At 37.8% G+C, this 72,089-nt stretch overlaps 4 protein-coding genes and 1 non-coding gene across 6 annotated transcripts in view; 3 read left to right on the forward strand and 2 right to left on the reverse strand.

Annotated features, from left to right (window-relative positions):
• The first annotated feature begins 1,745 nt into the window (after window positions 1-1,745).
• LOC113518728 (serine-rich adhesin for platelets-like) lies at window positions 1,746-34,486 on the forward strand. 2 transcript variants are annotated; one of them, XM_052892335.1, is made up of 27 exons: window positions 1,750-1,859; window positions 4,263-4,296; window positions 5,717-5,761; window positions 5,894-6,493; window positions 7,876-7,929; window positions 8,181-8,228; window positions 10,116-10,163; window positions 11,657-11,752; window positions 12,411-12,458; window positions 12,930-13,025; window positions 13,428-13,475; window positions 14,037-14,132; window positions 14,269-14,316; window positions 15,389-15,484; window positions 16,103-16,150; window positions 16,334-16,429; window positions 17,063-17,203; window positions 20,237-20,338; window positions 21,282-21,329; window positions 22,183-22,323; window positions 23,231-23,275; window positions 23,792-23,839; window positions 24,109-24,156; window positions 24,737-24,784; window positions 24,887-31,009; window positions 31,401-32,945; window positions 33,768-34,486. In XM_052892335.1, the coding sequence occupies exons 1-27, from the start codon at window positions 1,821-1,823 to the stop codon at window positions 33,926-33,928; spliced, it is 9,990 nt and encodes a 3,329-aa protein (XP_052748295.1). In that variant the 5' UTR covers window positions 1,750-1,820; the 3' UTR covers window positions 33,929-34,486. The 2 variants fall into 2 exon arrangements, with proteins under 2 accessions (XP_052748296.1, XP_052748295.1); XM_052892336.1 differs by lacking the exon at window positions 5,717-5,761 and having other exon boundaries at window positions 1,746-1,859.
• On the forward strand, window positions 4,148-4,224 carry LOC113522212 (small nucleolar RNA U3). Its single transcript, XR_003402403.1, has one exon. It is a non-coding gene; the product is annotated as a small nucleolar RNA U3 (small nucleolar RNA).
• A 497-nt stretch (window positions 34,487-34,983) lies between the features above and the next one.
• Window positions 34,984-46,761, reverse strand: LOC113513985 (uncharacterized). Its single transcript, XM_026897969.3, has 3 exons — window positions 46,610-46,761; window positions 41,208-43,732; window positions 34,984-40,811 (listed from the first exon to the last, which is right to left on the reverse strand). Exon 2 carries the CDS (start codon window positions 43,507-43,509, stop codon window positions 41,209-41,211), a length of 2,301 nt encoding a protein of 766 aa, XP_026753770.1. The 5' UTR covers window positions 43,510-43,732; window positions 46,610-46,761; the 3' UTR covers window positions 34,984-40,811; window position 41,208.
• A 1,699-nt stretch (window positions 46,762-48,460) lies between these two features.
• On the forward strand, window positions 48,461-51,948 carry LOC113513984 (PR domain zinc finger protein 15-like). The gene has a single exon (XM_026897968.3). It carries the CDS (start codon window positions 48,625-48,627, stop codon window positions 51,355-51,357), a length of 2,733 nt encoding a protein of 910 aa, XP_026753769.2. The 5' UTR covers window positions 48,461-48,624; the 3' UTR covers window positions 51,358-51,948.
• A 5,308-nt stretch (window positions 51,949-57,256) lies between these two features.
• LOC113516412 (nuclear pore complex protein Nup98-Nup96) overlaps window positions 57,257-72,089 on the reverse strand; it is a 63,853-nt gene continuing 49,020 nt past the window's right edge. Inside the window, 12 exon segments of the mRNA XM_052892337.1 lie at window positions 57,257-57,352; window positions 59,814-59,843; window positions 59,846-59,963; window positions 64,965-65,095; window positions 65,488-65,609; window positions 67,429-67,531; window positions 68,179-68,329; window positions 69,225-69,353; window positions 69,614-69,735; window positions 70,476-70,650; window positions 70,999-71,173; window positions 72,030-72,089. The exon segment at window positions 72,030-72,089 is cut by the window's right edge and continues 63 nt beyond it. Coding sequence (XP_052748297.1) covers window positions 57,257-57,352; window positions 59,814-59,843; window positions 59,846-59,963; window positions 64,965-65,095; window positions 65,488-65,609; window positions 67,429-67,531; window positions 68,179-68,329; window positions 69,225-69,353; window positions 69,614-69,735; window positions 70,476-70,650; window positions 70,999-71,173; window positions 72,030-72,089 — 1,412 coding nt within the window.

The raw sequence follows: 72,089 nt of genomic DNA on the forward strand, positions 1-72,089 counted from the left end.
TTTATCCATAGTACAAAAAGATTTGGCTTATAGTTTTACGACCGGCCGCCTGCCTGACGTCAACACTCTTTGGGAATTTTGTAATATTAATAAAAAACAGATTTATTTATTGATTCATAGGATTACCAACATAAGGTACAGCTAAACATTTCAATACAATACACTGGTAGATTAGATCTAACTGTTCTTACATTTATAGGCGACCACAGCGTGCCTTGTGTTTGATGACCTTTTTTCACATTCGTGTTTCAACCGTGAAGCAGTTGTGTTTGCATGGCTGTGTTTCGGTTTGAAGGGTGGGATATGGCAGTGAATTTACTGGATACAGAGGAATAACATCTGAGTCCTTAGGAATGGCAACGCATGGGGGGTATCATGGGCGAAACAGTATACTCTGTTATGTCCATGGTACTGCTCATGTCTATAAGCGACGGTTACCACTTTCCATCAGGTGGGCCGTCAGCTTGTTTGCCATTCTAAGGTATATAAAAAAAAATTGCGGACGATAGGTGATTCGCGGCCCAAGTTTGTTCGGCAAGCTGCATTTTTAAATAGATTGCAAGGATGCCGTCGACCTCATGTCGTCGGATATTACGTCGACCTCAAATAATAATTGGGGGTAAGGGAAGCAAGATGACGATGATAAACAAGTCGAAAAATTCTCGATTCGTGTATGAAAAGATTGATGAGTGTAGAAGAAGCGAACTATGCCTTTGTAATTAGGCATAGCTAATATTGGTACCACTCCGATATCTATCTATCTATACTTATAATAAATCTGTACAGAGGTCAATTCTGTACATGAAATATATTTCCAAAATAACTATCAGCGGGTAATTAGTGATCGATACTGATGCCAGGTTCTAAATTCGGTTGTAATTTTTTTTATGTTTGTTACGTCATAACTACGTCAGTTGTAAATTGATTTGGAAAATTATATATATATATATATATATATATATATATATATATATATATATATATATATATATATATATATATATATATAAGTTTGTAAGTTACATATAATTATATACATTACATTCTTTTTTCATACAACTTAGAATGGCAAACAAGCCGTCGGCCCACCTGATGGAAAGTGGTAACCGTCGCCTATAGACACGAGCAGTACCGTGGACATAACAGAGTATACTGTTAAGTTATATTACATCTTATGTTATATTACATATACTTATATATTTTTTTGATGGGTGAAAATGGTATAGTAACCCCGCCTGCGCTAAAGGGATACGCTGGCGGAGCACCAGTGAAGGGTGATAGATGAGAATGAAAACAGGCCAGTTAGCCCATCATGATGAATTCATCTAGAATTAACCATGATAGTTTCCAGGGGGAACCTATACTTATATATTAGGTAAATATATCTTTTGATTATATTTAGATTGGTCCTGATAGAAATTTTATCAAAATCTTTTTTTTTTTAATCAAAACAATTGCTTTTTGCCACAATTCATATCGGTTTAAATTATTTTAACAGTACAGAGGACAAACGAGCATACGGCTCACCTGATAGCGAGCGTTTACCGCCGCCCACGAGCAGCCGCAACATCAGAGAAATTACAGATATATCGCCTGCGTTTTAAGAAGTAATATAAAATTAATTGCCCGCCCCAACAAATATTAACCAATGGAATATCAACAATTCGTTACAGGCAAACATTGTAAACGTAAGTATAACATCACAGCTAATTTGTACAAGTGTTTCAAACCAATTAATCGCCATATATAAGTAACAAGAGGCGAAAACTGACGTTTCGTTTAGTGGAAAATCAGATACATATCTGTCCACTTTCAGTGCAATGAAGCTATATGTGACTACCGTTGTGGCTCTAGTTTGCGTAAGTTTTCGGTTATTTTTGTGATGTGTCGACGTATATAGATGTATAGGTAGACCACCTGTGCCTGCGGTACACATAAAAGAAAAAAAAAGTAAAAAAAAAATAAAATAAAGCTGTGTGCGTTGAGTGATGCCTCGACAGGGTAAGATAGTCTATTATTATATTAGCTTGAGGACATCTTTTTTATCTTTAATAGGTAAGAAAAAAAATGACTTTCGTCTTTAAGAGGGATAAATTTCGTATCTCAATCAGAACGGTCACTGCTGTGACTTTAATAGGACGTCATTGTTAGGTCATTTTAAGGTCGCAAACCCAAATTGAAGCTTCACGTTCTATGAACGGTTTGACGGGTAAGAGAGAAATTAAGTTTTCGACTAAGGTAGGATAAATTTAATACGCCAAATAGCGTAGTGACGTCTATGATTTAAAAAAGACGTCACTTTTATTATATATATATGTTAGATATATTATATTTTTATTTTTTTATATTTTCAATATGAAATATCAAATCTTATAATTTAAAAGTGTTCCACAATATCTATTTATATTAAATGAAATGAAATGAAATGAAATGAAATGAAATGAAATGAAATGAAATGAAATGAAATGAAATGAAATGAAATTTATTGCGATGAATGTGGTAAGTTTAGATAACATTATACATTTTGTGTAACCATGACATTCAGCCAGCCTGTAAATGTACAAATAAACAAAATAAAAGTTGAAAACAATACATTTTTATTTTAGTTTTTAGTAAAAAAGTAATATTAAAAACTTAAGTATTTTATTTTATTAAAAGTAAAATAATGTGATACCTCCATTTTATTTTTATTTAGTTTCTCATTATAAAAGTTAGTTTTACTAAGTTAAATTTAAAATGATTTCAGTAAGTTTAAAAAGTACGTTTAAATAAATAAAAGCTGGGTATGTAAAATATTGTTAGATATAATTAAGTTGTTAAATGTTTCAATACCAATGGTCAATGAGAAAAATTAAAAGAAATACCAGCATAACATTTGTCGTGTGAGGGACGGCAAATGGAGAAGTTCGCTACCCTTCTTTGCATGATTTTTTTTATTGGTGAAATAAATCAGTGTATATCACTGTAGTCATGTTTAAAATTAATGGAAAAATGGTTAAAAAAAAAACTAAAATTGACAGCTATGTTTTTTTTTTTTGCAATGGACATTAAAAAGGTATCGAGACACGATCAACTTAAAGTGAACTTGGTCTTTTATATAAGTTTTTGGACGTTCAATGTTATGATGGAAATTTCCACCGTTATGCAAAGAAGGGTTAACTCTTAGAATGAAATCGCGTACAGAACGCCCCGTGGGGCAATCTCACTCCAGATGGATTGACTCCGCAGGACAGCCAAGAAAATGGATGTAAAAGGAGGCAGCAGTGAATAAGCTAACATAGAATGAATAAATAGTATAATGGTGTAGTGATTCCGATATGTTCAAACAATCACTTATTTGACTTGCAATGTTACCATTAAGGAGTGTTCTTCTAGTCTGATGTATAAAAAAGAGCAGCCTTGGTCTTTAAGAGGTCTAAATTTCATATTCCAGATAGTATAATAATGTTTCTGGTCTATAATAATATAAAGACGTCATTCTCCGTCAATTTACCGTCACGGTCGTTAAATGACCTAATAATGACGCTCCTAAAATGCCCAAATAGTGACATCTATTTAACGTCGCAAATGTAATCTTGCCAATTGAGATTGCAGCCCTGGATTCGTCAAGAAGCCGTATAAGTTGCGAACTAGAGTCGGCACTGCACACATTAAAGAAATAGGAAAACGAATTTATGCAACCATTCAGAAGTACCATTATTCATAACCTGCAGTGATTCATAACTAGTCAAAAGCTCCCAATAGCTTTTACCGTTCATAATCTTGCTAAGGCTTTCCAGTCATTTAGGTTTCCAGAGAGATAAGATGTGCTAGGAACATTAATAAAGTAAAATAAATTAATATAAGGGCACTCACCCTAAATGCCCAATAGATTGCCAGCTCGCTTTGTAAATGCGTCGTAAATTAAGCAGTCGATCTGTCAACGTTGGCGCCCAACGTGGGACAAATATAGCCGGACTAACTAGTCTAGTGACGTGACCCATTGACAGATACATGTGTATCAGATTGGTTTCATAGAAATTTTACCAAAATCGTAGTTTAAGTTTTAAATCAGAATAACAAGTTTTGCCACCATTAAAGGCGATTATTTTGTGAAACACATTTTTTTTTATCAAACTATAATCTGTAAACTGTCTATGGTTGTATTAAGACCTTACTTCATAGGATCATTTCTATAGTAAGCTCTTCACCCAGAAACTCACACACTGTCTATGGTTGTAAACTTTTTTTTTATTTTACATTTATTGTTTTTTTTTTACTAGGTGTTTAAGGCGCAGGGAGAGCCCCAACCACACAGTAAGTTACTATATTATATGTTTTTAGAAATATTTTAATAAATATTCACAATACAATAATATGAGTTTATTTGAAGTGTGGAATATGGCAGTGGAATTATTGAGTATGCGTAATATTTATTTATTTATTATATCAATATGACGACGTATGAAGGATGCCATAAGCGTTATGGGACATTATAAGATGTGCATGGTACTGTTCATGTTACCACTTATGTGTAGAGACATGGTTACCACTTTTCATTAGGTGAGTTTTTAGACTATATGCCGTTTCCAATTTCCAATTACTTTCCCTTTCTCTATCTTCAAAGAGGTGATTAAGGGATCAGAAAGTACCCTAGAGCTAGTAACAGCACTTCTTATGTCATTATAAGTAATAGCCTTGCTTAATTGCCAACCTGTCTGCCAAGCCAATATAAGCGAATTTAAAGGAAGCCATGTAACTACAATATTGTTTAGTGTCCAAGTAGAGCTTTTAGTTATGGTAAAAATTGCCATGGCCAGACTCTGCCTGAAAAATAATCTTAAATTCATTAGTACAAGCTATGCAACTATCATCAAACCCACCCATAAAGCTAGAAGTCCATCAGCTTTTAAATACTTCTCTATTCCTGACCGCAGTAACGGTCACCAATGGAAGGGAAGATCTTAGATGCATTTCAAGGAGTTAGTGGATGCAGATAGCTTAGAACTGTTTCTTATGAGACTTTAGAGGAAGCTTACAGAGGAAGCCTCTTATCAGTGGCCCAAGAATGAAGTGACAGGCTAAAGTGATAATGAAGGCCCGATAAGAACATGTCACCAAGTCACCAGAGAGAGACTGTACATATGTCATTTTCACTTGCAAGAAACCTCTTTTTCATTTCCATTTCCTTCCTTTCATTCGTGTTTCTTCCAAGCAGCTGTTTTTCTACAGCTGGTTTAGTTTGAAGAGTGAGATATGGTTGTAAAATTACAGGGTACAAAGATATCGTACAGTTCTCAAAAATAGCAACGCCTGAGGAGACTCGTAGGCGTTAATGTTCTCTGATATCCACGTTGTTGTTCATGTATATAGGCAATGGTTATAACTTTCCATTAGGTGGACCGTCAGCATATTTGCCATTCCAACTTAGAACTGTCATTTGGTCCCAGCATGTTCTTTTTCTGTAGATGTCGTAAGAGGCGACTAAGGGAACTTAATTGTAGTTTCAATTGGGATGGGCAGTAGCGTCCCTCTTAAAAGATCACCAAAGCCTAACTGCGGTTTCCAACTCGTCTACCAAGTGTGACAACTACTTGCAAAACTCTATGTTCAGCAGTGAACAGTTAACGGCTGAGTTGATTACGATGTGCTTACATACAAAAGCGAACGCAGTCGCAAGCGTTGACTAGTTTAAATTAATATCGACGGATTATCGGATAGATTTCAATGTTTTTAGGGACACCGCATAAAGTGAACGTTGTACGGCAATATAAAAGTTCAGGTAAAGTCAACAAGACCAATACTGAAAACATTAGATTGACAATTGAGAGATTGACATTGAGAATTGAGTACACAGATTGACAATTTTAATTGATTAAACAATTTGTAATTGACCATCTTCGATTTTTGATAGATGGCAGACATGGAAACCTACAATTCGGCGGCCTAGCCCCGGGGGGAATCTTTGGTGGATCAGCGTGGTCACCGCCAGCACCTCCTGGCCAGCTCCCGCAATGGGGACAGCCTCTAGGGAACTTAGGACTTAAGCTTCCTCAACCACCAGGCTTAGGATTTGGACCTGAAGATCTTGAAAAACAGGTATTCAACACTCGTCAATCTGAGAGCTCGAGCCAAAGCGAAAATGAATCTAGCTCGAGCCACACCGAAAGTTCTAGCTCGAGTGAAAGCCAAAGTAGTAGTTCGAGCCAGAGCGAGAGTAGCAGCTCGAACCAAAGCCAGAGCAGCTCTAGTAGCTCGAGCCAAAGTGAAAGTAGTTCGAATCAAAGTGAAAGTAGCTCGAGCCAAAACCAAAGTAGCTCGAGCCAAAGCGAAAGTGAATCTAGCTCAAGCACCTCCAGCAGTAGCTCAAGTCAAAGCGAATCCAGTAATCAATCTAGTAGCGATTCTGCAATTAACTTAAATATTGGCGGCGCATTAGACAGCGTTAAGGAGATCACTAATGCTGCAAGGGATTCTATAACTGATGAATTGAACACCAACACGAGAATAGCTGGTAAGTACCTTTTTGATTTATTTTTCGTTATTTTTTAGGGATCCGTACCTCGAAAGGAGCAACTCACTCATAGGATCACTCGCATGTCTGTCTGTCCGTCCGTTTGTCACGGACAATTTGCTCCGAAACTATTGGACCGATTGCGTTGAAATTTGTTACTCGTATATGTAAGTTGTAGCCCAAAATTGGTAGTGTAATGTAAATGAATTAATTTTAAACATTGACGCCAGTTTTGGAGGTTAAATTAGAAATAAGAAAGTGATAATATCAAGGGACTTCTTGTGGAAATCTCAAATATATATAATTTAAGATAAATAATTTTGAACTTATTAATAAAAATAACCCCCCCCCCCACTTATCTCTGAAAATATTAGGGCTAAAATTTTGAATAAATACAAAAATAGTTATTTACCTATAGATTATAATAAAACTTATTAATTTAAACTTCCTTTATCCTTTATTTTTAATAAGACAGACTTTCTTTTGTTAATGTATAAACAGATGGTAGACACCCTTTTGTAATAAATACAAACAATGTACCTAAGAACTTTAGATTGCCTATAAGTGGTAATGTCGCAATTGGCTGTCAATTTTCAAAAACAAATATAAAATTCCAATGTTCAATAAAAAAAAATAATAATAAATATTTTTTATTCAATTTAATGATAAGCATTTTTAAAAGCCATTCTAAAAAGAATGCCTTTAAAAAAATGCATTCCGAAGTAGGCGGTAGTTTTTAAAAAATTAAAAACTACCCGCCTACTTCGGAATGCAATTTGATGCAGATGAAAAGAACGGGCAAGAAACACAGCTGTTGCTTTTTTCAAATGTCAAGTCAACGATCAAGTTCACGAGTATGACGGATGGGCCAGCCATCATTGTGTTCAACCATATTATAGAGAGCCTGACGACTTAAATTCTGGCTGATTACTTAAAAAGTGCTATATAAGGGAACTAAACTGGCCGTGTGGTCCTAGCATAGTACAGACCGCCTCTTCCTATCCCATGGCTGTTGTAAAAGGTGACTAAGGGAGGGCGAGGGATGGGCAGCAGCGTCCCTCTTCGAACATCTCTAAAGCCTAACTGCGGTTGCCAATTCGACTACCAAGCGTGGCAACTACTGACAACTCCCAAGGGGGAGGCTTATGTTCAACATGGCTTATGGACAGTTAAAACCTGATATAATGAATATTTAAAATATACCATAATCATAACAAACAATTACACATTGTCCCGTCACTTATTTAGGTTTCTTAAACTACAGCTCTTCAATTTAAACTAAATGCTCACCGTTCCCGCCATTTTTTTCCTTTTGACACTTGTCTATTGCTACTTATTACTTGTTTATTGGTAAGACCATAATTGTTTTAATTTTTTCTCAGATAGGGGCGTACAAGTGGTGTCTGATGTAATTAGAAACCTCTTTGGACATAAAGGTAAGTGGAGAGATTTAAAAAAAAAAGTATTAATTAGTCATAGATTAATGAAAATACCTGTTAAATGATTTGTTTATTTATTATAAATCTTTTTAATCATTTTAGATCAAGACAAATAAAATTATTGTTATTTTTATTTCTTCTTAATTAAAGCTTCTTAAATAAGGCATTATTGACAAGTATTATTTGTTATATAAGTATGTATTTTGGACTTTTTTCTTTTTTTTAATACTATATTATTTTTGTTTCAGGACCTAAAGAAACTAGCGACCTATTATATTCACTGACTGGATTCCGTGGTAAGTGTTATTTAATTATTAATTAAGTAAAGAAATAAATATTTATTTAGTGCTTTATTTTACACATAATTACAAATAAAAAAATATTTAACAATAAACAAAAATAATAAGGAAAAGCACTGAAATAATGTCACTCAGCTATAAAAAATAATTAAATTTAAATACACGAACATTTATACTTCACAATAAATCAAGATCTTTAAAAACAATGTTCTGGTAAATAAATGTATCTGTTTATATGTTTATAATTACTCCTCTCCATCCAAAGGTTGCCTGCAAGAGATCGCTCTTAGCGATAAGGTCGCCCATTGTTTTCTCACTGTGACCATTTCTTGTAACTGTTTGTGTCTATAATAAGTTTACTGTTGTAATCTTTTGGAGGTAACAAAGAGTATCTATTTATCTAAATTGTGACCGTTTACACTGCTGTGTCGTATTTTGTGATAAACACTAGGTATTTATATATAATAAGGCAATATAAAATATTTCTTTTTTCCCACTATTTGTACAATATACAATGTGTTTGTACAAATGCGCCATAACGTTTGTACGCAAATACACAACCTTGTTAACATTTGTACAAATAATCGATTTAAATCGATTGAGCTAATAACAAAAATGTAATAAATTAATGTCGAACGATTGTTTGCCGTTTTTAAATAATAAAATATAATTTATATATTCGTAGAAGTGAGTTGGAATAGGTTAAAATAATTAATTGTATTGCGAACTGACATAAATCTTTTGTACAGTATAAATACCTTTCTATTGTACATGAGTATAATATGAAATAATAAACAAAATGGTCGCCCACCAGATGGAAAATGGGAACCGTCGTTTTTTGTTTTAAAGATTGGAATATACAACCCCAATATATAGTTATAATGAAAAGGGATTTGTGTGATAAAATAAATAAAATAAAATACTTAAACAATATAATTTACAAGTCCAATGAAGAATATATAAATAAAATCCGAAATGAGAATATCCGTAGAAGAACCAAAGTGACGACATAGATCGATGGATAAATAAGCTGATGTTGCAATCAACTGGTTACACAGCTAAAAGAACGGGCAACCGATACAAAAGAAAGGTTCTTGAGTGACGAGCCCGTACAGGTAAACGCAGTGTAGGACGACTAGATGGAGTGATGACCTCGAATTAATGAATTCCTGCAATGGCAGGAAGTCAGTGGAAATAGATGGCACGAGACCGTTCCTTATGGTAGTCTATGGGGGAGATCTAGAGGTTCAGCAGTGGACAGATAATGATTAATATGATGATGGTGATGATAAAAGAAATGGATAGATAGATACTCTTTATTGTTCCCTCCATAAGATTACAATAGTAAACTTATTATAGATACAAACAATTACAAGAAATGATCACAGTGAGGAAACAATGGGCGGCCTTATCGCTAAGAGCGATCTCTTGCAGGCAACCTTTGGATGGAGAGGAGTAGTTATAAACAGTTTGATCGGAGACACGATGAGAGTTCTGAGAGCCTACCATGAAATGTTTTCCGAAATTTCCAAGCCAAATGAAACACAAATTTGATGTTAAAATTACGTAATACATGTCGTTTGGAAATATTAAAAATATTAAAATATCGTTCCTTTGGACTTTTATGATAGGATGTATGACGAACGAAATGTTCAACTCCATTTATTGGTCCGATTTTGGTATAAACAAAAACACGAAATTGAGTTCGAAATTTCGGGATTTCTTTTTAAGGTAGACCCGCTGATTTTAAACGCATATAGAGATGTAATCCATGCATATATATGTATATTGATTTTATTTCAAAGGGATCTGAAATCCTCTTCCACGATGGTAGATAACCAATTCGAATAAACAATATTTTTAATGTTGTTTTTTTTTTTTCAGATGAACGCGCCGCCCTCAATTACGTGCAGTCGGTCACAGGGCTGACAAGTAAGTATTAAACGGGGACACGGGTGATCTATGCCCACCACATAATTATCTTATGCCCACTCGAAAAGGCAAGCCAAGCTTCGCAAAGATATATCAACATCAGACGATGTCTGTAAATGAGAGATATTTGTGAAAAATTAATAGAATGGGTCTCAATATTTATTTATTTATTTTTATTTATTTATTAAATACAAGAAATTAAATAAAATAAGACCAACAGATGTTATTTTATATTGATAAATGTGTTACTATTAAGTACACGAGTATTTTAATAACAACAATAAATGAAAGATGACAGTTTTTGTGCAATAATATTCAGTTATTATATGTATAACTAATATATTAAATATATAACAAACAAAAAATAAGTGTGAAACAATTAATCTGTTTATATAACTGTATTGATTATATAAATCACGAAGTAGTATAAGTATAATTAAAAAAGAAAAACAATTTATATTTTATTAACTGTAAAGGAATAATTTTAATTTCTATTTTTTATAATGTTATTATTTTAGTATTTATCCTATACATATATTTTGTGATTTTGATAAATAAATAAATATAATAAAATTTCTAAAAATATAAGAGAATTACCTCTCGCCCGTTTTGAAACGACCTTCAAAAAGTGGCTTCTTGTCAAATGTTTCTAGTGTAAATGATTTCATTGATTGAGATCTTCTTTTCATTTAACAGTTTCCTCTTGTCGGTGCAACTAATTCATGCATCTTCCTCCAGCCAGCTCTATCCCAGGCCATATCCTTGATCTCCCTATACGACATGACGCCTAGTGTTTCCTTTATCTCTGATTGAGATCATAGGTTGTTTTATTCGTTCTTAAAAAATAATAATAAATTATTATAATTAATTTATCGTTATTATTTTTAGAGTATATAATATAATTAATTTATAATTATTTTATTAATTAACGTGACATGGCATATACGAATTTATTTTTTTATTGTAAAAGTAACTTTATTAAAAAAAAACTATAATCATATAATTTGCATGCTTAATATTAGCTGAAAGAAAAAAAGAAATATTTTAGTAATGTAAACTTAGATTTAAGCATTTTTGAACATTTTTGAATAGTCATTTTTTTATTACGTGATATGGAACTGTCAACTTATTAAATGAAAACTCTGTATCAACTAACCAAAGTAAATCAAGTATTTTATTCAATAATGTGCAGAAATTTTGTTAGTCTGTCTGTCTGTATGTTTGTTATAGCTTCAAACAAAGACTAATGCACCAAATGGGTTGCATTTATCACAGTTGTGTTCTTGAAGGTGTACCTTAAAATCTGGTGTATGTTTTATACACTATATAAAAGTGACAGATTATATATTAGCACATAATGTATTTTATATATTTATTCACGCGGGCAACACTGCACGAAATAACTAGTAATATATAAATATAATTATTGTAATTTAATTTAAAATATAAATATAATTATTACATTAAATTTACTTAAATTTATATCCTTTCAGACACGAACGACGTGCAGGAGTTCATCAAACGAGTACGCGGCTCCAGAGACTGGCACTTCGTTATAAATTTCCTTATACAGCTGGAGGGAACATCAAGTATGTATAATTATAATAAAATTAAATATTTATTTACTTTAAACAGACATTTAACGTAATAAAGGCCTTGCAACAAAACTTTTGGCATATATTTAATTAGCTTTAATTGTATATTTTCTTTCATATAATTTTTAAATAAAATTACGAGTTTAAATATCAAATGTAAGTTAAAACCGGAATTTCTCCGATCGCAAAATAATTATTCGAATGTAATTTTCATATTTTAACAGTATTTCTATATCAATTTGTAAAGAGTATATATCCAAGCATTATAAATAATTAATAAACAATTATTTATTAACTATATTTAGTTATATCCATAAATATATAAGACTAAAATATAATAATATATTATTTATTCATGTTATATAATTATTATAATTCTATGGCTTATACCAATATAATTCGTTAAATTATTCATTTTATATAGGTACCAAGTATAGACTCGACTAGAGATTTTTTTAATTTATTAACGCTTTGGCAGAAAGCTATCAGCCTACACAAATAAATATTTTTTACCGTGGAAAATATTATTGTTTCCGATACTATTTGTGTATTATATATGTTTAAAAATTAATAAGTATATATATGTTTTCTAAGTTCTAGATGGTAGGTTATAATTCGTCATATATTTTTATATTTTTTTTCTTGTTATCAGACATCCGTGTGGTCGTCGAGCTGTTAAGAGAGTTAACGAATGAATTCAGTAAGTTTTGTTTTTTATATTCTTTCCTGAAAGACAGGCAGCACACCTAGAATTTCTCCCGTATTGTAGATACTCAAAGGCAACAGTATTTACTTATCATCAGGTGAGCCGTATGCTCGTTTGCCTTCCGTGTTGTTAAAAAATAGTTTTTTTCCGTTGTGTTCATATGTATATATATAAATATTTATTTAGTAAATTATTTTATTGGATTCAGGTGATTCACTACTGTTTCTTATAGCAGTCTATTGGGGAGGCCTATGTTCAGCAGTGGACAGAAAATGATTTACATATTTTAATCCTATAATACTGAAAATAAAGGATAATACTCATATATTTAAGGGGGAAAAATAGGTAAATAAAGGTATAACTTTTAAACTTCTATTCTATTCGATTCTAAACCCGCATCTCTCTGTTATCCGGTCCCAGTTTCTTTTCAGTTTATCATTTGTTTAGAATTAACTTGAATTCCAGATGTATTCAAGGCATATGATGTACTTCAACGGCTCGCCGGACACGCCGACTTCGATTCCGTCTACGAAATACTTCAAAAGATTTCAGGAGAAAAGAGTAAGTGTACTTCATCATCGTACCCACTCAACCTCACACACACTCACACACACACAACACACACAAAACACACTCACACACACACAACACACACAAAACACACACATACACACACACACACACACACACAGACACAAACACACACACGCACACACACATTTACGCATATTCTTTGTGTGTGTAAATCAGTGATAATTTTTTATACTTTCACACCCATTGCGAAGCTTATATTCATGTGATGATTAGCCATAATATATCTTAAGCTAACTTTTTCATATTTAGTTTAATTTTACAAGATTAATTATAAATATTGTTATAAACAAAGAAATTAAATATATCGTCAATAATATTATAAGAAGAAAACATTTTAAATTTTTTAAACATAATATTTTTTTATTACAGATTCTCATGAAATCGCCGACTTTTTCAGACATATCGCCCATACTAAAGGTAATTGTTTTATTTTTATAAATTATACTCGAGATTTTTTAATGTTTAGATTTTTAGATAAATTAAATATAAAATTATTCATTGCTATTTTAATTTTTGCATCACTAAGCCAATTATCAAATATAAATAATCATTAAATATAATTATGATTTATATTATATTAAAATAATTCGATATATTACAGTTGGGAACGGTAAGGACCATTTTTATTTTATTTTTAATTTATTACTTTTTTTAATTAAATGAACACAAATGAGTATAAATAAGTACTATAAATAATAATATAATATTGTAAACTATATTATTTAAAAATATCATTTTTATTACTTTTTACTGTTTTTTTTTTTGTTGCAGTTTAAGTAAAGATATTTCCTGTGCTATTATCGAATAATTCTTATTTTTAATAACCTATACAACATATTTATTTTTAAATGTCAATTGTAGTAATAAAAATACAATTAAAAAAAGAACATTTGTACAAAAAACAATTTTTAAACTATAGACAAATAAGATCACATTTTATCAAATAGTGACATATTTTTTTTTTATTTTTTTTTTCAGGCGTTGAAGGTGTCAGATTATTCGTCCTCAAATTGACCGGAGGCATTGGGCCTTCCGAATTTCCGAAAGTATTCCAGAACTTACTACCGGAAGTTGGTATGTTTTTTTTTTCAATTTTGATTCTCATAGATAGTCATTATCTGAAATAATAACGTATCTAAGTGATAAAAGTACTAGAAGTCAGATTTTGAAAAATTAAATATATTTTTAAATTTTTTCTTTTTTTTTCTAGATATGAAGGGAGCTTTCGATTTCCTCATCTCAGTTACTAGAAGTCAAGGTATGTAATAATTATTTTTAAAATTAATTATTACTATTTTTTTTTTTTTACTTTTAACGGTCTTAGTATAAAAAACAAAGTTTAACATATCACAGACTAGTACTAAATACATGTTTAAATATGATAGAAAGTCGTCTAACATCTTTTGTTTAAACAAAAAGTCTGCATTATTATAAACTAGCGATACGACCCGGCATTACACGGGTAAGTAGAATTCTTTAAAATCATATTATATAGCCCATATGTTTTTATAGATGAAAGAATTATTTTAATTTAAAATAGATTGAGCAGTTTTTGTGCTTAGATTATATAGATGGAGTATCTCCATACAAATGCTTCGAGAATTCGTGGTTCCTTCTATTAACATCTATATTTATTTTATCTTAAACCTTTTTAATGCGTAAAATCTCATTTTATTTATTAAATAATTAAATATAAATACGTCGCGTGCGTAAGTATATAGAACACTAATAAAAAAACGTATCCGCTAATTTGACCCAATCAAATCTTTAGTTTTTTATCATATTAATATAAAAGTACAGATAAAAGATGTTAAAAGAGAGGGACTGGCTGAAAACCAGCGCTGTGCAGCTGTTCATATTGCGCTGGGACACTCACAGCATCAGCTGAGCCGGTTCCTTTTGCCGAGTATGGGACACTTTTTGTATATGTTATCTATATTTTATATTTTAATTGTATGGCAATAAATGTTTCTATTCTATTCTTAAAAGCAATAAATTTTATTAAATATCCATAATAATCTGAATTATACAAATAAAATTATGAATAAATCGTAAGTGTCGTAAGCGGCGGTTAGGGAACTTAATGGTCGAGGAATAAACAGCAGCGTTTCTTTTAAAACGTCACCAAAGCCTAACTGCAGTTGACAACCCAAAAGGGGAGGCTTATGTTCAGCAGTGGACAGTTAAGGGCTGATATGACGGTGATAATATTGCATAATTTTATCGAATAAACAATGTTCAGTCTTATCATAAAGAAGTTAAACCCAGTTTTAAATTTTGAAATTATTTATTGTGCAGTAATAAAGCTCGATATATTCTTGTATCCACAGAAATCGGGGAAGCAATCAAGACCTTCATTTCCATACTGAGGAGGAACACCTTCTCTGAGTGTATCGTAGTGATCAAGAAGGCCACCGGACAGAGTCGTATGTACACATAAATTAAATGTTTTTTTATGCAACTTGGAATGGCAAACAAGCTGCCGACCAACCTGATGGAAAATGTTAACCGTCGCCTATACTTGTTAATTTTTCTAAAAGACTGCATCATGGGGTTCTTCAAAAGGAGTGTAAAGAGGTGTCTTCGAGGTCGGTAACGCGTGCGCGTCATACCTCTGGTATTGCAGGCGTTTATAAGCAACGGTAATCGCTTACCATCAGATGGGCTGTATGCTTGTTTGCCATCTCAGTGGTATAAAAATAAACTTATAATATAATAATAATCTGTATTAATTTTGCATAGTTTAAAAAAATGGGCTAAAGTCTCCTTTTAAGTATAATTAAATACCTGTGTTAGAAAATACCGCTTTTTCCAGGGTTACCTATGTATGTAAATATATATAATATGTTATAATTACTTACTATTTATTATATATATTGGAAGAGATAATTTCGACCTGTTCCACAAAGACTAATGTAGCATGGCCAGCAATTGTGCGAAATTGAGGCACTTAAGGGAGGCCTTAGCCCAGTTAGCCCCACACTATGGGCTACAATTGATTGGTTGATTGATTGATTAATACATATTTTTGTAATTTTTCGCAGAACTGAAGTACGCATTGGAGGAACTCACACAAGAAACTAAGAGGACAAGTAAGTTTGTCTATTTTATATTAGTTTTTTACAGACTTTTATATAATTTGCTTTATTTATTTTGCAGTTCTATATTTGCACTCTGCAAATTCGCAGTCCATTTTAATCTAACTTTAAAATTGTTAACAAATTTTTTTACTTATTTTCTTAACAATTAATTAATAAAAAAAAAATACTGTCTAGGTCTTCGAGTGATCGTCGACAATTTATACAAGATTTCTGGACGTCTGGATTTGGAAGACGTACGAGTTATTTTCCAACAAATTTTCAATACTGACAGTGAGTATATTGTTTTCAAATTTTATGTTAACTTTTAACCACATGCATAACTAACTGGATTATAGAAATTTTATGCAAATGTAATTATTTGCCGTAATATCTCTGAAGAAGACTTCCAAGATGAAGTTTATTTTTTATCCATTTATTTATTTTATTTGATGAAACGATTGCCAGATTTATAAAATTCCCGTTATCCAGTTATACTCGTATATATGACTAGTTCAAGCTTTAAGCTAATATACCGATCTCTATAGATTTACACATATTTTTTTATTTACAATACACATCAATATACAATCTTAGAGATTTATTTAAAAATAGTCTACTAATTGAGCCACTAATAATGGATTTGCGCGTTATTTATTTGATGATACAAAAAAAAATTAAAAATTTTACATGCTATTTATTATTTTTATTGTAACTAGAATAAATATTGTTACTGTAAGGTCTGAAATTATATAAAATGTATCCACGTAAATAAGACTTTACATTTTTCACGCCATTAAAATAATGTAGCTAAATGTGTGTCTATAATACTAATTAAGATCTATTTCAACCATATTTATACAAATAAATTATTATTATTCGCTGAGTAAAATAATAAAATCTTATTTCGTAACCATCTCTCACCAGATATCGTGTCGACTATCGCGAAAATCAACAAGGTGACAAAAAGGAGCGACGCCATTTTCTTCCTCACCAGCTTGCTGGATATCACCAGGACGAGAGTCATACAAGACGCTAACACGGTCATCAAAGGTCTTACTACAAGAGGTGAATATTTATTTATTTATTTCAATAGTCAAACTATTACTCAAATACTTAAAAAATACGCAAATACTCAAGTGAGTTAGGTCTAACTGTAAACTATCAAACTGTAACATTAATTTATTTAAGGGGGGAGACTCATGTAAAATTTTCAAAAAATTTCTGCACACGTGTAACATTAGTACACGAATAATCGTTAGTCGAGAAATATATTTAGTTTAGCTGGAGATTTCTTCGTGTTCAGTCGATTTTGAAAAGCAAAAATGCCGAATTATAAAAAAGGTACACGTGGGAATATTGCAAGAAATAACACCCGGAAACGAAAGTTTCAGGGCAATCAATTCACTAATAATGAAGGTGAAAAATTCGAAGCCAGTGTAAGCCATGATCACAGTGCCAGTGGCAAAAAACTCCATGCCCGTGATAGTGAAGATATAATAACAAATCCTTTACACGGGTACAGGATAATTGAATTTTTTACAGTGTTTACAGCTTTGTCTGAAATTGTGAAGTGCTCGGTGTGTAATCAGAAGATAAAATTCAATGAGTGTAGTTCCAGAGGTCTTGGTTTTAAAATTGTTGTCACATGTCCATGTGGTAATAAAACAATAAATTCAGGTCCTTTCATTAACAACGGATTTGAAATAAACCGGAGAATAGTGTTTATCATGAGACTTTTGGGTGTTGGAAGAGAAGGGATAAATTTATTTTGTAACCTGATGGACCTATGCACTGGTTTGAGTAAAAGTTGTTACGCTAACATTGTGGAACACATTTATAATACAGTGAAATTATCATTTGAATTTCTATCGCAGAAGGCAGTGAAAGAAGAGATGGAAAAAAATGTCGAGCAAGGAAGAGAAAAAAATATTTTAAAAGTATCTGGAGATGGTACTTGGAAAAAACGTGGTTTCAAATCAAATTACGGTGTTGCAACGCTCATAGGATATTATTCAGGGAAAGTTATTGATTTGAAAACAAAAAGTAGTTACTGTCAAGGCTGTATTTACTGGAAGAACAAGACTCATACAGAAGAATTCCGTAAGTGGATTGAATATCACGAGGATGAGTGTCAAAAAAATCACGAAGGTTCGTCAGGAAAGATGGAAGTCGATGCCATGAAAGAAATGTTCTCGACTTCAGAAGAAAAATTCGGAGTAAAATATGGTAACTACATTGGTGACGGAGATTCTAAGACATTCAAGGCTATTCTAGATTTAGAACCTTACGGTAATGAGTTACCAGTAGTGAAGAGTGAATGTATTGGTCATGTAGAAAAAAGAATGGGTTCTCGACTTAGAAATGTAAGAAAAGAAAAGAAACTTTCGGGGAGAGGAAAACTAACTGATAAAGTGGTAAAAAAATTAACAAAATATTATGGTTTAAGTATTCAGAGAAATGTTAACAGTGTTGAAAATATGAAAAAAGCCATAATGGCTACTTATGATCATATTTTTTCCACTACAGAAAATCCCCAACATGATAACTGCCCTGTAGGCGTTGATAGCTGGTGCAAATGGCAGAAGGCTATTGCTCAAAATCGAGATCCTCGAAAGGAAAATTTAGCTCCATTACTTGGTGAAGATTTAAAACAGCATCTTTTACCAATATATCAAGATTTGTCCAAAGATGATTTACTTGAGCGATGCCTTGGTGGTCATACGCAGAACGCGAACGATAGTTTTAACGCTACAGTTTGGCGATTATCCCCAAAACACCTGCATTCCGGACTAAAAGTAGTCGAAATTTCAGCTTACATTGCTGCAGGGATATTTAATGAAGGTTATACTTCCGTATTAAGAATAATGAACCTTTTGAATCTGAATATTGGCACTTATGCTAAGATATTTGCGGATAGTACAGACGAGGAGCGAATAACCCGACAGAATCGTAAAAGCCTTTCAGAGACCAAAGATGCTCGTTCAGCTCGCAGACAACATCAAATAGATGAAAATCAACTTTTTGAGGAGGAAGAAGGACTGTTATATGGACCTGGAATTGCAAATTAGTCGGTAAGTAATTAATAATTCAGTAAAACTACTCATTTTCCTGTACTGAAACTTTAAACGCGATTATCTCGAAACTACTTTTTGAAAAACTGTTCGTGTTGTAGCTCAAAAAATTATTGACCGATTTGTTTGAAATTTGGTGAGGCTTTTCTCTACATTACTATCGGAAGGATAAACCTAAAACTTCAGGTATTTCTGATTGATTACTTATTTTTTTTGGGGTCAAAAGGGTCAAAAAAATAGCCCAAAATCGTAACTTTTTTTTAAGGCTGATTTTATATTGGATTTTATCCTTTTCTTTTTAATTTTATAGGTTTATCCTTTCCGTTTATATGTCCTGAAAAAAAATATTTTTTTTTTTTGTGTTTCAGATCAATGGTTGATGAGTGACAAATGAAGCAGTTTCGGACCTCGCGTCAGAGGCAGCCTACAAGACATCATGCTGAGCCGCCATTTTGAATTAAAAAAAAAAATAATTCTTTTTTTGTAGTCTTAAAATGTTTAATAAAGTTGTGTTAAAAGTTCTAAACAATTAAATTATTTTTTCACTGTAAAAAAAAATATTAAAAAATGACCGATTTCGAGGCATTTACATGAGTCTCCCCCCTTAAACGAGAAAAGAAATTTATTTATTAAATTTAAATTTAAGAGAAACAATAAATGGAATTAAATTAGTATATGAGATTAAATAAATAAATGATATTAATAAAATGAATAATTAATGAAAATTATTAAAATTGATTTTAAATTAAATTATAAACAAATAATTTATAAGGGCGAGATACTTAGGTACAACTTTTTATATTTTTTTTTAATAATTCTCACGATTTTAATTTCATTCTGTGTATATATATATTTTTTATATGGGTACTTGGCATAAACATTTAGTAAATAATGTTGGTATGTCTTTATTAACACATTTTTTTAATTAAATAACAGAATATATATTTTTAAACTGTATTTTATATTTTAGAACAAATATCTATTTTTTTATATAGCTGATTATCATCAAAAACTATTTGTATTCCAGATTTAAATATATTGGATATTTTGGAGCAAATACGCATCAAATCGGGCCATGATGATATCATTGACTTCTTCAAGAAACTGACATCTTACACCAGCACCAAATGTAAGTTTGTTTATCGTACGTATTTATTAAAACATTTTTCAGTAAATTTTTATTCATTATTAATTACGACGAAATATTAATCGAAAAAAAAATATAAATTACACTTATTAATAGTGATTAATAAATTATAATCTAATTAAAATTTAAATAAGTCACTTTTTAAAGGAACTTTTTAAATAATTCACTTTTTGTAAAGTGTCTTTTTAAATAACTCACTTTTTGTAAAGTGTCTTTTTAAATAATTTACTTTTACTTTTTGTAAAATAACTTTTTGAATTACTCACTTTTTGTAAAGTGACTTTTACGTATGCATCATATACGCTGTACCAAACACAAATGTGGCACCGCGCGCTAATGCAACAGCGTCTGTTGCACAACTCGAATTTGCAGCGTCGTTTTCATTAAATTTATCTAGGTCATTAATTTATGTAGGTAATAAACCCATTTATCCATAACCTTTAATCGAAATTTGATAATTTCAACAATCGGTGACGCAGTGCATGCAGCGAGTTAGCCTAGAGCCGATCGCTCCACGGGTTAATTAAAATCTGACAAATAAAATTTGAATTACACTCAAATAAACATACATAAATGGTCGCGTACAGCGCGGTTTCAAAGATGTTTTCCCAAGATACTACAGCATGGGGTTTTTCAAAAGGGGGGTAAAGTGGTTTCTTCAGGGTCGGCAACGCACGCGTAATACCTCTGGTATTGCAGGCGTACATAGGCTACGGTAACCACTTACAATCAGGTGGGCCGTATGCTTATTTGCCACCTCAGTGGTGTAAAAAAAACATAGAATATAGATATGAATGAGAAAAATGGAGGCGTTTGAAGGTCGCCTTCTCCGCTTCCATGTCAGTCCGCAGTAACGCCATCTACTCCCAAACTAATTACAGTTTGAAATACTTAAAATAATCATATAAATGTTTTACTTTTCCAGCTGTCCAACGAGCATGGCAAGAAATCGTTACCATCACGCAAATTAACGGTAAGAATAATCTAGAATAATTTATTTTAATATTTAATAATTTATTTAATTTAATAATTAAAGAAAATAAATTTTATAAACGTTTTTATTTAATTCATATATTTTCATTAATTTAGTAATTAAGTTAGTAACTAATACTTAATTAATACATAATCAGTATTTAATGAAATACATATATTTTAAATAAAATTATAATAAAATGTAATTATATCTGAACTAGCGATCCGACCCGACTTCGCACGAAAAGATAGAATTTCTGGAAACAATACATATATAGCCTATATTACTTGCTGATAATGTAGCTTTTTACAGTTGAAAGTATTTTTAAAGTAGCTTAAATAGTTTTTGAGTTTATTCATTACAAACACTAATTCAAATCTTTCTTCTTTAAAAAAAATTATAGATAATAATAATAATAATTTATTAATGAGGTCCGTATTCGATTCCCGGTCGAGTCAATTTATAGTGCAACTTAAAAAATATATTTTCATAAATAGACTCGAGTCTGGATGACTGGTCATACCCCATATATTCGACGCCTGGTGAGACACCAGGTACAATGTACCCTGTAAGATACAAGCTTGAAGACCAAGCAATTGGTATGTGGCTTCATCATACCATTAACTATCCACTGCTAAATATAGGCCTCTTTTATAAGAAGAGGTTTTGCCAGTAGTTGCCACGTTTGGCAGACTGGTTAGCAACTGCAATTAGGCTTTGGGCTTTTAAAAGGGATGCTGCTACCCATCCCTGGACTATGAAGAAAATGGAAAGGAAGAAGTGGTTCCCTCCATGCCAGGACCACACGGCTTAATTGTATTGCTTACTATACCATTTTTTTTTTATTCACCAGATATCTTTGAATTCTTCGAGACCGTCTACAAGTATACCCGGGTGGAGGTTCTAATATTCATCGAGACGATACTCCGGATCACGAACTCTACCAATATCAGCGCAGCCACATCTAAATTCACCAAGATTACCAATACTAGCAGTAAGTACTGATTGGTTTATTGATAGATCGATTGATTGGTTGACACTAACACTGTAAGTACTGTAACTTAAAAAAAATCAAAATTTTATTTTACAGTAAGTTTTTATTACATACATTTGAATCTTGTAAATAATTATTTGTAAATAAACTGATAAGAGAAATCATAAGCAAATAATATAGTAAAGTACCAAATAACGTGAAATAATTATTATGGAAAAAACTGTTATATCCTGATTCATGATCGTAGCTAGAAGGGGAGGGGCACTGAGGGGCAATACACTACCTAAAAATGAAAGGCCCTAAGAAATTTAGACAGATTCACTTTTTCGAACTCACTTAATTATGGCTTCTGCCCTACCAAAAAGTTCTTTTGCCCTACCTTAAACTTGGATCTAGCTACGGCCCTGTCCTAATTGAATTTATTGGTTACTCGTCAAGGTACATGGCGTGGCGATTAGTGACGGATAACATATATCAATATTGTCGTCCTCCGTGGCGCAGCGGTCAACACGCCTGCCTGCGACGTGGAGGCCCCGGGTTCGATCCCCGGCCAGGTCATGATGGAAAACGATCTTTTCCTGATTGTCCTGGGTCTTGGATGTTTATCTATATATGTATCTATTATAAATATAGTACCGTTGAGTTAGTATCCCATAACACAAGTCTCGAACTTACTTTGGGGCTAGCTCAATCTGTGTGATTTGTCCGTATATATTTATTTATTTATTATTATTATATAAGTTGTAATTACAACATCTATATATTGGTTCAATAAGGGATATGCTAAATCAGTTACCTAATAAAAAGATTAGGTGACTGGTATTTAACATATCTGAGGAACGTATTCGAAGGACTAAGTAAAGATATTGCTTTTAATGTGTATTTTAAATAATAATTTAATTTCTAGGCTTCTTCGAGTCCATCAAAGTAATTTACGACATCATCCAGTATGGTGAGTTTTTTTTTTTTTTTTATATATTTTAATATATTTTTATTTATCTCCAAAATGATGTGATTCAAATTCGACTGACTTATTAATTTTAATTTCTTTTCTAATAAATAAAAACTGTTATTTAAAATTTTTGTTTGAATAAAAAAAAAACAGTCGAATGTCAATTCGATTTTATTTTTAGATTTGTTTGTTACGCGATATTTTTAATCATTTGTATATTTAACACGTTCACGCCGGGGCCGACTTTAATGTTTTTTGCTGCGAGGCGACGCTCTAATTAATGCTATTAGCACAATCGAATACGTACTACCGGTGGTACGCGCCGCCAGAAAAGAAAGTCTAGTGCGGGCCATCGATGGTACGCGCCGCCAGATAAGCCAGTCTAGTGCGTACCGCCGGTGGTACGCGCCGTCCAATTAGACAGTCTAGCGCGGGCCACCGGTGGCCCACGCCGGCGTGAACGTGTTAATGTGATATTTTTAAAATTTATTTTTATTAACTGTGTTTCTATTTCAGATATCGTTAAATTCTTCGAGAGTCTCATCACCATCAGTAAGAGATTCTGTAAGTATTATTATTTATCATCAGCTTATATACCTATAGCGACCTTTCCGGTTTTGCGCGGATGGATAGGTAGAAGAACTCATATTTTATTAAATAAATACAGTACAATTCTATATGTGAAAGAATTTTAGGTAAAATATTTTATAAAAAAATCATGTCTTCTCTTTTTACAATATTTTTTAGATTTTTAATAATTAATGTTTAAACTATTATTCACTTAACTCTATCTACGATACATATATTTTCTAAATATTTAAATTTTTTTTCAGATTTCGATGAAGTCATTACGATTATAGAGGAATACACAGAAACTACAGGTGATTTTTTTTTTATTTTCAATTATACACACTGTCTTGGTTGTCTATACTATGTTTATACTAGACATAATTGGAAATTAGATGACGCGCTTGTTTATATTAGATCCTCTTGAGAACCTTCCTTGCTGACTTTACGTGACTTGCTTCAGCTGCTGGAGGTTTATTGTGAGCACTTAAAACCTAACAGTTTTAAATAAAGCTGTCCTGCATATTGGAACTAAAAGCAAATACAAAACAAGCTCCCTAACCAAGCTTAAAAAACAGCAAGCCCTCTGATCTTTCGGATGACTGGAATTGATTCTGCGTATATCCAAATTTAGGATTCAAAGCATAACCTTCTTCATAAGTCACTGTGTAACTTAGAGCCTTTACATATGGCTACTGAAATATGCACTTACACGGCTCTGTAAGACTATGTTTCTGATCTATATGTAGATCTGTGGCAACATTGGTATTGAGGGTGGACTAACTGGGCTACGAGTGCACTGTTCCATCTTTATCCATTATGATCAATCCAAAAGGACACTTAATAGGCAGTCTTTTAAAATATCTTTACCTCATTATTTCCTTTTTCTTTCAGACTTCATTGACGCTTTGAGAAATATAAGGAAGGCGACAGGAGAAGATGGTAAGTAGCTTGATATATTTTTTATCATAATTTATTCACAATTAATAATTGTCAATTATGAATAATGATATAATAAATATAAATATTTTCTCACTCCTATAGATATCATCAAGGCAATCGAGATTATCAAAAACGACCCGACCAAACCCACAACTACCACGACGACGACCACAACGCCAGCCCCAACCACTACCACGACCACAACCCAAGCTCCAATCACCATAACCCTAGCACCAACTACCACAACGCCAGCTCCAATTACCACCACTCCAGTATCAGTCTCTACTAGACCGACATCGGAATCGGGAGAATCCACCCAGAGTTCAGAAACGGAAAGTAACTCGGCAAGTCAATCATCACAATCCGAGCAATCAGAACAAAGTAGCTCACAAAACCAGTCTGAATCCCAATCCTCATCGGAATCTGAACAAAGTAATTCACAAAGTCAATCTGAGTCACAATCAACGTCAACAGAAAACAAGAATTCGAGAGAAGTTGAGATTGAAACGCGAACAGAGAGGATAATAGAGGAGAGAGAAAAACAACAAATAGAAGAAGAAGTCCAACAAAATCAGTCTGAAACCCAATCAACTTCATCAGAAAGCGAGCAAAGAGAACAAAGTAGCTCACAAAGCCAATCTACATCGCAAGTAGAGAAATCACAGGCAGATGAATCTAGCTCACAGAGTCAATCTACATCTCAAGCAGCCTCCTCACAATCGGACGAATCGCAACAAGCTAACTCACAGAGTCAAGCTGCATCTCAAGCATCGTCATCAGAATCAGAGCAATCACAACAAGCTAGTTCACAGAGTCAAGCTGCATCTCAAGCAGCATCATCAGAATCAGAGGAATCACAACAAGCTAGCTCACAGAGTCAAGCCGCATCTCAAGCAGCCTCCTCACAATCAGAAGAATCACAACAAGCTAGCTCACAGAGTCAGTCTGCATCTCAAGCAGCCTCCTCACAATCGGACGAATCACAACAAGCTAACTCACAGAGTCAAGCTGCATCTCAAGCATCGTCATCAGAATCAGAGCAATCACAACAAGCTAGTTCACAGAGTCAAGCTGCATCTCAAGCAGCATCTTCAGAATCAGAGGAATCACAACAAGCTAGCTCACAGAGTCAAGCTGCATCTCAGGCAGCATCATCAGAATCAGAGGAATCACAACAAGCTAGCTCACAGAGTCAAGCCGCATCTCAAGCAGCATCATCAGAATCAGAGGAATCACAACAAGCTAGCTCACAGAGTCAAGCCGCATCTCAAGCAGCATCATCAGAATCAGAGGAATCACAACAGGCTAGCTCACAGAATCAATCCGCATCTCAAGCATCGTCATCAGAATCAGAGCAATCACAACAAGCAAGCTCACAGAGTCAAGCTGCATCTCAAGTAGCCTCCTCACAATCAGATGAATCACAACAAGCTAGCTCACAGAGTCAAGCTGCATCTCAAGCAGCGTCTTCAGAATCAGAGGAATCACAACAAGCAAGCTCACAGAGTCAAGCTGCATCTCAAGCAGCTTCCTCACAATCAGATGAATCACAACAAGCTAGCTCACAGAGTCAAGCTGCATCTCAAGCAGCCTCCTCACAATCAGATGAATCACAACAAGCTAGCTCACAGAGTCAAGCTGCATCTCAAGCAGCATCATCAGAATCAGAGGAATCACAACAAGCTAGCTCACAGAGTCAAGCCGCATCTCAAGCAGCCTCCTCACAATCAGAAGAATCACAACAAGCTAGCTCACAGAGTCAGTCTGCATCTCAAGCAGCCTCCTCACAATCGGACGAATCACAACAAGCTAACTCACAGAGTCAAGCTGCATCTCAAGCATCGTCATCAGAATCAGAGCAATCACAACAAGCTAGTTCACAGAGTCAAGCTGCATCTCAAGCAGCATCTTCAGAATCAGAGGAATCACAACAAGCTAGCTCACAGAGTCAAGCTGCATCTCAGGCAGCATCATCAGAATCAGAGGAATCACAACAAGCTAGCTCACAGAGTCAAGCCGCATCTCAAGCAGCATCATCAGAATCAGAGGAATCACAACAAGCTAGCTCACAGAGTCAAGCCGCATCTCAAGCAGCATCATCAGAATCAGAGGAATCACAACAGGCTAGCTCACAGAATCAATCCGCATCTCAAGCATCGTCATCAGAATCAGAGCAATCACAACAAGCAAGCTCACAGAGTCAAGCTGCATCTCAAGTAGCCTCCTCACAATCAGATGAATCACAACAAGCTAGCTCACAGAGTCAAGCTGCATCTCAAGCAGCGTCTTCAGAATCAGAGGAATCACAACAAGCAAGCTCACAGAGTCAAGCTGCATCTCAAGCAGCTTCCTCACAATCAGATGAATCACAACAAGCTAGCTCACAGAGTCAAGCTGCATCTCAAGCAGCCTCCTCACAATCAGATGAATCACAACAAGCTAGCTCACAGAGTCAAGCTGCATCTCAAGCAGCGTCATCAGAATCAGAGGAATCACAACAAGCTAGCTCACAGAGTCAAGCCGCATCTCAAACAGCGTCAACAGAATCAGAGGAATCACAACAAGCAAGCTCACAGAGTCAAGCTGCATCTCAAGCAGCTTCCTCGCAATCAGATGAATCACAACAAGCTAGCTCACAGAGTCAAGCCGCATCTCAAGCAGCATCATCAGAATCAGAGGAATCACAACAAGCTAGCTCACAGAGTCAAGCCGCATCTCAAGCAGCATCATCAGAATCAGAGGAATCACAACAAGCTAGCTCACAGAGTCAAGCCGCATCTCAAGCAGCATCATCAGAATCAGAGGAATCACAACAAGCTAGCTCACAGAGTCAAGCCGCATCTCAAGCATCGTCATCAGAATCAGAGCAATCACAACAAGCTAGCTCACAGAGTCAAGCTGCATCTCAAGTAGCCTCCTCACAATCAGATGAATCACAACAAGCTAGCTCACAGAGTCAAGCTGCATCTCAAGCAGCGTCATCAGAATCAGAGCAATCACAACAAGCTAGCTCACAGAGTCAAGCTGCATCTCAAGCATCGTCATCAGAATCAGAGCAATCACAACAAGCTAGTTCACAGAGTCAAGCTGCATCTCAAGCAGCATCTTCAGAATCAGAGGAATCACAACAAGCTAGCTCACAGAGTCAAGCTGCATCTCAGGCAGCATCATCAGAATCAGAAGAATCACAACAAGCTAGCTCACAGAGTCAAGCTGCATCTCAAGCAGCCTCCTCACAATCAGAAGAATCACAACAAGCTAGCTCACAGAGTCAGTCTGCATCTCAAGCATCGTCATCAGAATCAGAGCAATCACAACAAGCTAGTTCACAGAGTCAAGCAGCATCTTCAGAATCAGAGGAATCACAACAAGCTAGCTCACAGAGTCAAGCTGCATCTCAGGCAGCATCATCAGAATCAGAAGAATCACAACAAGCTAGCTCACAGAGTCAAGCTGCATCTCAAGCAGCCTCCTCACAATCAGAAGAATCACAACAAGCTAGCTCACAGAGTCAGTCTGCATCTCAAGCAGCCTCCTCACAATCAGAAGAATCACAACAAGCTAGCTCACAGAGTCAGTCTGCATCTCAAGCAGCCTCCTCACAATCAGATGAATCACAACAAGCTAGCTCACAGAGTCAGTCTGCATCTCAAGCAGCCTCCTCACAATCAGATGAATCACAACAAGCTAGCTCACAGAGTCAGTCTGCATCTCAAGCATCGTCATCAGAATCAGAGGAATCACAACAAGCTAGCTCACAGAGTCAAGCCGCATCTCAAGCAGCATCTTCAGAATCAGAGGAATCACAACAAGCTAGCTCACAGAGTCAAGCTGCATCTCAGGCAGCATCATCAGAATCAGAAGAATCACAACAAGCTAGCTCACAGAGTCAAGCTGCATCTCAAGCAGCCTCCTCACAATCAGAAGAATCACAACAAGCTAGCTCACAGAGTCAGTCTGCATCTCAAGCAGCCTCCTCACAATCAGAAGAATCACAACAAGCTAGCTCACAGAGTCAGTCTGCATCTCAAGCAGCCTCCTCACAATCAGATGAATCACAACAAGCTAGCTCACAGAGTCAAGCCGCATCTCAAGCAGCCTCCTCACAATCAGATGAATCACAACAAGCTAGCTCACAGAGTCAAGCCGCATCTCAAGCAGCATCATCAGAATCAGAGGAATCACAACAAGCTAGCTCACAGAGTCAAGCCGCATCTCAAACAGCGTCAACAGAATCAGAGGAATCACAACAAGCAAGCTCACAGAGTCAAGCTGCATCTCAAGCAGCTTCCTCGCAATCAGATGAATCACAACAAGCTAGCTCACAGAGTCAAGCCGCATCTCAAGCAGCATCATCAGAATCAGAGGAATCACAACAAGCTAGCTCACAGAGTCAAGCCGCATCTCAAGCAGCATCATCAGAATCAGAGGAATCACAACAAGCTAGCTCACAGAGTCAAGCCGCATCTCAAGCAGCATCATCAGAATCAGAGGAATCACAACAAGCTAGCTCACAGAGTCAAGCCGCATCTCAAGCATCGTCATCAGAATCAGAGCAATCACAACAAGCTAGCTCACAGAGTCAAGCTGCATCTCAAGTAGCCTCCTCACAATCAGATGAATCACAACAAGCTAGCTCACAGAGTCAAGCTGCATCTCAAGCAGCGTCATCAGAATCAGAGGAATCACAACAAGCAAGCTCACAGAGTCAAGCTGCATCTCAAGTAGCTTCCTCACAATCAGATGAATCACAACAAGCTAGCTCACAGAGTCAAGCTGCATCTCAAGCAGCCTCCTCACAATCAGATGAATCACAACAAGCTAGCTCACAGAGTCAAGCTGCATCTCAAGCAGCGTCATCAGAATCAGATCAATCACAACAAGCTAGCTCACAGAGTCAATCCGTATCTCAAGCAGCATCATCAGAATCAGAGGAATCACAACAAGCTAGCTCACAGAGTCAAGCCGCATCTCAAACAGCGTCAACAGAATCAGAGGAATCACAACAAGCAAGCTCACAGAGTCAAGCTGCATCTCAAGCAGCTTCCTCGCAATCAGATGAATCACAACAAGCTAGCTCACAGAGTCAAGCCGCATCTCAAGCAGCATCATCAGAATCAGAGGAATCACAACAAGCTAGCTCAAAGAGTCAAGCTGCATCTCAAGCAGCTTCCTCACAATCAGATGAATCACAACAAGCTAGCTCACAGAGTCAAGCCGCATCTCAAGCATCGTCATCAGAATCAGAGGAATCACAACAAGCTAGCTCACAGAGTCAAGCCGCATCTCAAGCAGCATCATCAAAATCAGAGGAATCACAACAAGCAAGCTCACAGAGTCAAGCCGCATCTCAAGCATCGTCATCAGAATCAGAGCAATCACAACAAGCTAGCTCACAGAGTCAAGCTGCATCTCAAGTAGCCTCCTCACAATCAGATGAATCACAACAAGCTAGCTCACAGAGTCAAGCTGCATCTCAAGCAGCGTCATCAGAATCAGAGGAATCACAACAAGCAAGCTCACAGAGTCAAGCTGCATCTCAAGCAGCTTCCTCACAATCAGATGAATCACAACAAGCTAGCTCACAGAGTCAAGCTGCGTCTCAAGTAGCCTCCTCACAATCAGATGAATCACAACAAGCTAGCTCACAGAGTCAAGCTGCATCTCAAGCAGCGTCATCAGAATCAGAGGAATCACAACAAACAAGCTCACAGAGTCAAGCTGCATTTCAAGCAGCTTCCTCACAATCAGATGAATCACAACAAGCTAGCTCACAGAGTCAAGCTGCATCTCGAGGAGCGTCATCAGAATCAGAGGAATCACAAGAAGCTAATGCACAGAGTCAGTCTGCATCCCAATCAGCCGCATCGTCTTCTGAGAATTCATCAGAGAATGCGCAATCAGAACAAGCTAATGCACAAAGTCAGTCTGCATCCCAATCAGCTGCATCGTCGTCTGAGAATTCATCAGAGAATGCGCAATCAGAACAAGCTAATGCACAAAGTCAATCTGCATCCCAATCAGCTGCATCGTCTTCTGAGAATTCATCAGAGAATGCGCAATCAGAACAAGCTAATGCACAAAGTCAGTCTGCATCCCAATCAGCTGCATCGTCGTCTGAGAATTCATCAGAGAATGCACAATCAGAACAAGCTAATGCACAGAGTCAGTCTGAGTCTCAATCAGCCTCTCAAAATGCTGCTAATGAATCTTCACAACAATCAGGTACGTACAATAAAAGCAAGCAATAAATATACAAGTTTGCTGTACTGTACTTGTAATGAATATATATATCATACACTACCTATAATCATAATTATGATGGCGTTAAAGTCTTTAGGCGACATCACTTTTGAAATTAGACGTGTCATCAACAACATTCTTTTCAAACGTTTAAAAATAACCTTAAAAAATAATCATTAATAACTCTTATTGTAATTTCTCTGTCAACTTCTTAAATTGTGTGAAACACTTAGGACATATAACCTAAGTAAAAGACTTCCGCATTGCATGTTATATATGTGGTTTGTAATAGACGAAAATTAATGCGGAAGAAATTTACGCCACGGTATCGATCTAATTATGTGCTATTTAACTTTGTTTTTTAATATTTCAGTTCAACAAGAGTCAGAGGCGACTGGACCTACACAACCCATTCAACCAACTCGACCGACCGTATCTACCCAGCCAACTGACCCGACCCAACCAACTCAGCCAACTCTTCCAACTGAACCCACCCAACCAACTCAACCTACCGTACCAACCCAACCAACTCTTCCAACTGAACCCACCCAACCAACTGTACCAACTCAACCTACTCAACCAACACAGCCAACTCTTCCGACTGAACCCACCCAACCAACTGCACCAACTCAACCTACTCAACCAACACAGCCAACGCTTCCAACTGAACCTACCCAACCAACTGCACCAACTCAACCTACTCAACCAACACAGCCAACTCTTCCAACTGAACCCACCCAACCAACTGCACCAACTCAATCTACTCAACCAACACAGCCAACTCTTCCAACTGAACCTACCCAACCAACTGCACCAACTCAACCTACTCAACCAACACAGCCAACTCTTCCAACTGAACCCACCCAACCAACTGCACCAACTCAACCTACTCAACCAACACAGCCAACTCTTCCAACTGAACCCACCCAACCAACTGCACCAACTCAACCTACTCAGCTAACTGAAACAGCACAAAGTAAGGAGGCAGAATCAGAAACAAATAGCGCAGAACAATTACAACGAAGTAGCAGTTCTGAGGCGCAGTCAGAAGCAAATAGTGAAGAACAATCACAGCAAACAGAATCCCAAGAAAACAGCAGTTCAGAAGAACAGTCAGAAGCAAACCGTAACGCAGAATCCCAACAAAGTGCCAGTTCAGAAGCACAGTCAGAAGCAAGCCGAGAAGCAGAATCCCAACAAAGCAGCAGTTCTGAAGCACAATCTGAAGCAAGCCGAGAAGCAGAATCTCAACAAAGCAACAGTTCTGAAGCACAATCTGAAGCAAGCCGAGAAGCAGAATCCCAACAAAGCAGCAGTTCTGAAGCACAATCTGAAGCAAGCCGAGAAGCAGAATCCCAACAAAGCAGCAGTTCTGAAGCACAATCTGAAGCAAGTCGAGAAGCAGAATCCCAACAAAGCAGCAGTTCTGAAGCACAATCAGAAGCAAGCCGAGAAGCAGAATCCCAACAAAGCAGCAGTTCTGAAGCACAATCTGAAGCAAGCCGAGAAGCAGAATCCCAACAAAGTAGTAGTTCTGAAGCACAATCTGAAGCAAGTCGAGAAGCAGAATCCCAACAAAGCAGCAGTTCTGAAGCACAATCTGAAGCAAGCCGAGAAGCAGAATCCCAACAAAGCAGCACCTCTGATGCACAATCAGAAGCAAGCCGAGAAGCAGAATCCCAACAAAGCAGCACCTCTGCAGCACAATCTGAAGCAAGCCGAGAAGCAGAATCCCAACAAAGCAGCAGTTCTGAAGCACAATCAGAAGCAAGCCGAGAAGCAGAGTCACAACATAACAGCAGCTCTGAGGCACAGTCAGCTGCAAATGAAGATGAAATAGAACAATCTTCCAGTCCTGTGGGCCCACCAGTCAGGCCAGGAACTGGTGGCAAATTGGCTGTGCAGCAAGGAAAGAAAGGTGAGATGAGATGTGACATTTATTATTATTTATTTATTTGGTATATACCAGAAATGCCGTGTAAGTCCCGGCACAAAATAGGCGACCCCTTCCTTTCTCGTGAGTGTCGTAAGAGGCTACTAGAGGAGAGCGAAAGATAAGTAGTAGCTTCCCTCTTAACATCTCTGAAGCCTAACTACGGTTGCCAACCTTCCTGCCAAGAGTAGCAATTACTGGCAAAATTCCCTTGGCTTATAATCAGCAGTGGACAGTTAAATGCTGATACGATGATGATGGTCATTGCTCTTATTGATTCTTCAAAACTATTAATAATAATAAATCTCTTTATTTTCAGGTTAGTCTAGTAGTGTAGTTTACTGTAAACTATAGTCAACCCATAGTTTACAGTTACATTATTAATTATATAAACTATTATTATTATTTTTAAAATACACATTAATTAGAAAATACAAATTGAAATTAAATTAATTAAATTAAATTTAAAAAAATTAAAAGTCATATCACTTAACGATGTTCTATTTGATGATAGAACCTAAAGGTCATCACAATATTTATTTATTTTTATATTTAAACAAAATTAGATAATATTTTTATTTTATTATTATACGTAACTTACTTAATTTATATTCTAAATTTTATTTTATTTTAATTTTATTTATGTTCTTAATTTTATTAATATTTAATCTTTATTCTTTATTTTCTGTTTTTTTTTTTTTATATATATTTGAATTTTCTATATATTTTTAGTTTTCTTTCAATTTTTTACATTTATTTCATTCTTAATACAATACATATATTTTGTTTGTTGTTTTAACGTTCCAGAAATCCTGCACGCATTGGAAACGAGTATGAACTTAAAGATTCTAATACTACCAAACGGTCCAAAACAGAAGAACTGCTATTGTACCTGCGAGAGTGATGCCACACCAAAATTAGTTCCTGTGAAGGACTTGCCAGCTGAAATAACGGCAATAGAATCCTAAATAAAAACTTTAAAAAATATTTAATAATAAAAAAAATATATAAATAGAATATTTTATATTTATGTGCATGGTCGTAGCTAGGAAGTCATCGAGGGGCAATGCCCTTCCTTAAAAGGCCCAATGTCTTACCTAAAAATGAAAGGCCCAAGAAAATTAGACAGATTCGTCACTTAAATATGGCTTCTGCCCTACCTAAAAGTTCTTTTGCCCTACCTTAAACTTGATTCTAGATACGGCCTTGTTTATGTGTAATTATTTTTCAACTTCTCTATTAACTAAATACATAAATTAAAATAATGTTAAACTATATAATATATACCTAAATATAGTTAATAAAACATAAAATAGTGTTATATGATATTAAAAAATATATTTTTAATAATAAAATGATAAGAAACAATAATTATAATTAGTCAATTGTATTAATTAAATGATTTCTTGTTAAACTGTGTAGTTATGTTTATCATATAGTTGTGATTGCTTGAATATTTAAAGTATTATTACTTACATAAGACTTATGTATTTTCAAGCAATAAATATTTGTATATTTTTTGTTTTTTTTTTTTGTTTTTAGTCTTTTCTTTCCCGCCATAACAAATTACCTACCTTAACTTTCAAGCTTAGCTTTCGTTACACATTTATGTTGAAAATGCTTGATTTGTCAATGACAAATTTTACATTACTAGATTATATATTCGACGCAGTTTATGTAGAAAGTATGCGAGCGGGTTGTATTTAAATTTGGTAGGGTTATACGGCAGTATAACATTTTCTATACACTAGCCTGCTATGAATTGAGAAAAATAGTAACTGGTGGTGTATCTTTCGTCCTCTTTTTACTAATTATATTTGCATAAGAAAAAAGGTGGCAACCATATGATTTACAATTTTTATTTTATTATTCCTTCTATGTAATTCCTTGTTCTTAGATTCAACCATAGCTGTTTTTTTTTTTTAAATATTTTTCCAGTTTTTTTCCCTCACAAATAATGTTATTTTAATTTGTATAATATTTATGTAGAAAAGGATAACAATTCACAAATGAAACAAAAATAAAAATAAAAAATTATTTCATTTATTAAAATTTTATTTATAAATGATTTATTTTTCTCTTAGACATTTATTTTGTTGATTGTTTAACGGTAAACACAAAAACCAACTGTAGGTACAACCATGTAGCGTCACTAGTACATATATAATATATATTTATATGTATAAAAAAAGTATAAAATTCATGATTTTAAAATTTCAGACGACTTCATAATTACTCGAATTTTATTAACATTATTATCAATAAATTACATTTAAAATTCTGCACGTTTCGTTGATTTTATACATAATAAATCGACAAATAACAATAATTGTCGACAATAAAAAATTATGAAACACAATATTTAATAGCAATTGTACAATATGGTAAAACCTTCCAAAAACATTAAAAATAATACAGAGTAAAAAACTGTTCGATAGTCTATGACGCGAATGTATCTGGCCAGTAAGTGTCAATTTTCTTTTTCAAACATTTTGAAGTAATGTATATAATTGGCGCGCGCGATTTGGCGCCAATGAACTCAACTTATTTGAATTACTTCGAATCTTAAATACAATTACAGTTAGTTTTTAAAAGATAATATTTTTTTTTTAAATGTAATTTATAATAGCCAAGATATTGGTTCGAAAAACCACCGCGAATTTATAACAATATATACGTCATTACAATAGATAAACAAATCTTATTAAAAAAAAGAAATCGAAAAACAATGAAAAATATCGACAAGGCAAAGAAAACTTTAACATACACAGGGAACCTAATAGTAATTGTATTAAAATCATTGAAAAAGTTAAGGTTCAAAACGAAATATCAATTAACATGGGATCATGATGGGATGGGATACTACCTTTGTGAGATATGTGTATTTTATAGTCAAATACAGGCTGGAAACGACCGTAATCAGGACGCCTATATGAAAGTTTTACTCGAGTAAGTACATTAAATAAGTTACTTAACTGCGAGGTGACTTTTGACGCAACCCAATTAAGATCCCCATTAGACAAATGTTTAACGAATCCATTGATGGAATTGTTACCGACTATAAGTTGCTACAAAAGTTGTATAATATCTATATATGGCAATATTTATATATTTTAGTTACAATATCTATCTATTCTTTTTCTAAAATATTCTATTTATAAAAGTCTGTTATCTGAAAAATAATATTGAATAACAAACAGACTTTTAGCATATTCGAAAATAGATATCCGACTGATGTAGGCGGTATAAAAATGAGTGATGGCCGTTTTCTGCTGTCCAGAGGCACCCAATATATAGATACCGATGCCTAGCTGATATCTTACTGTATCGTGGACTCGCTAGTGAAGACTTACATTTATGGATTCGCTTGCCATTTGTATACAGGGTCAATCGAAATGACTTCAAACGACAAAAGAAGGACTTTGTACGTATTTTAAGCAATTCAGAATGACGAAGCTGACGGCCCACCTTATGGAAACTAGTAATCGTCACTTATATATATGATTACGATTTAATATCAATTCATTGGCGTCACTCGCTGATAGATCGATTAACAGTAAGTTACTCACGAGAGTTATACTCTTGCGAGTGACAATAAGTCACTCACAAGAGTTGTACTCTTATTAGTAACGTAACTTACGAGACTTACGAGTAAAACTCACAGGCCATGTGATGTGAGAGCAACTTACATGTATGTATATATACTATGAAATTTTTTTGATAGTACAAAATAATTTGACCAGACGCATCTAATATATAATACCTAGCACTAATGATAAAAACAAATGAACTAGGTTACGTTACTAGGACCAAATTGGGAAAACAAATGTATCACAGATATTAAAATGCGACTGCCGACAAGTACCAAAATGATAATTTTTTTTTATACATAAATTGTTATTTTACTGAAATAGCTATTATTTTGTCTAATTCCGCCATCATTAGTATGAAACTGCCAACATTCGAAGATTGACTACTATTATTACTATTATTACAAGAAGCTCTACAACCTTCCATATCAGCCACCAATCTCCGACCGTCATTCCGTCCGCGCACGTTTTGCATTTATAAATAATATGCGCCGAATGCCTACAATCACTAGTGTTAACATTGGTTCATGTAACAATAGACTGGGAAATGATCGCGTAGGGTTTGATAATTGATAATTATAAAGTAATCAAGCCTTGCGATTGAGAATAGTTCATCGCCTTTTCAAATTCATATTTTTTTCTTTCACTTCACTTTATTGCACCAAATAAAAATAATGAATATAGTAAGTTTTAATGAGAAGTGATACAAAAGGCTGCCTAATCGCCAAGCAATCTTTTCCAGACAACCTTTGGGTAGAGGACATTGAGAAAACCGACAAAGGTAGTAGGTGGCGCACTATTATACCAATATATACGAATACATATTTGTATATATATATATATATATATATATATATATATATATATATATATAGATTATATAGTTTCGAGTGTTTCCATAGAAATGCCTCGAGAAAAACTGGTCAACTTTTTCATACAATTTTGCGTGATAAATAGTTATGAGTGATTCCTTTACAACTTCTATATTTATTTTGTCTTATAATTTTTGCATATTTTTAATGCGTAAACATTATCATTTTATTCATTAAATAATACGTCAAGATACATTGTACGCGTAAGTATATAAAATACTGATAAAAAAAAAAAACGAGACAGCTAATTTGACAATTAGCTGACAAAAAGTTGACCCGTTTTTGAGGCTCGATCCTCTATCTAGATAATCTGAGACAAACTTATGTAAAAGCACATACACGACATAAGAGAATGACGGCGTAGAAGAAAGAACACAGGAAAATAGTACTTAAGGGAGAGACAGTAGAACTTAACAGAGATTTCGAAAATAGCGTAAATTTGAGCGCAAAGTTTGAGGCAGAGGTTGTTGACACTTTCTCTAAATTTTAAAAATTCTTTTCTAACGAATCCTTTAACGTGCGCTTCGATTGAAATACTTTTAAAAAATCCAATTTTTGCCTGTTACAAACGGACGACCAATTATGTTAACTATGCTTATAGAAATAAAATTTATTATGCAAAATCTTTGGCACTTGTCCACAGACAGAGAAATCAATTAGGTCCCGATATCTGTTAATAATATTACATGTAATCAAATGCATCTTAGATTTATTACTATTGTGATGTAAGTATTGGACAGAGTGGCTAGCGCTACAATAGACCGATTTTCGGTTGCCGATCATACGCGACGGAACACCAATAGAAACTACATACGATTAGCTATTGTCGATGACATACCGTTGAACCCTTGCGCCCGACGTTTGTTCGGTAATCGCGGATCGATCTCTAGCCAACAGAAGATCGGCAATACTTTATTGCGTATGTTCTTTTTGGAGTTGGTGTACAATCCGCATTGAGGGTATTACGACCGAAAATATGCTAAATATAACGCTAGCCTTAAGGTATCCATGTTTAAATATGGTCCTTTTAGGCTGGCAATAGACGTCTGGGTATAATTAGACCTTATTACAATTTAACAAAATTTATCAAATAAGCCCCAGTGAAGAAATGTATGTAATACGTTTGGAGTCTTCGTCTATGACAGCTGTTAAACGAATAGGCCTTATCAATGACTTTTTATCCGAAGGCTGAATTAATCAGGATGATTTTTAGCTATTTGATGAGAAATTTGCATTAATTATATAGTGTTTTTAATTTAATTTTATATTTCCTTCTTTCTTTAGTTTAATCCGAAGCTCGAAGGACCGGAAAAATAACGAATCCTTATATAATTTAGTTGTAATTTTACGGTACTTAACATTTGGTGGTAGCTTTCAACACAAGAACCGAAAATAAAGACAATGATGGTGGTGCTTACCATGATCTTAGATTTGGTCACTAAATATTTGGCAATAATTTTATGCTAATTTATAATAATGTATAATCAATTATTAAACTATCAATAAACGCATTTTATTTTTTTATAACATAATATTTTAATGTAATAACTACCGGTTTAACTCACGTGTAATTAGTTCGAAGAAGCTCGACTAGTTTCGGCAACAATTCGTGATCCTTAGTCATGAGCTACTGTGACGCGAGTACCAGCCTGACTGGTTATTTAACAACTATATAACATAGACGTTCCTATGAACAGATGTAACAAATCATTAGCTAAAAAGTCTCCAGAATAAAATCGCACAGATAATCAAAATATGTCTATTGCCAGCCAAAAACCTGTTTTTGTAAAACGCTACGCGTCTCTTTTAGTTTCTCGTCGCTATTTTCTTAGCGCGATCACACTATTTACTTAGTAAAACAAGACTTAACAAACTATTTTTACAAAAAAAAAAAACCAATACAACAAATTAGTCTTAGACCATGCTGCATGTTAAACCTACTTTTACAAAAAAAAAAAAAACAAAACGTGTTCACCAAAAAGTCGAATTGAGAATCTTCTAACTTTAGGTGAAATGAGAAGGAAAATTACTAAAAATTAGTGGTCACATTATTCGAGAGTACCACCATGCGATTTAAAACAAAATAATAAAATTATTATTGTAAAAAACATTGATTCTTTTTTAATGATAGATTTAAGTCTGAGCCACTTTAAATTTATTTCTTGGTGTGTTCATAACATAGTACTTTATATAATCGATTTTAAATTTAGAAGTAATTACTGGAAATGGCACCTAAGAATTTACCTAATTATCTGCAGCACCATTAAATTTAGGATGATCAAATGTAGGTAATTAAAATTGAACTTTCTTACAATGTAAACTACGAACGATTTATCTTGTTACAAGTCTTTCACGATACGCGCCATGTTTGTGGCTATCATCAAAAGAGGAAAGGTAATATTTTTCGTGTATTTGTATGTCCAAATTGACATAATGTGTTGCCTGTACTGTTTAATGGATTCTAATAAGTGGAATGCCGTTATATGACGTCGATATTAGACTAATATGGCGGCTAAAAACTGTCAGCATCTGTCACAATATTTGAGGTTAGGAATCGTTACTGTCGGCCATTTGCAATATTGCCATGTTTTATAAAAATGTTCATTCCATAATACGGTTTATGCGTGAAGGCTTATTCATATTAAAGTTTACCACAGATTTTTTTCAGTCAAGATTAAAAAACAGTGTCAAAAATATTCAATCGAAATTACAAGAAAAATTACCTCTTACATAAAAAAAAATTACACATCGTAGCGTAGTGCGGATGACAGATGTCATTTTGAACTGTCACAGTTACTATAAAAGAACTGTAGGTATTGAATGAGGTCGTTTTTTAGTTAAAATCCATGTAATATAATTTATTCTTTTCACGATCAAATGTTATGATTAATCTGTATTTATATTTAAGATTTTTTTTTATTTTAGTGAGGCGTCAGTAGCACTGTGCTATAATGCGTAAAGTATTTCTTATCGAGCTTTTATATTCTTTTTTTAATCACTAGTATTCCATATCACTGCGTTTGTTTGTAATTTTTTGTTGTTCCTTTTCATTTTCTCTTATTATAATTTTTACTAATATTCAAAAATACTAATAAGAACATATTTTGAGCTGTTTGGTCAATAAATTTGTTTGATTCCGACATAAAAATGTCAAAAATAGTCAATGGTGCCAAATAGCACGATCTTTTTAAGTAAGGGGTAATTTTGACAAATCTATTTTCAATACATTGTTACTAGAGTAGAAAAAAAAAACATACAAATAATGTACCAATTTCTGGCAACACTTGTAGAAATTGTCCATTTTCCATCCTTACATTGTTAGGTATATACAACATAGTGGAATTTTCTTTTAAATTTTTTTTCTCATTGGAAGCAACCTTGCAGACATCCTGAAATGTAAAATGATTGCATTTCTTGATTATCAAAGTATTATTATAACATTTTTATTGATGATTAAAAAAGGACCCATTTTAATAGATGACTTTTTTTATACAACTTAGAATGGCAAACCAGCTGACAGCCCACCTGATGGAAAGTGGTAATCGTCGTCTATACACATGAGCAGTACCATGGACATAACAGAATATACTATTTCACCCACGATACACCCCATGCGTTGCCATTCCTGTGGACTCAGGTGTTATTCCTTTGTACCGTGTAAATTCACTGCCATATCTCACCCTTCAAACCGAAACATAGCCATGTAAACACAACTGCTTCACGGTAGAAAGACGAATAGGACAGAGGTGCCTGAGAAAACAAGTCTAAATTCCTTTGAAACTCACCTCACTCCATCGCAGATTCATTCACATTAATATAACTGGCCCCCATGTTTTCTCTGTGCAGAGTGGACACGACGTGTTTCTTCGCATTCTCGCCCTCAGCCACGTCCGCTTTACAAACCCCACACTTCAGTTTTCCAAATTCATAATAAACATATTTATTCCTGCCCAACATATTAATATTGTGCTTCAATTCTAAATAAAAACGGAACACGTTTTCAGCATTTGGTTTCACCGGGAAGTGTTCGGCGTAAATCAAATGTGATAACAGAGATCTTATAGAGTTGTAAACCCCTTTGCAGATCTGACACGAGAAAGAGGCACCTTCGCTGTGTAGAATGTAGTCGCCCTGCATGTACACGCTTATAATATCGCCTTTATTTTCTTTAATCTTCGCTTCAGTTATGTGATTCTGATGGTTTATACTAGATATGACATGAGTAATCGCTTCGTTTACATCTTGGAACGTTGTATTGCAATAATCACAATGGACCACATCATTTGTTGAAATCTTATTGAATGATAGTAACTCTTTATCAACATTCTCAGAATAAAGCGCTGAGCGGATCAATTTTGCCACTGTTTCGATGTGTAAAGCGCTTTCGAAGTGTTCAATGATCGCTGCAAATGACGGAACGGCCACGTACTTTGGACAGATGGCGCACACGTAATAATTACCAAAACTGGCATAGTACTCGGACGGTCTGCAATAATTCTTGTAGAGCATTGACAGTTTGTGGGGCGCGGCGTTCCTCAAATGCTTCTTCTGTCGAATGTGATTGAAGAGGACCTGTCTAGGTCCTTTCAGAGTCATATCACAACAGCTGCAGTAATTTGCGACCTTTCCTGAAGGTTTTATGAAGTTTTCGATGATCACATGGTCGCGATTGTGCTGCGGTTTGCCGACGCTCGCCAAGAATTTTGTCCAATCTAAATCTTTCGGGCCCCACTCGTCGGGAACCGCCCCATCGGGGTTACTAGCCCTCATTTTACGGTATAATTTATCCGAGAGCTTAGCTAAATGATTCTCGTCGAGAATATGAAGCGTGGAAGATTCGATTGAATCAATAGACGTCTTACAAAGACCGCACCTTATTCCATTCCCGTCATCAACGACGTCGTGGACATAGAGAAACTTCTTGTTTATTTCTTTAATTTTTTCCACCGACTTTTCATCCATAGAGAACGGGATATGCTTATCAGCTTGTAAAATGCAAGACAAATTGTGAATATGCGTTTCATTGAATACATGATTCAAAACACTGTCGTATCTGAACCTCAGGGTGTAATACTCGCATGCCATACAGAAAAATGCAAGTTTCCCAGTTCGATCGTCGATCAATGACAACAATTTGTGATTGTTGAGCAATTTAATTATAACATTCTCAATAGGCCCGTAATATCGGTACTTCTTCACTTGATTCTTAACCGGTCTCTCTGGAGCTTGATCATTTTCTTCGTTTTCTATATTTTTATTTGCATCCGCGGCGAAATTCTGATAAACATTGTCCTTAATACTCATTATTATAGGCGCTACAGAGCTTGTTTGGGTTGAGAAATCAATAACGGCGACATCTCTAGAAAGCTTATCGTAAACTCCTTGATAAAATTTGACTGCAGCATCGATGCTGGCTTCGGAATTGTCGGGGAGGTGCCTAATCAAAGCCGCTTCGAGTTTAGACGAGAAATTGCGGTCTAGCTTTTCTGTTGGTTTCACTAATTGCATTATTTGGTCCAAGTTCTGCGCTGGTGTTTCACCGCTCTCCATAGCCGAGAGTCTTCTGGACATTTTGGGTAGTATTATAGGTTCAGCTACGTCCACACTTTCTCGCTTCAGTTTCGGCAGATGCACCTCTAAGTTAAAGTGCTTTTGAAGAGAATCCATTAACGGTTCCTCATCATTTAACTCAATCTCCACTTTGCAATCCGTACAGATGTGTACTTGCTTAGCATGCTCGGCTGTTAGCAACTCAGCTTTTAGCAATTCAGGGACCTCGCTTACGGGTAGACTATTGAATCTTTGTCTCTGAAGGCTACTCTTCTTTTCCGTCGTGAAGATATACTCCACTTCGACACCCTCGCGTTTTTGAAAGAACACTTTCTTGTGTGTTTCCGTGAGGTTCTTCAAGTATTTGTGTACAGAGGGTTTCTGTTGTGTCTGCTGATGATTAAGAACGTCCTGGAAGTGTTTGGCGAGACGTTTCATCTCGTCGAGTTTCCTAAATGAAATAACGGACAATTCCGCTATTTTTTCAGTCAGTTCCTCAACACTCGCTTTATCACCCATCGTTTTGAAACAAAGCATAAAATAACAAAAAGACCTGTCTTGGAAATGAATCCAAGATTTTAAGTCATCAAACAAAGCTGGGAAAAAAAAGGAATTTTAGGCCCGTACGATAGCCGAAACTCTATTCAATGGAATATTTGTGCAGGAATTTTTAAATCCCGAAGTGATTGTGATGTGTAGCGTATTTTTATTAAAACAAAACTGGTCTGGATTTTGGGAGACTATCACCGCATTTCAAGATCTGAAACAGAAGAAAAGTGGTATATTAGTTAATTCAGATTTATATATCTTTGCTAATTAATAAACGATGGGTTCTTATTAGAAGTTTTAACAATTATTTATTTACTAGCTGATGCCCGCCACCTTGTTCGCGTAGTATTTGTTAATCCTGTTTAGTATGTATCAATACCTATGTATTATGTCTAGGAATACTGGACCAGAATTACTAAATGACGTGTCGTTCTCACTCTTTGCAAAATGACTTTACTTAAGTAGGTCGTGTACTAAGCTGTATAAGTTACTATAGTTTTTTTAACTATCCCACGGGAACTCTTTAATTTTCCGTGATTAAAAGTATCTAAGATATTGACCGGGGATGTAAGGTACCACCATGAAAAATTAAATTTAAATCGGTCCAACAGATTCGGAGATGCCTGTACAAAAAGAAAAAGGAACAAAAAATAAAAAAATCTGCACGAGTTCTATTTCGCTGATTTGTTACTTTTTTTATGCAACTTAGAATGGCAAACAAACTGACGACCCACCTGATGGAAAGTGGTAGCAGTGGTATAAACATGAGCAGTACCATGGACAAAACAGAGTATACTGTTTCGCCCATGTTACCCTCTATACGTTGCCATTCCTAAGAAGTAAGGTTTTTTCCTCTGTACCCTGTAAATTCACTGCCATATCCCACCCTTCAAACCGAAACACGCCTGCTTCACGATAGAAACACGAATGGAACAGAGGTGCCCAAGCAAACTACTTTTGTACAAAGTCTTCCTCTGGTAAATCTATTTGGAAGTTCTCGGATACCTTGAGGCAATGCATTCCAGAGTCGTAAAGTTCGGGTGATGTAGGAGTAATACATCATTAATATTAATTAATTATTTATTTACTAATAAATTATCAATTATAAGAGCTATTTATTGTTGTATGCCCTTCCATAATTGTTTAGTATTTACATTATATATAATTAATTTTATATTTTCCTTATGAGACCAACAAATCAAATGGATATAAATTATGGGGAAAATTAACGTTATTTTTTAATTAACTATTTTGTTGTAGTTTTAAACTATTCAGCCCCATTGCTAGCAATATACCTTATCAGGTCAACCTCCATGCGGTTCCCACTGGAAACCATATTCGTTCTTGTTGATTTTTTTACGACAGGTCAATTGATCTGCCTTTCGATTCTCACCTACCATCTCTCACTGGTGCTCAGCCTGCATATACCGATAGCGTGGGTGGGGTTACCATTCCATTAGTACACATTAAAAATTATCTATCTATGTCATAAAACTGTTCCGACTGGTAGGAGAGGGTAATATTAGCAACATATTTTATATATTTAGTTATATATATATATATATATATATATATATATATATATATATATATATATATATATATATATATATATATATATATATATATATATATATATATATATATATATTTTAGTTACAATATTTATATAGTGGTCTAGTAATTAATATGTTAAAAGTCTGTTATCCAAAAACTAATATTAAATAACAGTCTCTACCCCATAATTTCATTGCCATATCCCAAACTAAAACCTTTCAAACCCTTCAAACCAAAACACATTCATTCAACACAACTATTTCATGGCAGAAACACAAATGGGACAGAGGTACCCAAATGGACATTTGTAGTGTTCCTCTAGTTATGTTAAGAGATAAGTTTACAGAATTGACCCCATTATGTGTTTGGTCTCATTTCATTTAATGTATATATATATATATATATATATATATGGATAAATGTTAGATTCAAGAGAGAAGCAATTGTAAGTAATGGGGAGATCAATCCCCATAGCTAGCAATATACCCAATCAAATCAGCCTCTATATGGCTCCCTCCTGGAAACCAATTGAGTTAATTCCCAGTAAATTTGTTATAATGAATCAAGTTGACTTTACCAGTATCTATCATGCTGTATGGTACCCAGTATGGTAAGTCACTATTTTCATATATTAAAAAAAAAAAGTGCCAGAGTTAGAGAAATTTAATTTTTCTTTTTAACAATTTGCCAGAAACATATTTTGAAAATATGTCATTTTATTAAAAAAAAAAAAACATTTTTTTTCTATATTACAACATGAATTTTTATTTCATCATCCCATAACTTTGTGCCATCATTTTCATTCTTCTACAATTGTTTCATTTCTTTTCTAGTTTTCTAGTTGTTAGTATGCTGTAATATTAAATAAAGAAGTGCCAATAAAGGTAACACATGATCAATAAATATTTACAATTCATGATTAACACTTCTCATTGTCTTATTTGCTATTTTTATTACTAAAAAAAAACAGTGTTAATTCACAACACTACTATTATTTGGCTGTATAGAAAAGAGTTCTAGGTAGGTTGAAATGTCCAATTCATTATATATCGTATAAAAAAAAATAAAGTCATAAACTAAATAGCTTTTTTAAAAAAGTGGGTACAATGCAAACAAAAATATTAGAATTAATCTTATAAATTCCTTCCATATAAAACGTAATATTTCTTCTATAGACATTTTAAAGAGATCAAGGTTGTCAACCATTAACAAACAATAAATAATTCTAGCTTATAATGAGCTTGGAGTTCTGGAAAAATCAACAATAGACTACACAGTGGAAAACAACTTTTTCAGACGTATCAATATATTTACATAAAGAATATGGAGCATAAAGAAAAAGTTTGCGCACAACGAATACAAATAGCGCATGGTGCATATATTTATCTTATTAGAATTCTATTGTAAATGTATTATATTATTGGAGAAAATGTGAGGTTAGAATGATAATGCAGATCTGCGTGTAAACGAAAAAGTACTATATATTGCATGTACATATAACTTCTTTTTGTTTAAATAAATGGTTACATACCTAGTAATCTTGATTTTGTGCATGGCAGCGAGATCCGCTGCAGTTTTTAATATCGTACGGGCATGGGGTGACAGTCCAACGGTGACTATTGGTGACATGTTAAACATTTTGACAGCTACAACGTGACCCACCCCCCTCTTCGTATGGGATGGTAAGTTGAAAATGTTTTCCACTAAATAAAGGTAAAATATGTATTTTCTGAAAAATTTCCTTATTATTATCAACATAAAACAGTCCTCAAAAATTATGTTTATTTATTCAGTTAAAGCGAAAAGATTCATTTGTTATATATTATATTTATTATTGGTATATGTACGCTAGATTCTTTACTCTGATTTATTTTTTAGTGGCATTTTCGACATAAATGGCAAATAATCCTAGCGTCTGTAAAAGATTCTACTATATAAAATGAATGTGTTTAATTTATAACTTAAAATATTTTATTTATTGATTTGTTTAAATAAAAATATATTAAAAGCATATGCATTAAGAGGATTAATAATTTACAGAAGAGTAAAACAACGTCACCAATCTCTATGAATTTTAAAAACAAATAATTTTCAATTGGTCTGATTATTTAAAAAATGCTCAGCTAATAAATAAAAAAGTTATGTAATCATAAATTTATATTGTATATAAATCTACAACTGAAAACTTTGCATCTACTTCATACTTTTTTTTTGGAAATTTACAAATACATTTTTGCCATGAGAATCCAAATTTTCAGTGACATTTTAATAATAATGTTTTTTTATATTTAACATAATTGTTTTTTTTTTTTTCTTTTTATATTACATCGCGAAGTTGATATTAAAATTGGTCAACTTAAAAAAAAATATTTCAATAATTCCATTTTCAATAGTAGATAAAGAAAAATTAAAACCTCAACGCGAGTATTGCTATACTGCTGAATTAATATCCCCACAAAATATTTAAAATAAACTTTGCTAATAAGATATAAACTTAATAAAAACCAATTGACAGCACTACACCAATCAGTACAAAATACACAGGTTCTACCCATTTATTTGGTATTTGTTTATAGAACTATCCTCATACTTACCATTTGTGTTTACCTTAGATAAATAATTACCAAACACTACAATGATTTAGTTAAGTGGCGAATGAATTAGTAGTTAAAGCTTGCAAACGTGTAATATGAAATGTCATTAAAGTTATTTATCTAAGCAACAAGCACTTTAATTTTTTACTCAGTGACAGTTGGAACAGCATTGTTGGAATGTCATTTTTTACGAATCTATGTTACTAAAGAATTTTTTAAATAATTCCATCTGGCGGATCACGACAATCTTAAATAGGCACCATGATAGTTAATGTTATGGCGCCATTTCAAAAATAATACTTCGCTTGGAAATGTTGTAAATATTTTTTTAAATATTAAAATAACGAATATGTTTTGATAAATTGCGTATTAACAAATAAAAATATAAACAATTAACTAATTATGTTTGTAGAATGCTGTTTTTTTTAAAATGTACCCTTTTAATTTTAAAATAATCTTATTCATCTCTTATAGGATCACTTCATTGTCACAAAGTAATCCTATAAGAGTTTTGTTTTCTGTATCCTATATTCTATTTGCATTTGATCGGCTTTAAATTTCGAAAATTTCATATTATGAACTGGCTAGGTTTTTGTGACAAATTATATCGAGATGGAAATATATTGGATGACGGCATATATATGTACGTAGTGGATATTCATTTTTATTTTTATTATATTATTGCTTTGGAAAGGTAACATGCATTTAATTTTTTTTTTTCTCTAGGTCCGTTTATATAAGGCCAGTGCCAACTTTTACAATGTAGTGTTTACTTACTCTGTGCTGTCAGTCACCAAAAAAAGTAAAAAATAAATGTCAAAAGAGTTATGGCGGCTGTCGTTGTTTACTAAAATGAAAATTATAAAAATTATTACATTATTACTGAACTACACTTAAAACAACAGTTGGGAACAGCCTAAAATAGCTGTCGGCTGTATAGAAATCGAGAACCATGGACGGAAGCCCAGAAATAGGAATGGACTACGAAGACCCAGGCGATACTACGTGTTCTTTATGTTTCGCCGAGTTCCTCGATTTGGACGACTTGAAAATCCATATTAATCAAGTGCACAGGACGCCTGCGTTCGTGAAATGCCAGTTTTGTGACTCGGAATGCAATGATATGGACCGATACGCGTCTCACATAGTAGACGCTCATCTAGTATGTTTGAAAACCTGTAAATACTGCACTAGGATGTTTCTCAACGCGGACAACTGTCGTACACACGAGCACAAGCATTTTATCAATACCTCCACAAGGAAATACTCTTGTTCTCAGTGCATCGCAGTTTTTTCCAGCATACCTGAATTGGAATACCACGAATATGATAAACATAAAGATATCGGGGATGGTGTTTTATTACAAGAGTGTTTTCCTTACTTATCATCAGTTCTGAATATCAATGCCTTGAAATTTATACAGTCATATGGCACAGATACTGTGTATGTTTGTGTTCACTGCGAACTAACTACACCGGATGTTATGGAGTATATTGAACATTTAAAGCGATCTAAATGTCGTTCGTACGTCTGCGATAAATGTTCATTTGTGTATAAAAAGAAATTTGGATTGATAAAACACTTTTATACACGTAAAGAGTGTAACAATTACACTATGAAGATACCGAAGAAAAAATGCGAAGACTGCCAAGTTTACTTTACTCCAAAGTTACTTAAGGAACACAAGAAGAATTGCAAGGCCCTAAAATGTAAGGTATGTAATTGGACGTTTAATAGTATGTACGAACTGACATCGCACCAAACTGAGTTTCATCCGTTGTCTATATCGCTGCAATCATGCAAGTTTTGCAACAAGGAATTTGTTGGAACAGTCGCTTTGAACAAACATATACACAGATCGCACAAAGACGCCGCTCATCTTTACAAGTACTCGTGCGTTCATTGCAATGCAATATTCAACCATCCCAAGAAGTTGTTCTGTCACTTTTTCACTAAGCACAAAAATTTGGAGCCGTACACTTGTAAAATCTGTAATGAAAGGTTTAAATTGCGCAAAAAATTCACTTTACATATAAAACTGCTTCATGAAAGTGTCGGTTATGTTGAATTTGACGAGAATCTCCATGTGTTTTTCACTGACAAAAAACCCGAGAAATCATTTAAACCAACAGCTAATGTGGAACATATGGCTGTATCTGAAGATCTTGATAACACAGATAATAGAGATGAACCATCACAAGCTGCTACTGAAAGAAAGAGAGTTACATTTGATGTAACAATAAAAGAAACTGTAAACCTAGATAACGTCTGTTCAGACTTTATGGACGCAACTGAAACCGAAGGCCAACAAACTGAAGGAAACCAGACTGATATTGAAGTACCTAAACCTGGTTTAACACGTAAACGGAAGCTGAAGAGTACTAAAAAGAATCAAAAGTTAAAAAACCAAGTAGTGAACTTAGATAGTGATTCGTCAGATGATGAACCACTATTGGTGGTTAGAAAGAGAGTCAGGAAGAAGAGACAGCAAAAGTTAAGATGTGCCACATGGAATACGAAGAGGCAAGTGGTAAAAGCTACAGATACTAAAAGGTTCACATGCAATATATGCAATAAATACTGTTATACTTATAACAATTTTCATAATCATGTTAATTCACACTCAAAAAGTGAAAATAAAAGATGCATAAAGTGCTTCAAACAGTTTAACTCCAAAGAGAAATTAAAGAGCCATATGGAAAGGCAACATTCGTCATCAAGATTGACAGAGACCCTTAAAAAATTAATTGAGAAACGCAAGAAAGGTTTAGGGGCAGAAGAAGTTCAGATTCCAGCAGCAGAAAGGTTCCGAAAAACTATTAAAAAAGTCAACATCGAAAGGGATTGTAATGCGGCAACAATAAAACCAATTGAGGATGGTCTGTCCGTTCAGAAATTTATCGAAAGCTTCACACCAGAAGTTAATGAAGGTCCGAAAAAGGAGATTGTCATAGACACGGTGGTATCAATAAAACCTGTCACTGATAATACTGTTAAACAACCATTGATTAAACTGACGAAGTTTGAACAAAATACAAATTCACATTTGAGAGTTAATTTTAACACAAAACTAGCCATGCCCGTTAAATTTAAACCCGATTTAGGAGAGAAGCAAAAAGTCACAATCAAGATTGTTCCAGAAGCTTCATATAATACTTATCCAAATGATGATACAGGTGTTACAGGTGATACCAGCTTTTACGACGATGATGGTGGACAAAATGACGACATTCCAGAGGTGGCGCAAGAAGTGATGCTGGAAGGTTCAGAAGAACTAAAATCCGTGCAAGTGCCACACAAAATAGTTTTACCTAACATACTAAATCTACCAGAGCAGTGCAAAGATGTACGCATAGCCCATTTGCTGCCACAAGCGCCGTATTATAAAATTGTTAAAGTTAAAGATTTGCTAAAGGAGCAAAACCAAAAGGCTAACGACGAGGTAGATAAGCCAAAGGAATCGATAAAATTGCCGGACGGCACTAAATTGGTCAATGTGAATCCATTAGCGCACTTACTAGGTGACACGCCAGTTGAGAAAGTATTTGAAAAGAATAAGAGCAAATATAACTTCAAACCTAGAGATTTTGAAACCGCCATAGCCAAAGCTATGTTGAAATTGGACAAACCTGTAGTGAATAACAAAAAAAAGGGTAAAACAAAGAATTATGCTAATGAACAATAGAAACAATTCAATGTTAACGAAATATTAAAAATATGAGGTTAGAAGAAATGTTGCCTCAGAATCGGTCCCATTCTGAGAAAAATTGAAAATTATGTGATTATTATTTTAATTCGATTTTCCTAATATTATTTTACATTACACGATTTTAAATCAAAGAAACGGGAGAATAATTTGAAGTTTGAATTCAGTGTTTCGGTTTTTGTCAACCTCTCCCTTACATCCCGGTATATTGCTTATGTAAATGTTCCCAGTCAAAATGCAAGGCACGGGTAATATCTGTACCGCTTCGATATCTATGTATTGGGCTCCTCTGTATATTGATGGCGGGAAATGAGATCATTTCGAACACTGATACCAGAAATTTTAGCACCAATTTAGATATCTGTTGTTTTGATCAGGTGCATTTAGATATATATTGGATATCCATAATTTTATATATTCATTATTAAACAGTATATAGACATTGTAAATATGGCATTATCCACCTTCTATAAGACCATGGAAAACATCACAAGAGTGCTGGTGCACTGTGTGCATGATTAAAATAAATAATTAAGGCATTTTTTTCAAATAAAGTGTAATTACTATGAAGTTATTGTTTCATTTATACCACTACTATGTAATGCCTATTCAAGTTACTGGGGTCGAATGGTGACAGCATACTCAGAGGGTCTGTAAAATAAACCTCTGCCTCTGTCCCATTCGTGTTTCTACCGTGAAGCAGTCGTGTTTGCATGGCTGTGTTTCGGTTTGAAGGATGGGATATGCCAGTAAAATTTTTGTTCATTTTCATTACTAGATTAGATATATATTCCACACAGTTTATGTAGAAAGTATGCAAGTAGGTTGTATCTGAATTTGGTAAGGTTATACGGCCGTATAACATGTTCTATACAGTGGCCTGCTATGAATTGACAATTTTATCACTCCTTCTATGTAACACTCATTGTTCTTAGTAAAAAACTTAGTCTGATAATGACATATCTAAGGTTTTCAATAAAACAATAAAATATTTAAAAATATTTTTTTTTATTACAACTGAAAACATATCCTTAATAATAGCTAAATGTACACAAACTAACAATGTCCTTTTTATACCTAAACATGAAAAAAAAAAACAATTTTTTTAGAAAACTAGATTCAATTTACAATTTCAGGTTAGGTTAACTACATTATTATATTTTTAGATTCATATCTTAGGACCATAAAATAACAAGCCGAAACATGGCGATCTAGTGACCATATTCAAAATAATAAAAAAAGTGATATTGTAAATACCTATTCCAGATATTAAAAAAAAAAACTTTGATTTTAAACTACTTTAGACAAATAGGTGGTATACACAGAGTGAAACCGATATCGTCAGCATCCTTCGAAGACAGTGGTCGATCAGCGAAACAAAACACTGAAGGAACCTCTTAATACATCACTAAGGGGGAAAGGGATTGTTAGCAATGGAGTTTGACAGCCCCATTGCTAGCAATATGCCCTATTAGGTCGACCTCCACGTGGTTCCCCATGGAAACCATCGTGAAGAATTTTTGTTGAATTCGTCACGATGGGCTAACTGACCTGCTTCATCTGCACCTATCATCCTTCACTGGTGCCCCGCCGGTGTATACCGATAGCGCGGGTGGGGTTACCATTCCATCATCGCCCATAAAAAATATACATCACTAAAGCCTAACTGTGAATGCCAACGTCTGCCAAGTATGGCAACTATTAGTAAAAACCCCTTTTACAGGGATGATTTAGTAGTGGGCAGGTATGATGACGATTCTTTTGGATTGGGGGTATTGCATGTAGTTGCCACGTTTGACAGGTGAACTGGCAACCAAAGGCTTTGGTGATGTTTAAGAGGGACGCAGTTGCCCGTCTTTCTACTAAGATCCCTTACTGGCCTCTTATAATACTTACAAAGAAGGAAGAGTGTGGGGTCCGTTCTATTCCGGGACCACAAAATGACCATCTTCCGTATACTTTCGAACGCTTACAGTTTCAACTTTATATTATAAATATGGTCCTATTTATATAGAAATGTAACATTTTCTAATTAAGAAACATACTTCCATCTTTATTCATTCTAAAAATGTGATTTACACTTGTAAAGTTACAAAATTTTCTCCAAATTATCACCCTTGATAATTTATTAAATTAAATTTTTTTGAAAATGACAAAACAATCAGCGTTTCCAACAATTAATTATTAATCTATATACAATTGATATTTTTCTTAGAAAAAAAAAGGACTCCTTACTAGAATTAATCATCAAACATAATGACATATTGAGTAAATTGTTAATTATCACTTATAAATACTAGGTTTAATATAAATACACTCATTGCTAGAAACCAAATACAAGGCGAGCTTCACAAAAACATGCCCGAGAGTAGATAATCACAAATTTGTATTGAAATTTCAATGTTAAAACGTGTTTAAAAGGAACAAGGAAGGGGGAGGGGGAGCTGCGCCAACCCCAGAATTGTCTAGTACCTACACCAAGATCTAAAGGAAAAATCACAAAAACATGGCTGAGAGTACATATTCACAAATTTTCATTTACTATTTTAAAGTTACCATAAACGTATTTTAAAGGGACGTGGGGGGGGGGGGGGGGAGCTGTGCCAACCCTAGAATTGTCTAGTACCAACACCAGGATCTAAAGGAAAAATCACAATAACATGGCTGAGAGTACATATTCACAAATTTATATTTATTATATTAAATAATTCAATGTTACCATATGCTTATTTAAGAGTGATGAGAAAAAAAGGGGGGGGGGGGCTGAACCAACCCAGCCCACTCTGCATCTTAAATACGTCACTGAATATCACACGCGACATATTTAATGTTACTGCATACCAGTTGTTACATTTTATCAAAGTAACTGTTGGTTGGATCCTTTATATAATTAAAAAAAAAAATGTAGGTTTGCCCCTTTTATATAATTAAAAAATGTAGGTTTGTCCCTTTTATATAATTAAAAAATCGAGGTTTGGCCCTTTTATATAATTAAAAAATTTAGGTTGCGCCCTTTTATATAATTAAAAAATTTAGGTTTGGCTCTTTTATTTTATATAATTAAAAAATGTAAGTTTGCCCCTTTTATATAATTAAAAAAAATGCCCTTTTATATAATTTGCCCTTTTATATAATTAAAAAAATGCTCTTTTATATAATTAAAAAATTTAAGTTTGCCCCTTTTATATAATTAAAAAATGTAGGTTTGCCCCTTTTATATAATAAAAAAATGTAAGTTTGGCCCTTTTATATAATAAAAAAATGTAGGTTTCGCCTTTTCTTATAACTATTGGTAATAAATAATATTTTGATTACATTAAAATTAAGCGCAGCGAATACCATTGAGCTTTCAAATGACTGATCCCATGCTTTATCAATATCAATCAATGCACTGTAACATTCAATCTCCTCGCACGTTACACCACGAAATAACATTACATACAATCCTCCTCACATAACATTACATCCAATCCTACTCAACCAACAATCTATTCTTAACATTTCTTCATAAATCCTAACATAAAAGTTAAAAGGAACGATATTTTAACATTTTTATTTTTTATTTATTTATTACAATGCATCCATGTACATAATATAGTTGTTACAATATTCTTATGTAAAGTAAGTACATGAAACCCTGTTCGGGTGTAGCAAAATTACATTGATAGGTAGCTAATATACATGCATTAATGTCAATTTAATTTTTAGATTATATTTAATTATTTTTACATATAATTACTCATTTTTTTTTACAAATGCTCGTATTTTTAAAACAGTATTATGCAGTTTTACCATGAAATTTGTCTCTTTTAAATAAATTTGAATGCTATCCTGTTGTAAGTTAAGCACGAATGTTGATTCATGGTTAACATCTTTGATTTTACCGTGGTTAAGTAAATAAAGAATTATTATTATTATACTAAATTTTAGAAAACATTTCATGGCAGGCGCTCTGAACTGTGTACAAAATTTCCAATATACCCATTCAGTAGTTTAAACATGACTGACGATAAAAAAATGTTAAAAAAAAAACATTTACAAGTTAAATTTAATTATAAGTTAAAACTACGCTTTGGAATTGGAATAAAAATTTGATGGAACAATAGACAAGAGTTATATTTTTTTTTGTAAAATGTATATTCCATATTATTATAGGGGCCATAAAATGATTTGTTTTGTATTTTTTTTTTCTCTCTACTAACATAGTTTAAGTCAATTGTTACTAACAAAAATGGATCTTAGTTATTTGTAATAAAGAAATTATTATATAATTTTTATATTTATACAGACAGTACGCTGAAGTGGTCACTAAACAAATTTAGACACGAAATACTAGATGACGTTGGAGTCGAGACTGTAGTTTTTGTTATTTTATAATTGAGGGTAGTGTGAAGTATATTTTCTAAATTGGCGCGTTTTTAGGATGTACACTCAATATATACAGTAGAAACTCGATTGTCCGGACTGAATCTTGTCGCTTTGTATTCGGATAATGGAATATATGAAGAGAAGTGATTGTTAACGAGCCGTTTCCCGCGGCATTGCTCGCTTCTGTGTAGTTACCAATACATAGATATCGATGTGGTACCGATATTAAGTCCCTGTCTGACACTTATGGCGGAAAAATCTATTTCAAATTCGCATGTACACAAGTCGGCTATGTATATTCATTGGAAATGGTTTCTTCTTTTTGTTATTGTATATTGGATAAAAGATATTTATAACATTCGTTATTGGACCCATATATATAGATATTGGAATTGCAATATATATAGATACTGCTAAATTATTGAATAACAGATATTTAACATGTACGTTATTGGATATACACACAGATATACATGTTGTACTTACAATAAATTATTGGGTAAAAGATCTTTAACACATTTGTTATTGGACCAAAACATAGATATTACCGGCCCCTATTATGGACTCGCTAGCGGTAACGATTCTATCAATAGAATCGTTTATAGTTTGTCTACAGGTGGGGGGGGGGGGGGGGTAGTATTTGCGTGTACGTGTTTATTCAAAACAACAAGAAGCGACCAAAATCAATACCTATTAAAGGTCATTACATGACAAACGCTACAAAAGGCTCAGAAATAAAGATTAAGAAATGTATTCTAATATATCTTTAGACACGGGTAATATCAGTACCGCTGTAATATCTATATATCGACTACCTCCGTAGACTGATGACGGAAGAAAGATCATTTACACCAATTTCGATATCGTCCATATCTCTAAATAATATATTAATTCCCATAGTGTTCTTCACTTCGATATATATATTGGACAACCGATATTGAATATACTCATTATTGGGCCAATACATTGATACAGTAAGCAATATATATAGATATTAGCATATATATATTTATCAATATCTATGTATCTTACCTACTATATATTTTTATGAGAAACATACAAACACGACGGAATGAAACCTTCAAGAGATTAGACGTATATATACAAATGTGCCTGTTATTTTTCTACAATCTTATTTAACCGCTTAAACATCTCGAACGAGACTCTCATGCGCATCAAATGTGTTCCGATTTGCGCTATCCCGAGTACCTCTCGCCACTTATAAATATTACGTTTATATTTTTATCTGGAGCGATGTCTTCTCGCCCGTTTGTATTTCATAGAGCTTAGTGTATATCTACTGTATGCTCGCTCGAATTTAGTGCGTGGGCTAGTGCGCTAGTTGACCTTGTTTCACAGAAAAATTCTCGCATTAAGTGATTGGTTGATAATCCGGATAATCGCGGATCAGTTTAACCGAATTCCGGATAACGGAGTCTCTACTGGATATTTATGACTGCGTTTCTAATTCACAACGATCAATTGAGCGAAAATATAATTCTACCTTATTCTAACTTTGTACTGTGGCTCTGTGCGAGGAGAGAGGGGAACTGGACGCCGAATCGATGCACAGTTCCGAGGCTTGCTCGGCCAGGTCTAATGTTATCTGAAAAAGAAAAAAATAACCTTTAAATATTGGGGGGATGGGATTGCTAGTAATAAGATTTAATTTTCGCATTATTAGCAATACACCTTTATCAGGTCGACTTCTACGCGGTTTCCCCTGGAAATTATCATGGTTAATTCAGCGCGCCAGCTGCACCAGCCGCGCGGGCCAGCGCGTGCCGTGTGCTGCGTGTGTAGTGTGTAGTGTGTAGTGTGTAGTGTGTAGTGTGCTGCGTGTGTGGTGCTCACCTGTCGCAGGGCGGGCGCGGCGCAGTCGGGCGGCAGGCGCAGGCGGCGCAGCGCGGCGGCGAGGCGGCGCGGCGGCTCGCGGGCGGCGCGCGCCAGCTGCACCAGCCGCGCGGGCCAGCGCGTGCCGTGTGCTGCGTGTGTAGTGTGTAGTGTGTAGTGTGTAGTGTGTAGTGTGTAGTGTGTAGTGTGCTGCGTGTGTGGTGCTCACCTGTCGCAGGGCGGGCGCGGCGCAGTCGGGCGGCAGGCGCAGGCGGCGCAGCGCGGCGGCGAGGCGGCGCGGCGGCTCGCGGGCGGCGCGCGCCAGCTGCACCAGCCGCGCGGGCCAGCGCGTGCCGTGTGCTGCGTGTGTAGTGTGTAGTGTGTAGTGTGTAGTGTGTAGTGTGTAGTGTGCTGCGTGTGTGGTGCTCACCTGTCGCAGGGCGGGCGCGGCGCAGTCGGGCGGCAGGCGCAGGCGGCGCAGCGCGGCGGCGAGGCGGCGCGGCGGCTCGCGGGCGGCGCGCGCCAGCTGCACCAGCCGCGCGGGCCAGCGCGTGCCGTGTGCTGCGTGTGTGTGTGCGTGTGTAGTGTGTAGTGTGTGTGTGCTGCGTGTGTGTGTAGTGTGTAGTGCGTGTGTAGTGTGTGTGTGTAGTGCGTGTGTGTAGTGTGCTGCGTGTGTGCTCACCTGTCGCAGGGCGGGCGCGGCGCAGTCGGGCGGCAGGCGCAGGCGGCGCAGCGCGGCGGCGAGGCGGCGCGGCGGCTCGCGGGCGGCGCGCGCCAGCTGCACCAGCCGCGCGGGCCAGCGCGTGCCGTGTGCTGCGTGTGTAGTGTGTAGTGTGTAGTGTGTAGTGTGTAGTGTGCTGCGTGTGTGGTGCTCACCTGTCGCAGGGCGGGCGCGGCGCAGTCGGGCGGCAGGCGCAGGCGGCGCAGCGCGGCGGCGAGGCGGCGCGGCGGCTCGCGGGCGGCGCGCGCCAGCTGCACCAGCCGCGCGGGCCAGCGCGTGCCGTGTGCTGCGTGTGTAGTGTGTGTAGTGTGTAGTGTGTAGTGTGTAGTGTGCTGCGTGTGTGGTGCTCACCTGTCGCAGGGCGGGCGCGGCGCAGTCGGGCGGCAGGCGCAGGCGGCGCAGCGCGGCGGCGAGGCGGCGCGGCGGCTCGCGGGCGGCGCGCGCCAGCTGCACCAGCCGCGCGGGCCAGCGCGCGTGTGCTGCGTGTGTAGTGTGTAGTGTGTAGTGTGTAGTGTGTAGTGTGCTGCGTGTGGTGCTCACCTGTCGCAGGGCGGGCGCGGCGCAGTCGGGCGGCAGGCGCAGGCGGCGCAGCGCGGCGGCGAGGCGGCGCGGCGGCTCGCGCGCGCGCCAGCGCGCCGCGCGTGTGCTGCGTGTGTAGTGTGTAGTGTGTAGTGTGTAGTGTGTAGTGTGTAGTGTGCTGCGTGTGTGGTGCTCACCTGTCGCAGGGCGGGCGCGGCGCAGTCGGGCGGCAGGCGCAGGCGGCGCAGCGCGGCGGCGAGGCGGCGCGGCGGCTCGCGGGCGGCGCGCGCCAGCTGCACCAGCCGCGCGGGCCAGCGCGTGCCGTGTGCTGCGTGTGTAGTGTGTAGTGTGTAGTGTGTAGTGTGTAGTGTGTAGTGTGCTGCGTGTGTGGTGCTCACCTGTCGCAGGGCGGGCGCGGCGCAGTCGGGCGGCAGGCGCAGGCGGCGCAGCGCGGCGGCGAGGCGGCGCGGCGGCTCGCGGGCGGCGCGCGCCAGCTGCACCAGCCGCGCGGGCCAGCGCGTGCCGTGTGCTGCGTGTGTAGTGTGTAGTGTGTAGTGTGTAGTGTGTAGTGTGTAGTGTGCTGCGTGTGTGGTGCTCACCTGTCGCAGGGCGGGCGCGGCGCAGTCGGGCGGCAGGCGCAGGCGGCGCAGCGCGGCGGCGAGGCGGCGCGGCGGCTCGCGGGCGGCGCGCGCCAGCTGCACCAGCCGCGCGGGCCAGCGCGTGCCGTGTGCTGCGTGTGTAGTGTGTAGTGTGTAGTGTGTAGTGTGTAGTGTGTAGTGTGCTGCGTGTGTGGTGCTCACCTGTCGCAGGGCGGGCGCGGCGCAGTCGGGCGGCAGGCGCAGGCGGCGCAGCGCGGCGGCGAGGCGGCGCGGCGGCTCGCGGGCGGCGCGCGCCAGCTGCACCAGCCGCGCGGGCCAGCGCGTGCCGTGTGCTGCGTGTGTAGTGTGTAGTGTGTAGTGTGTAGTGTGTAGTGTGCTGCGTGTGTGGTGCTCACCTGTCGCAGGGCGGGCGCGGCGCAGTCGGGGGCGGCAGGCGCAGGCGGCGCAGCGCGGCGGCGAGGCGGCGCGGCGGCTCGCGGGCGGCGCGCGCCAGCTGCACCAGCCGCGCGCCCATCTCCGCGCGGGCCAGCGCGTGCCGACCGCTCCTGACATCCAATGCAAATCTAATCACATTCGCCGCCAAACAGTCGGCAGGACGTCCCGGCGCAAGCGCCGGTTAGTTGAGCCAAACGCCGGACGTAACAGTGAGGAGGAGGACGTGGAGATTGTCAAGTCCTCGGCATCTGGAGCCACCCGAAAAAAGATGCCCGCGAAAGTGGAGGTAAAGGAGGCAAAGGTTGTCCTGACAACCGCTTCTATTAAGGAAATCAAGAGGCTGGCTGCGGCTACCGTTGCCGGCACCTCGAAGGCCTCGACCAGCACGGTGACTTGTCGTAGTTCCCTTGAGGACGCGCTGCTGGCCGATGCCTTGGGTGCTGACATCCAAGGAGAGGGCAAACCGGATCCTGGATGCGGTGAAGCCGTCGGGCAACATAAAGGGGACGATCGTCAGGTACATAAAAGCGAATATCGCCGCCATCCGCGAGTCCTCGTCGTCCCTGGTGGAGCGCTCGGCTACGCAAGAGAATGCGGACCTCCGCAAAACCGTGGAGAGGTTGACCACCCAGCTCAATAACCAAAAGGTCCTCCTGGACAGCACACGGCAGAAGGTGGAACAGCAGCGGCAGGAAATTGCGGCGTTGCGTAGGGCGCTGTTGTCATCCGTTAAATTCGGACACGGTGGCGCTTATGGCTCGCAACCAGCAGCTCGAGCGCGAGCTGAAGAAGGCGCAAACGGCGAACGAGTTCCGCCAGGAATTCACGCTTAGCCGTCAAAACCTGCGTCGCCTAAAACAAGAGTCGGCGGAGGCCAAGGCTACTGCGCCACCACCATCGGCGCGAGTGGCCGTAGAGGCTTTGCCTGCCGCCCCGGCCCCTTAACAGCCGGGTATGGCCCCTCGGCATGAGGAGGGCATGGAGGCGCGAATCATCAGGCAGATTGGCAAGCTTTTCAGCGCCCGATTTGCCTCCATAGAGGAGAGCTTTGGCCAGGCCAAGACAAAGAAAGCACCTCGCAAAAAAGGCGAGGCAAAGAGGGTCCAGCAGCCGAAAGTAGTTGCGATTAGCCATGATGGGTCAGCAGGCCAAGCAGTCCCAGCCTCTGATCAGGGTGCTGAACGCGACCTGCCACAACCGTCCGCTAACACACAAAGAGAGGAGTGGACAACAGTGGTCAGGCGTGGTAAGCGCCCGAAGCCGATCCCGTAAGATCGAAACCCCGAGAGGCAGCGCCACCTTCTTAGGTGACAAAGGCTGCAAAGCCTAAGAAGAAGAGGAAGCTGAGGTTGCGTCCGCCCCGGTCTTCAGCGGTCGTCCTGGCCCTCAGACCGGGTGCGGAAGAGGCCGGCACCGATTACCTGAAGGTAATGTCCGAAGTTAGGACAAGGATCTCCTTGGATAGCCTTGGAATACCGTCAGTGTTTTCGGCTGGCGAAAACAGGCATCCGCATCCAGGTGCCGGGTCCTGTTGCCGAGAGTGGTCCAAAGGCGGATGCGCTGGCGGCCAAACTGCGGGAGGTGCTGCCGGAGAGCCAGGTCAAGGTCTCCAGGCCAGTCAAATGCGCGGAGATGCGCATTTCACATCTGGACGACGCCACCACGGTAAACGACATGGTTTCGGCTGTGGCGCGCAAAGGCAGGCGCGACGAGGCCTCCGTGAAAACGGGAGAGATCCGTCGCACGCGCGCCGGCGTGGGATCGGTCTGGATGCGCTGCCCTGTGGCGGCCGCCAAAGCCTTAATTGGCGCAGGCCGGATCAAACGGGGTTGGCTAATGGCACGGGTGCATTTTTTGGACCCGCGGCCCATGCGGTGCTACCGCTGCTTGCTCCTTGGACACGTAGCGCAGCGGTGCACCGCGAGCGTTGACACCAGCGAGGGCATTCTCTGCTTCCACTGCGGAAAAGCCCCGAAATGCGGCGTCTGTGCCGCGGCTAGTCGGAAGGCGTAAGTGGCACCTCCAAGTGCAGGGACCCGCGCAAGGTTCGAGCTTCGGTGCAAGATGGCCGCAGGTGCGGAGAGACGATGGACATCTAGCAGACTTTTACACTGCTGGGTGTCCCTCGGCTCTGAAGTGGATCTCCGGGCGGCGGAAGGCGGGACACTTCCAAAGCCTAACTAGAGGTGGAGACCCGGGAGTCGGCGCGCTGCGTATTCTTGGCGCGCCACTCGGAGTGACCTTGTCATGGGGTGGCGCCGCCGGTGATTGGGACGATTGCAAATCGCAAGCCCCAGTCATCGGCACACGGCGTTGAGAAGAATACCGAAGTGGTTTTTAGTGGGTAAAAATCCCACAGTACCACCACCCCGCTGGCGGTGGGTCTCTTTCTGAAGATTTTCCCCTCGATAAAAAAAAGGACCAAGATCTCCCTGGAATTTATCGGTATTTCCGAGGTTCACTTCAGGGTAAGCTTCACGGGAGCCCGTACGTTAGAGTAGCCGGGTGCCGATACCGATCCCAAGGCAGACGCACTGGCTGCCGAACTGGGAAAGATCCTGCCGAAGGACGCAGTCGAATCTCCCGTCCGATGAAGTCGGCGGAAATCCGAATTCTGGACATTGACGACTCTGTGACAGTGGCCGACGTCGTTCAAGCAATAGCGAGAGATGGGGGTTGTCCGGCGAGCTCGGTGAAGACTGGAGTAATCCGCCGGGACCCTTCGGGTGTGGGCTCAGTTTGGGTCCGTTGCCCTATAGAGGCAGTCAGAAAACTCACCGTAAAGAACTCACAGAAAACACAAGGTAGGCTTAGATTTGAGTGGGTGACGGCGCGGGTGCGATCTCTCGACCCGCGTTCGATACAATGCGTCCGATGTCGGCTCACGGGTCACGTGGCTCATCGGTGCACCGCGAAGGAAGACCACAGCGGACACTGTTTCCGCTGCGGGCAACTCAGTCACAAGGCCGTGTCGTGTACCGCGCCATCACCTATGTGTAGGCTTTTCGCCGCGGCTGGTCGGAGGGCCGCCCATCGGGTGGGCAGCACTTCTAAGTGCCGTGCACCCGGGGTCGGCGCTTCGACGTGGTCCGCGTATAAGGGGGAAGGAGTCGATGGAAACCTAATCCTACCTAGGTGGGCATCGACTCATATCGGGTCCTCGGGGAGGACGATGATTAGGGCAATCCGAAGCTCACCAGGGGGGAATGAGAACCGTGTGGGGGCGTGTTGCATATACCCTTCACGCCCCGAGGTGGAGTTACCCTTCATTGGGGCTCGTGTCAGTGTCGAGGTCGATTTCAAAAGGGATCCCTCGGCATTGTCGTTTTGAGCTGGGAGGTATATCGTCAGGTCGTTTAGCCGGTAGGAGTCCGGCAGTACCCACACGGGCCCTAAACTGTGTGGGTTTGCATAATGCATTTTTCCTGACGTAAAAAAAAAAAGAGGCGGGGTTATCATACCATTTTCACCCATGAAAAAAATCATATTCATTTGTTACATGGTACAATAAGAAGTTACATATACAAGTATGGAAATGGAGGTATGCAAATGTTAAATTGTATTTAGTCTCAACATTTTACGTCTACTTCAACGTCCACAACGAATACCACGTCGTACATAAAAGGTTACCGTACTATATGTACGAGTCTCAGCCAGTCCTCGCAACAGGGTCAGACTCTACTGTGACCGACCCATCATCAAAGACAAAACTGTAGCTGCTAATAAACCTGATATTGTATTTTTTTTTAACGCTACTTAGAATGTAAGTGGTAACCATCGCCTATGATCATGACAGACATGGACATAACAGAGTACAATGTTTCGCCCATGATAACCCCCATCTGTTACCATTCCCGAGGACTCAGATGTTATACCTTTAAACCTTGTAATTCTACTGCCATATCCCACCCTTTAAACCGAAACACAGCCATGCAAATACGACTACTTCACGGTTGAAACATAAATGGAACAGAGTTGCCCAAGCAAATGACTTTTGTACAAAATCTCTCTCTGGTAAAAAGTGGTGATGGATCAGGCACTTTGAAGGGTATTTTTGGCGAATATCTTCATATCGCATAAAACCGAAACCGGGAAAAAAGGAAGTATCTCGACTTGGCTCACAAGGGTACCGGAATGTGGGGATTAGATCCACCAAAATCATCTCAATCATTCTATTGATGAACGGTCTTATCTCAATCAGTCTGGAACAACACCTCAGACGGTTTAGATTCCGAGACAGCACACTTCCGGGGAAGATGTAAATGAGCGATGCTCTCGGATACTACCCGCATAGTACGCTGGTTTCTTTCCCTGGGGCCTCAACCACAGTTTAAACCCCAATTGGTTTAAACTGTGGTTCTGACAGAGGTTAGATCTCCCTTAAGAAATGTGAGTTTTAAATAAAAAAAACTAGGCATAACGATGACACCAATCTTCTGCTTCTCAAAATAGGACAACCAGTGTTGTGAGGAAGGAAAGGGATTGCTAGTAACATGGACTACCAGCCCCATAGCTAGCAATATACCCTATCAGGTTGACCTCCACGTGCCGCCCCGTAGAAACCATCGTGCTGAATTCCTTATTCATCACGATGGGCTAACTGACCTGCCCTTTCACCCTCACCTATCATGTTTCCCTAGTACCCCGCCAGCGTATATCGTTAACGCAGGCGGGGTTACCATTCCATTATCATCCATTTAAAAAAAACCAGTACTGTGAGAAAAAGGACAACAAACCTCTGGGGGGATCATCCAGAACAATTGTGTTTGTGACAGTCGCCTCTTACGACACCCATGGGAAAGGAAGGGGGCAGTCTATTCCATAGAGACCACACGGCTTTCATTCATACACCATAAAAATTATGTGATTCTAATATCTGAAGGCCACATAAATGTGTTTTTTTGTATACAACTTAGAATAGCAAACAAGCTGACGGCCCACCTGATGGAAAGTGGTAACTGTCGTCTATAGACATGAGCAGTACCGTGGACATAACAGAGTATACTGTTTCGCCCATGATACCCCCCATGCGTTGCCATTCCTGAGGACTCAGGTGTTATTCCTCTGTACTCTGTTAATTCATTACCAAATCTATGGCGTACGTTACTTACGTGGGTTGTAGAGCGGTGAGGGCTTTACAGGCGGCCGCCACACGTGGTCGTAGGGCTTCCAGCTTGCCCCCCACCTCACTGCCGTCGCCGCCGTCACCCTCGCCGCCGTCAGCGCCTACCAGCCCACGGATCTGGAATACAAATATTTTGTTACCAACTTTATATTGATTTGATTAAATACAATTTATCAGGGGGCACAGTAGTTACCAAAACAAAAAAAAAACCGGTCAAGTGCGAGTCGGATTCGCACAAAAAGGGTTCCTTACAAAATAATAAATAAAGTTTAAAAACATTTTTTTTTTTGTAAAATAACTACAAATTTACGATTTTCAGATTTCCCCCTTTATTTGTGCTACGTGACATTGCTTTTTGCCACATTTCATGATTCCAGGACAACGGGAAGCACCCTATAGGTTTTGATTTCCTTTGCGAATGTCAAAATATGCGATATAAACGGAACATAAACGACCGTATAAAGATACGGCCGTTTATGTTCCGTCACCCATTAAAAAACCCCACCGACCTGGGTACAGACGTGCCAGTAATGGTAGAGCGCGAGGCCGCCGCTGTGCCAGCCGCTCACCTCGTGCCGCTCGCCCGCCTCGTTCAACTTCTCCAGCAGCGGCGCTATGCTCTCCACGTCGTCTGCGACAAGAGTACACAAGCATAAACTTATTTATTTATTTATTTAATTCTTTATTGTACACACCAGTTTTTTTTTTGATGGGTGAAAATGGTATGGTAACCCCGCCTGCGCTAACGGGATATGCCGGCGGAGCACCAGTGAAGGGTGATAGATGAGAATGAAAACAGGCCAGTTAGCCCATCATGATGAATTCATCAGGAATTAACCATGATAGTTTCCAGGGAGAACCGCGAGAAGGTCGACCTGGTTGGGTATATTGCTAGCAATGGGATTCTCAGTCTCCATTACTAACAATCCCTTCCTCCCCCCCCCCCCCCCAACTGTACACACCAGTTATTTATAAGCATATGACATAGGCAATGGGATTCTCAGTCTCCATTACATAACTGAATCCCTTCCTCCCCCCCCCCCCCAACTGTACACACCAGTTATTTATAAGCATATGACATAGGTAATCAATGGATCAGGTGGTTGGGAGCGCGTCGAACATTGCCGATCTCAGAACAGTTTATGGGGATGAACCGTCCACAAGTGGCTAAAAAGGTCAAGACATTCTGAAGGATGGCATTCAATGGACATCTGTCGGGCATGTCGCCATCGCCTGAGACAATGTCACCTCTCTTGTTGTCAGACATGTGCTTTCGTGACTTCTTCTTGTTGTTCATTTGGGGGACATAAATGAGATAAAAAAAGCTCTGAGAAACCTACAACAGAGGACTTTGAGTGGTACTTGCACAAGTGCATTATGTCACAACTTTGAAGGGGATAAAATTGAACCTGAATAATTGTACTTTCCACAAAATACTCCATCAAGAGCTAGCTCTGAAATACGGCCTCGCGAATGAGAGGTTGCTGTACTATAAGTACGAGCCCCAGCCGGTCCTCGAAAGCGACAGCGTCAGACTCTACTCGGACAGATCCATCATCACGGACAGGACAGTTCTTGCGAACAAACCTGATATTGTGGTGGTTCAATATCAGGATATGGTTAATATCAGGATACATTCAATATCAGGATACCTACATTATTAGGATACGTTCAATATCAGGATACGTTCAATATCAGGATACCTACATTATTAGGATATGTTCAATATCAGGATACGTACATTATTAGGATATGTTCAATATCAGGATACCTACATTATTAGGATATGTTCAATATCAGGATACCTACATTATTAGGATATGTTCAATATCAGGATACCTACATTATTAGGATATGTTCAATATCAGGATACCTACATTATTAGGATATGTTCAATATCAGGATACCTACATTATTAGGATATGTTCAATATCAGGATACCTACATTATTAGGATACGTTCAATATCAGGATACGTACATTATTAGGATACGTTCACATTATTAGGATATGTTCAATATCAGGATACGTACATTATTAGGATACATTCAATATCAGGATACCTACATTATTAGGATATGTTCAATATCAGGATACCTACATTATTAGGATATGTTCAATATCAGGATACGTACATTATTAGGATACGTTCAATATCAGGATACGTACATTATTAGGATACGTTCAATATCAGGATACGTTCAATATTAGAATAAATTCAATAATGCATGTAACATAGTCCAATTTAACTGTGCATTAAATGGCCGATTTAAATGTTAATAAATAGAATTTAACTGTTTAAAGTTTAAATTAAATAGTTTTCTTTCAGCATCTCAAAGGTTTAACTGTAAGCGATCCCTCTATGGGATAAGTCCGCCATTGTATATTAAATCTTTTAATGTGACCAATGTAAATTATGTACAATAAATATGTGAGAGTGAAACAACTGACCAGAGAGCACCGCCTCCGGCAGCAGCTCGTCTAGAAGCACCCTGTGAGCGGCGTTCCACTGCTCGGCGCCGATCAGGTGTTCCACTTCGACGGCCGGCAGGTGCTGCGAGTGAATTCGTATATTTATTTATTTATTTCATCAACTGGATGAGCTTTACACTCACCCAATACGATCACCCGGTGAGAAGTGATTGTTAGAAATGCAGGCTACTGTTATGTCCAGTCTATTCATGACTAAAAGGAAATTTTGTACAAAAGTCGTTTGCTTGGGCATCTCTGTCCCATTCGTGTTTCAACCGTGAAGCAGTTGTGTTTGCATGGCTGTGTTTCGGTTTGAAGGGTGGGATATGGCAATGAATTTTTAGGGTACAGAGGAATAACACCTTAGTCCTTTTTTTTATACAACTTAGAATGGCAAACAAGCTGACGGCCCACCTGATGGAAAGTAGTAACCGTCGCCTATAGACATGAGCAGTACCGTGGATATAACAGAGTATACTGTTTCGCTCATGATACTCCCCATGTAGTCCTCAGAAATGGCAACGCATGGGGGTTATCATAGCCGAAACAGTATACTCTGTTATGTCCATGGTACTGCTCATGTGTATAGGCGACGGTTACTACTTTCCATCAGGTGAGCCGTCAGCTTGTTTGACATTTTAAATACGGTAAAAAAAAAACTGTAGTGATATGTTTAGAGTTATGGGTGGAACAAAACGTTAACTATAAATATATGGTGTATGTACCGACCTGGTACCGCGCGCGGTGCGCCTGCGCAGCGTGCAGCCAGCGGCGCGGCACCCGCAGCCGCCGCAGCAGCTGCAGCCGCGCCTGCACCTCCGCGCCGGAAGCTACGGCGGGCGCGTGCCGGCCCACCACACCGCGGATCAGGTGCCCACGTCTACCGTACATACATACATACATACATACATAGATAATTTATTTGCATTACTTACAACACACAAATAACAACAGACATACAGATATATACAGTAAAAGAATAAAAAACAAAAAAAAAAAACAAAATTGAAATATTATTTATATACATGATTATGTAGTCACATACGAGGTCTGATAAAAAAAATAACCGTTATTTTCAAGTTTCGTGAGTTACGTACGTTCGATTTTCGCATTTTTTTTCTGTTATGTTGGTATGGTAACACATGTCTGTTATATATGTTGGCAATATCAGCCATTTTGAATTGTCAGTTTGTTTTTGACAGATAAAAAGATTAGTCGTGTTTTGATGTGCTCTTCGATTTATTACTATTCGAAAAAATGGATTAAAGAAACTGTATTAATCATCTGGTGATAATAATAATAACTGGGATAAGGGTAGCAAGATGAGAAATCACAGAAATAAATAAAATAAATTAAAATTGTATGATTGACTTCAATGAGTAAATGAACGATCTAACACAACAGAGGGAGACTTTGTACAAAAGTCGATTGCTTGGGTACCTCTGTCCCATTCGTGTTTCAACCGTGAAGCAGTTGTTTGCATGGCTGTGTTTCAATTTAAAGGGTGGGATATGGTGTGAATTTACTGGGTACAGAGGAATAACACCTGAGTCCTCAGGAATGGCAACGCATGGGGGGTATCATGGGCGAAACAGTATACTCTGTTATGTCCATGGTACTGCTCGTGTCTATAGGCGACGGTTACCACTTTCCATCAGGTGGACCGTCAGCTTGTTTGCCATTCTAAGTTGTATAAAAAAAAAACACAACAGGTGCTACGAGATTCTAGTGATACAAGCCTGGTTCACTACATAAGTCTTAAAATATATACTCACGCTATGTCATTAGGGTGGTAAGCCAGCGCCTGTACAGCGAGGTGCCAGAGGCCGCACGCTTCCAGCTGGTCCGCTACACCCGTGATGCTCTCCACTGTAGGGTTCCCAAACCAGGTCCCGAGGAGGAAGCTGGAACAACCAAGTTTTTATACTCCAAACTTTTTCATATGATAACATTGGATTGGTAACCTGGCTTGCGCGAGGTGAGAAGGAGAAGGGATAACAATCCCTTTTCCTCCTAGAATTGACCGTTGCCCATACCAGAATCCAAGCAAAGTTTTCAGTTACACGCAAAGACATATCTGGAAGTTACACATAAGCCTTTTTGGAAGACTCAGGCCTCGCTGAAAATTTTTCAACACTCTATTGGTGTCCGTGTCTGTACTTACCAGAGGGCGTAGTCGAGCGGGTGCGGCGAGGCGGCGGCGGGTCGCAGTACGGGCCGCGCTTGTTGCCCGCGGGCCCGCAGCAGCTCGTAGCGCAGGTCCAGCGGCCGGCGGCCTGTACCGTTCTGAATGCAAACATACGAGAATATTGCATTGTCTCAAAAGGAGATATTTTCATTATTATTTCAGCCGTGAACTGTCCACAGCTGGACATAAGCCTTCCCCATAAAAAGAGTTTTGCCAATAGTTGCCACGCTTGGCAGGTGGGTTGGAAACTGCATTGAAGGTTATAGAGATGTTTTAGGAGAAACGCTGCTGCCCATCCCTCGCCCTCCCTTAGTCTCCTCTTACGACACCCACGGGAAAGGAAGAGATGTTCCATTCTATGCCGGGACCACACAGCGTTATAAACTATATATAAACCCTTCAGCTAAAAACTAGTTTTTTTTATACAACTATGAATGTAATGTAAGAAAGACTCTGTTTTCCGCACTTAGCCTCTCATTTGGGCCGTTGTGCGTGTTATATACAACTATGAATGGCAAACAAGCTGACGGCCCACCTGATGGAAAGTGATAACCGTCGCCTATAGACATGAGCAGTACCACGGACACAGAGTATACTGTTTCGCCCATGATACCCCCCCATGAGTTCCCATTCCCGAGGACTCAGGTGTTATTCCTCTGTACCTAGTAAATTCACGCCATATCCCACCCTTCAAACCGAAACACAGCCATGCAAACACAACTGCTTTACGGTTGAAACACGAATGGGACAGAGGTACCCAAGCAAACGACTTTTGTACAAAGTCTCCCTCTAGTATATATATATATATATATATATATATATATATGTATATACTTACATTATTCGTAAACTCATATTCCGCATAGTACGGCGGTAGAGGGAACTTCATGCCCATCACGTCCTCTTCCATAGTCGCCAAATCCACGGGCTCCCCATCATCCTCGCCCTTTCTGAAGAAACTCTCGTATGTAGCGATGACTTTGTCCAGTGACGGGACTTGCGGACAGAGATATCTGAAAAGATCAAGTTAATATGTATATTTTTTAAAAACAAACATATAAAAAAAGCACGCTAAAATATTTCATCAAAACCTATATAACATTCTAATGGGGTCTAACAGCCCCATTACTAGCAATTTACTCTCCCAGGTCGATCTCCACGCGGTTCCCCCTGGAAACCATCATGTTTATTTCTTGTCGAATTCGTTACGGTGGGCCAACTGACTTGCATTCATTCTCACCTATCATCTCCCACAGGTGCCTCGTCGGTGTATACCGATAGCGCGGGCGGGATCACCAATCCATTTTCACCCATTAAAAAAAAAACATAAATATTCCATTTCATTCCAGCAGCTCACATACCTGGCGGTGGCATGCAGCGCCCGTAGCCAGTCGAGCTCGCGAAGGTCCTCCGCGGTGGCCAATCCGGCGACCAGACGCAAAGTGGCCAGCCTGGACGGCGAGATGGTACTGTCCGCGCCGCATTCGCGCCACAGCGACAGCTGGCGGCCCAGCAGCGAACGGAAGCTGGGATCACCTGTGGACCATCACACGTGTTATAATGGATGTTTCAAATCATGCATTTAATCCTTTGTTTGTAATATTTTCGCCATCATTATATCAGCCTTCATCCGTCCACTGTTGGGGGGAAAGGGATTGTTAGCAATAGAGTTCGACATTGCTAGCAATATGCCCTATCAGGTCGACCTCCACGTGGTTCCCCCTGGAAACCATCGTGAACAATTCTTGTTGAATTCGTCACGATGGGCTAACTGACCTGCTTCATCCTCACCTATCATCCTTCACTGATGTCCCGCCGGTGTATACCGATAGCGCGGGTGGGGTTACCATTCCATTATCACCCATAAAAAAAAACTGTCCACTGCTGAACATAAGCCTCTCCTTTAGGAGTTTTGCCAGTAGTTGCCACGCTTGGCAGACGGATTAGCAATCGCAGATAGGCTTTAGAGATGTTTTAAGAGGGACGCTGGTGCCCGTACCTCGTTCTCCCTTAGTCGGCTCTTACGACACCCACGGGAAAGGAAGGGGTGGCTTATTCTATGCCAGGACCACACGGCCAACATAATTTTTGTAATGTAATATTCGCATTAAAGTCCTACCGCGACGCGCGGTATCAGCTGTGCAAGGTCAACGACACGAGCGTACGAAAACTACCTACGTAGAAGCGTCGTTGACCGCGCGCTGTAGGCATCACGCGTCGTGTGGATCGTAAAGTTTCAAATACATTGCGCGGCGTCAACACTATGAATCGTTAATTATATGGCTGCGGTGGATTTCCGGTGGGAAAAGAATCTGCCATCTGATTCAGAGCATTCATCTAAATCAGCTGTTCTCGTTATAGCCAAACTGTCCCTCCCACCCTGTATACCGACCGGAGGCCTGGGCGAGCAGGGCGGCGGCGTGGAGGTCGCCCCGCTGCACGCTGAGGCTGC

The sequence above is a fragment of the Galleria mellonella genome, unplaced genomic scaffold, assembly GCF_026898425.1.
Source record: "Galleria mellonella isolate WM207_F2 unplaced genomic scaffold, CSIRO_AGI_GalMel_v1 utg158, whole genome shotgun sequence".
NCBI classification, from domain to species: Eukaryota; Metazoa; Arthropoda; class Insecta; order Lepidoptera; family Pyralidae; genus Galleria; species Galleria mellonella.

Coding starts and splice junctions, on each gene's coding strand:
- LOC113518728 (XM_052892335.1), top strand. CDS start 1,821: ATGAAGCTATATGTGACTACCGTTGTGGCTCTAGTTTGC. Junction 1,860..4,262: donor CCGTTGTGGCTCTAGTTTGC/GTAAGTTTTCGG, acceptor TTTTTTTACTAG/GTGTTTAAGGCGCAGGGAGA. Junction 14,317..15,388: donor CTCAGTTACTAGAAGTCAAG/GTATGTAATAAT, acceptor TTGTATCCACAG/AAATCGGGGAAGCAATCAAG.
- LOC113513984 (XM_026897968.3), top strand. CDS start 48,625: ATGGACGGAAGCCCAGAAATAGGAATGGACTACGAAGACCCAGGCGAT.
- LOC113513985 (XM_026897969.3), bottom strand. CDS start 43,509: ATGCTTTGTTTCAAAACGATGGGTGATAAAGCGAGTGTTGAGGAACTG.